The sequence below is a fragment of the Natrix helvetica genome (assembly GCF_964273705.1).
Source record: "Natrix helvetica genome assembly, chromosome: W".
In the NCBI taxonomy this organism is placed as follows: Eukaryota; Metazoa; Chordata; class Lepidosauria; order Squamata; family Natricidae; genus Natrix; species Natrix helvetica.
In genome coordinates this window covers 80,196,584-80,268,672 of record NC_138555.1, presented here as the reverse complement: position 1 = coordinate 80,268,672, position 72,089 = coordinate 80,196,584, and the positions used below count along the sequence as shown (strand labels likewise).

At 40.8% G+C, this 72,089-nt stretch overlaps 3 protein-coding genes across 3 annotated transcripts; all 3 read left to right on the top strand.

Annotated features, from left to right (window-relative positions):
• Positions 1-14,685: 14,685 nt before the first annotated feature.
• On the top strand, positions 14,686-15,582 carry LOC309400621 (vomeronasal type-2 receptor 26-like; the record flags this gene model as incomplete). The annotated part of the gene is made up of 1 exon (XM_081969181.1): positions 14,686-15,582. One exon carries the CDS (start codon positions 14,686-14,688, stop codon positions 15,580-15,582), a length of 897 nt encoding a protein of 298 aa, XP_081825307.1.
• Positions 15,583-18,019: 2,437 nt separating this feature from the next.
• On the top strand, positions 18,020-40,971 carry LOC309400620 (vomeronasal type-2 receptor 26-like; the record flags this gene model as incomplete). The annotated part of the gene is made up of 4 exons (XM_081969180.1): positions 18,020-18,120; positions 31,953-32,244; positions 32,636-33,260; positions 40,073-40,971. The coding sequence occupies 4 exons, from the start codon at positions 18,020-18,022 to the stop codon at positions 40,969-40,971; spliced, it is 1,917 nt and encodes a 638-aa protein (XP_081825306.1).
• Positions 40,972-55,144: 14,173 nt separating this feature from the next.
• On the top strand, positions 55,145-56,041 carry LOC309400619 (vomeronasal type-2 receptor 26-like; the record flags this gene model as incomplete). Its single annotated transcript, XM_081969179.1, has 1 exon — positions 55,145-56,041. One exon carries the CDS (start codon positions 55,145-55,147, stop codon positions 56,039-56,041), a length of 897 nt encoding a protein of 298 aa, XP_081825305.1.
• Positions 56,042-72,089: the final 16,048 nt, after the last annotated feature.

Here is a 72,089-nt window from a genome sequence, read left to right as displayed (position 1 = left end):
AAGTTCCAATTTAATCATACAGGCAAGTTAGCACGTCTATGGAATTCCAACTCTAATGTTCTTCCTGGAATTCCACCCAGTTGAAAGTTCATGATCTATTCCCACACCCCATGATCCATCACATGTTCCAATCATCATCTTCCACGCTGGCATCTACACCCTTCCACTTCTGGTCAGGTGTCGAGGTGCGGAGACAAAAGATGACCTTGAGCTTCTATAAAAGAATGACAACAAAACATTCCACAATCCTACTCCTTTCTATTCCCCCCTCCCAACTACTACACTAATGAAACACATAGGAAATTATAAGAAAGTGTGGCAGGCCAAAGATTCTAAAAAGAACATAACTACAGGCCTGACAGTTATATTCTTTTCAATTCTTGTTAATGCTCAGGCATTCCTCAAATTGACAATAGGATATTACAATGCAAAAGGCATGTTTGCATTTTTGGGATGGATTTGAAGCAGAAATCACGAGAATGGCCACTTTTCCATCAGATTGTCACTATGTGCGCCCCCTGCCCTTCAAACAGGACCTTTCCTATATCATTGCAATTTTCACATCTTTTTAAGTTGATGAAGTTGAAAAAGTCAATATCTTCTTGGGGAATATTTAAAAGAAAAACAATTACAAGCTGTTTTAAATATCTCCAATTCCGAAACCTTTCGCCAGGTTGTTCCATTTTCCCGATGCAACGACCCTTGTTTTCCTGGATCCTGGAAGAAAGGGATTGAGGGAAATCAGTTCTGCTGCTATGACTGTGTTCCATGCCCAGAAGGGAAGATTTCAGATCAAAAGGGTAGGGTAGGAGTTGTATCATTTTTCATTAGACTTTAATATACTAGTTTGGGATCAGTGGTGGGATTCAAAAACTTTACTACCAGTTCTGTGGGTGGGCCTTGGTGGGTGGGCCTTGGTGGTTGTGCCTTTGTGGACATGTCAGAGGAAAGATACTGTAAAATCTCCATTCCCTCCCCACTCCAGGGGAAGGATACTGCAAAATCTCCATTCTCTCCCCACTCCAGTGGAAAGATACTGTAAAATCTCCATTCCCACCCCACTCCAGGGGAAGGATACTGCAAAATCTCCATTCTCTCCCCACTCCAGTGGAAAGATACTGTAAAATCTCCATTCCCACCCCACTCCAGTGGAAAGATACTGTAAAATCTCCATTCCCACCCCACTCCAGGGGAAGGATACTGCAAAATCTCCATTCTCTCCCCACTCCAGTGGAAAGATACTGTAAAATCTCCATTCCCACCCCACTCCAGTGGAAAGATACTGTAAAATCTCCATTCCCACCCCACTCCAGGGGAAGGATACTGCAAAATCTCCATTCTCTCCCCACTCCAGTGGAAAGATACTGTAAAATCTCCATTCCCACCCCACTCCAGTGGAAAGATACTGTAAAATCTCCATTCCCACCCCACTCCAGGGGAAGGATACTGCAAAATCTCCATTCTCTCCCCACTCCAGTGGAAAGATACTGTAAAATCTCCATTCCCACCCCACTCCAGTGGAAAGATACTGTAAAATCTCCATTCCCACCCCACTCCAGGGGAAGGATACTGCAAAATCTCCATTCTCTCCCCACTCCAGGGGAAGGATACTGCAAAATCTCCATTCCCACCCCACTCCAGGGGAAGGATACTGCAAAATCTCCATTCCCACCCCACTCCAGGGGAAGGATACTGCAAAATCTCCATTCTCTCCCCACTCCAGTGGAAAGATACTGTAAAATCTCCATTCCCACCCCACTCCAGTGGAAAGATACTGTAAAATCTCCATTCCCACCCCACTCCAGTGGAAAGATACTGTAAAATCTCCATTCCCACCCCACTCCAGGGGAAGGATACTGTAAAATCTCCATTCCCACCCCACTCCAGGGGAAAGATACTGTAAAATCTCCATTCTCTCCCCACTCCAGTGGAAAGATACTGTAAAATCTCCATTCCCACCCCACTCCAGTGGAAAGATACTGTAAAATCTCCATTCCCACCCCACTCCAGTGGAAAGATACTGTAAAATCTCCATTCCCACCCCACTCCAGGGGAAAGATACTGTAAAATCTCCATTCTCTCCCCACTCCAGTGGAAAGATACTGTAAAATCTCCATTCCCACCCCACTCCAGGGGAAGGATACTGCAAAATCTCCATTCTCTCCCCACTCCAGTGGAAAGATACTGTAAAATCTCCATTCCCACCCCACTCCAGTGGAAAGATACTGTAAAATCTCCATTCCCACCCCACTCCAGGGGAAGGATACTGCAAAATCTCCATTCTCTCCCCACTCCAGTGGAAAGATACTGTAAAATCTCCATTCCCACCCCACTCCAGTGGAAAGATACTGTAAAATCTCCATTCCCACCCCACTCCAGGGGAAGGATACTGCAAAATCTCCATTCTCTCCCCACTCCAGTGGAAAGATACTGTAAAATCTCCATTCCCACCCCACTCCAGGGGAAGGATACTGCAAAATCTCCATTCTCTCCCCACTCCAGTGGAAAGATACTGTAAAATCTCCATTCCCACCCCACTCCAGGGGAAGGATACTGCAAAATCTCCATTCTCTCCCCACTCCAGGGGAAGGATACTGCAAAATCTCCATTCTCTCCCCACTCCAGTGGAAAGATACTGTAAAATCTCCATTCCCACCCCACTCCAGGGGAAGGATACTGCAAAATCTCCATTCTCTCCCCACTCCAGTGGAAAGATACTGTAAAATCTCCATTCCCACCCCACTCCAGGGGAAGGATACTGCAAAATCTCCATTCTCTCCCCACTCCAGTGGAAAGATACTGTAAAATCTCCATTCCCACCCCACTCCAGTGGAAAGATACTGCAAAATCTCCATTCTCTCCCCACTCCAGGGGAAGGATACTGCAAAATCCACATTTCCTCCCAATCAGCTGGGACTTGGGAGGCAGAGAATAGATGGGGGTATTTCTCCAAACTACTCAAAATTTCTGCTACTGGTTCTCCAGAAGTGGTCAGAACCTGCTGAATACCACCTCTTTTGGGATGCAGTAAATTAATAAAGTGATTTCTGATAATTTGGAATGCCCAGATGACAAATTCCTTGATTTTGCTTCCAGAAATGGATGACTGTTTTGAATGTCCAGAAGATCAATATCCAAATAAGGAAAAGAGAGGCTGTATCCTGAAACCAGTGGTTTTTCTAACCTTCGAGGAAACCTTAGGAATTGGTTTAGTTTCTACAGCTCTTTGTTTCTTCTCCCTAACATCTTGGATACTTGGAACTTTTATTAAGCACAGAGATACTCCCATTGTCAAAGCCAATAACAGGTCTCTCACCTATACCCTCCTTGTCTCTCTTCTGCTCTGTTTTCTCTCCTCTTTCTTCTTCCTCAACCAACCTGGGAAAGTGACCTGCCTTCTCCAGCAATCAATGTTTGGCATCACTTTTTCAGTGGCCATTTCTAGTGTACTGGCCAAAACCATCACTGTGGTTGTGGCTTTCATGGCCACTAAACCAGAATCTCAGATGAGGAGATGGGTGGGGAAAAGATTGGCTTTTTGTACTGTCCTTTTCTGCTCCTTATTACAAGCATGTATTTGTATCCTTTGGTTGTCAACATCTCCCCCATTCCCTGAGTTGGACATGCATTCAGAGCTCCAAGAAATGATTTTACGGTGCAATGAGGGGTCAGCTTTCTTCTTCTATTGTGTCTTGGGCTACATGGGTATCTTGGCCATTGCCAGCTTTATTGTGGCTTTCCTTGCCCGTAAATTACCCGACAGCTTTAACGAAGCCAAGTTCATCACCTTCAGCATGTTGGCCTTTTGCAGTGTGTGGATCTCCTTCTTTCCAGCCTACCTGAGCACAAAAGGAAAAGCCATGGTAGCTGTGGAGGTCTTCTCCATCTTGGCCTCCAGCGCTGCTTTACTGGGATGCATATTCCTGCCCAAATGCTACATCATTGTTTTGCGGCCTGAGCTAAACCACAGGGAGCAACTCATTAAGAGAAATTAGCACATGATTCAATCTTTCTTGCTTATAGAACTTCTTGAAAAAAAGGAATAGAAAGAATGCAGGCTGTGAGAAACATATATAAAGTTGTAGGAATTTTTTTTTTTTTTAATTTTTGTCAAAGAGGAATTTCTATTAAAAAAATTGCTGAAAGAAAGAATAGAAAAGAATAGACTGTGCCTTACGCACAGTCACCCATGCGCTGGTGATGTCTCGCCTAGACTACTGCAATGCTCTCTACATGGGGCTTCCCTTGAGATGCACTCGGAGACTACAGTTGATCCAGAATGCGGCCGCGCGGGCAGTGATGGGGAGTACGAGGTACTCCCATGTGACACCTCTCCTGCGCGAGCTGCACTGGCTTCCTGTGGTCTATCAGGTGCGTTTTAAGGTCTTGATTACGATCTTCAAAGCGCTCCATGGCACAGGACCTAGTTACCTGCGGGATCGCATCCTGCCCCATACATCCCTACGACCAATTCGCTCGCACAGAGAGGGACTTCTCTGGGTGCCGTCCACTAAACAGTGTCGGGGGGCGACACCCAGGAGTAGGGCCTTCTCTGTGATGGGCCCAGCCCTTTGGAATGACCTCCCCCTTGACATCAGGATTACTTCCGATCTCCGCTCCTTCCGTGTAAAGCTCAAGACCCACCTTTTTCAATTATCTGGCCTGGCTCAACCGTAGTTTCATCCTATTCCTCCTGACAGTCTTTTTAAAATTTGTAATTTTTAATTTGGGGTATTTTAACTGCTAATTTTATTCTATTATTGTATGTTTTAATGACTGTTACCTCCTCCGTGTGTGTGTATGCGTGTATGTGTATGTTTATATGTATATATGTATGTGCTCTTATTGTACGCCGCCCTGAGTCCCTTGTGGAGAGGGAGCGGCTAACAAATTAAATTAATTATTATTATTATTAAAAACTGTTTGCTGTCTCAGGAAGTATTTATGAAACCTATAGGAGCATAGATTTTTTTCTGTCAAGGAATGTAGGACAGTGGTGGGATTCAAAAAATTTTACTACCTGTTGTGTGGGCATTACTTGGTGGGCGTCGCTTGGTGGGTGTGGCAGGGGAAGGATACTGTAAAATCTCCATTCCCTCCCGACTCCAGGGGAAGAATACTGCCAAATCCCCATTCCTTCCCAATCGGCTGGGACTCGGGAGGCAGTGAAGAGGTGGGGCAGGGCCAGTCAGAGGTGGTATTTACCGGTTCTCCAAACTACTCAAAATTTCTGCTACCGTTTCTCCAGAACTGGCCAGAACCTGTTGAATACCACGTTTGATGTAGGATATTTGAGATTCATTCCTATTTAAGCTTATTCCAAAATAAGTGCTCATGTTGCTGCATTTCCAGCATTTTCCAACCCAAATTGTTTTGCGGCCTGACTTCAACCACAGGGAGCAACTCACAAAGAGAAATTAGTGCATTGTGTGAGATTTCTGGCTCAGAGAAGTTGCTGAAAAAGAAATAGAAAGAATGCTTTTCTATAGGAAACATACATGGTGTAAAACTATAGGAAAATAGAAATTTTTATTTACGTCAAAGAACAATATGTGTATGATACTTATCATTATTAAGATTTATTATGATTGCCCTTTCCAAATGAAGTGTCCATGTTCCTGTGTTATTATCCTTTTCCAAGACTCTTTAATCAAATCCTTTCTCCTTTTCAACACATCTATTGAAGTAGATTTTGGTCATCTACTTTTCATATCTCTTTCTGCAGACCATCCATTGAATAGATTCCTCTGTATAGACTTTAAGCAATAAATCAGGTTATTTGAACCTTCATGTGTGCACCTGTTGTTGTTGTTTTCTGCCTGACATTAATCTCCTCTCCCAAATTTATTTAATGGGCAGCAAAGTTAGAATTGAATGCTAGGCTCCTATGCTTCTTTTATCCTTTATCCACACCATCAACTAAATATCGGCAGGGAATACAGAAATCCTGCATGTTCATTTATGGGATTTTCACTGTTGTGCTTCATCAATGACGCTAACATGAAATTTGATACTGCAAGTGGGGAAGGGATGTGTGAGTGAGAGGGGGGGAGGTTAAGATATCAGAAAAACTTTTCTCTCTTTGGAAATTTTGAGGAGCAAATGACCACAAATTTTACGAAGGACTAAATATCTGTCACGAAACTGGTGCACAAAGAGTTTGAAACCCACAGGAAGATCTGTGATAGAAGATCTGTGATAGAAGAAAAATAGAAGAAAATAGAAGAAAAAAAATGTGTTTCCTGCTCATGGTTAACGCAATTAAAAATGTTGTCAGAGTTTGTGGCAGAAAAAGCAAATCCAGAAAGCACACACAGATAACTGATTCAGCTGGATTCATTGACTTCTTTATATACATAATAACAGATGAATAAATGTACCATACCAAGAGTAGATTCTTTCAACGTGGTAGTAGTTACACGCAAACACAGGCAGTTCAGAGTTCAGACAGAGCTCAGTCTTGTTTCTGTTTCAATTCTCACCACAGACTCCGATGTGTTTAAACCCCCATTTTCTGACTTAGTTACTATGCCTATTCATTGGTTGACTTTTTACCATGCCTCTCACATTCATGAATATTCTAACAAATATCACCCAAAACCCAACATTGTGGAAACAATAGAGGTATGCAGTCCCTTCTATAGGAATGTGGAAGGAAATCATACAAAACTTCTTAAAATGAGAGAATGCCAAAATATCTACGCATCTTAAAGTTATGCAAAGGAAGGTGAACTGTATGTATCATAAAAAACGACAACTTTGTTTAAAAAATCCAAGTGTATTTTGTATTGCAAATTCCCCTCTAAATATTTTATTTGCGATTGTGCATTTGAAAAAAAAAGAAGTAAACATCGGCCACTTACTCTCCCATCAAAAAATAATTATTTCCCAAAGGAATCACCATATTTTCTGAATTTGGGGGGAAAAAACCCAAGACTGTACAGAAGGTTATTTCAATTCAACAACAACCAACGTATGTTGAGCCCCAGGGAGATTGTCAGAAGGATAACAACAGCTGTGTGTCAGTGTCATTGCTACAGGTTTCCTCCCTCTCTTCTGCTCTGCCAGAGTATCTGTTCAAACCCCAATGATATTAAGAGACAAATCTGCAGTCTCGTGGATCTTCAAATAGACAATGGTGCATTTTCTGATTATGTGTATTCTCATATAGAAACCTTGAATTGATAGGATTAACTATTGGAATAATACAAAGTTCCCTCTGGGGTAGGATAGGAGAGGATGGAATAGAAGCATTTTCAAGAGCGGCTATGTTGTTTTTCCTGATGTTCCTGGTAAAGAAAGTAGTAACTCTGAGCAGCCCTGCAAGCAATGCTTTTCTTGTTCCACATCAGTGGTACCAACCTGGTGACCTTGTCTTTGGTGGGATGGCGTCCCACATAATTTACAACCTTTATGAAATAAATTTTAAGGAACCTCCTTGTATAACACCTGAAGACCTACCAAAGTAAGGATTTTTTCTCTCCTAATATTAATCAGTTTCCCCAAAATTGCTTATGAGAGTAAAAACGTTTTAAGTATAAATTTAAGCTTTATATCTAAAGTCTATCTTTCAAATGTTTTTAGTTACGGGAGATTAAAACTTTTTGTTCTTTACTTTATGGTAAAATATTTGTCATATAATGTACTTACCTTTGGTGCAAAACCTCTTTTGAAGAACATTTATATATCTGTACTATCAGTCATAACAAAACATACATAAAATAAATGACTGGATTAGTTCATATTCTATTTTGTGAAAAAAATGTTAGAAAATAAATTTGGTGTCATGAAAAAAGCACTATTTTTATTTGTGGAAGAAGATACTTGTTGCACATGATTCAAATATTGTAGAAAAAGAAAATTTGAATCAAATTATTCAGCATTTGAGAAAACCAATGAATTTCCGACTTTCATTAGAGAAAGAAATGTTTGATATTCATATAGAAATGATGCCCTATAATGAGAATGATCAACTTCCTTTTTCAACTGAAGTATTTAAATCATTTGCAGTATAATAATCAAATTCTACCAGCACATCCTCGCCTTGGCCTTTGCTGTGAAGGAGATCAATGAGGACCCCCAGATCTTACCCAATGTTACTCTTGGATTCCACATCTACGACAGTTACTACAATCCAAGGATGACCTATCGCACCACTCTGGACCTACTTTTTAAGAGTCAAGAATTTGTCCCTAACTACAAATGTGATAGCCAGAAGAATCTCATGGCTATCATTGGGGGATTGGATTTTGTCACATCATTTTATGTAGCTGAGATTATAGGATTCTTCAAGATTCCACAAGTAAGTACTGAACGGGTTGGGAAGAAAACATTTAAACTTATCGTTGTTATGGAATAATTAATGGGAAACAAATATTAGGGTTAGAGTTCTGCATGGCTCAAAGTCTTCTACTTTGCACTCTTTTGTGAAACTACAGTTATAGGAAGTGAATATCGGCAGTCATTCCATACTTAAGGGAACATTTAAACTGCTTCTATTAAAGCAATTGATCTGGTATATAGGTTTGAAATATTTCGAACAAATGTGTTTCTATATACTTTAACGAATGCTGGGGGGGGGGGAAATGTCTTTTGGATATATTTTGTATGAAAAGAAGATAGGAAAATAGTTAAGTCTGACCTAAGGACTGAACAGAATACTAGAAACATTTAATAAAAATTATTTTTTTAAAAATAAAATAAAATGTCAACAGAATCCTAATCCACTTTCTTTTAGCTGACATATGGCTCATTAGCCCAAGATGCCTTTCAGACCAATAAGCTCTCTTCACTTTATTTCATGGTCCCCAAAGAGGACCAGCAGTACATTGGGATTGTCCAACTGTTTCATCACTTCAGCTGGACGTGGATTGGGATATTTTCTGTTGATAATAACAACGGAGAAAATTTCTTACAGAAAATGCAGCCCTTGCTTGCAGAGAACGGGATCTGTTCATCGTTCATAGAAAGATTTGCACAGATAATCCACGTGGGAGACTTTCAAGATATAATTAATAGAATCTTAATTATTTTCATGAATTGGGTAAATAGCCGAGCCAATGCAATTCTTGTCTATGGAGAATCATTGACAATTATCTGGATAAGAATGGTCACATTTATGTTAGATCCTGAAAGCAAGGAAATTGCATTATTTAGAAGGGTGTGGATCATGACTGCCCAGATTGATTTCATATTATCAGGGTATCAAATCAGTTGGGATCTCCAGATGTTCCACGGGGCTATTTCCTTCACCGTTCATTCAACAGCAGTTGCAGGTTTCAAGGAATTTCTTCAGACCATCAATCCTCTTTCAGACTCCAGAGATGGGTTTCTACAGGATGTTTGGGAGCAAGCATTTGATTGTTCATTTCCAAAACCAGAATTACAAGAAATGCATGGTAGGAAATGCACTGGGGAGATGAAGCTGGAGGATCTTCCTGGGCCTGTCTTTGAAATGGAGATGACTGGCCAAAGCTACAGCGTCTACAATGCTGTTTATGCTGTGGCTCATGCTTTGCAAGCTCTGTACATGTTGGGATTCAATAGAAAAAAAACTGCAATTGGTAAAAAACCTGAGATTTCACAACTGAAGGCTTGGCAGGTAGTATCTCTTCATTGGACACTTCTTTTATTTGAATGAGCAGTTTGATGTACAATTATCTTTGAACTCATGGTTCTTAATATTTTCTGCGTATGGAAACAAGTATGAAAAACAAAGTAGAAATAAGGAAAAATTCTGGATGGTGAGAATATTTAATAATTAATTAATGAAAGAACTTCTCTTCAACTGTGGATTTTAATGAAGAGAAGGTGTTGATATTTGTCCAAAATGTCATAGGGTCTTCTCCTTGTATGGGATATTTGACTAGAAGATCTCAAAAGTCCGTTCAGACCTTGTTATACTGTTCTGCCTAAAATAGATGCAGAAAAAAAATGATTTCTGTTGTTATTCTGTTAATCAATGAGCTAATGCATAAATTATGGTTTATGTGTTGGCAGGAGTTTTTTAGGAAGTCATCCTAGCTTGCACAATAAGAATAGTTAAAATGATAATTTAGCTTACTTTTCATTGTCTCCTTTCAAAATAACCAATTCTCCAAGAACTTTCTCTGCGGCTCGTGGAATTTTCATGGGTGACGAGCAAAGCTTTCTGTCTCATTGAGAACTTTAGTGGAATAAAAGTAAAGTGGTCTTTTTTACACGTGGCATCCATAGTATGAAACAAATCCTTGTTTGTAATAATCTGACTGGAAAGACAACAACTGGCACTCAAAAAGTAGAGCAGGCAGATAGCAATGCATAAGGGCAAAGCACCGAGGCAGCAAAAGACCACTGGTGGGGAGGGGAAAGATAGAGCCCATCAACTCATTAACTGAGTGTGGCCAAAGGAACACCAAGACCTAGCCGAACCTTTCAGTGAGTAGGAATAAGATGTACTCCCTCCTCATTACTCCATTGACTGTGCCATTGAGATACTGCCAAGAGCAAAATTACCTAAGCCAAAGATGTACTCAGTAACTCCCAGAGAGATGGAGGAGCTCAGGAATTTCATGGATAAAAACCTAACTAGGGGTTTCATCTAAGTTGCAAAATCAAGGATGGTAGCCCTCGTGCTCTGAAAGAAAGAAAGAGAGAGAGAGAGAGAGAGAGAAAGAAAAAGAGAGAAAGAGATATAGAGAGAGAGAAAGAAAGAAAGAAAGAAAGAAAGAAAGAAAGAAAGAAAGAAAGAAAGATTTTTGAGATTATGCACAGATTTATGGGGGATCAATGGTGTGTGCGTGGAAAACACCTCCTCCCACTTATGAAGGAAATGCTGGGATACCTGGCCAAGGGGAAAGTACTCACAAAATTGGACTTGAGAGAAGTATATTACCAAGTGTAAGAATAAAAGACACTTTCAATTGTCCCTTAGGGTGCTTCCGAGTGATGCCTTTTGGTATTCATGCAGCTAATCAATGAAGTACTGCATCAACATCTGTATAAGGTAGTGTTGGTGTACCTAAACAATATCCTCTTTTATTCTGAGACATTGGAAGACCACATAAAATTAGCGCAGGAGACACTAAGAAAACTATTGAAAGCTAAGCTCTACAATAAATTATCCAAGTGTGACTTCCATTAAACCAGTCTGACAGATTAACAAAGTTGGAAGGGACCTTGTAGATGATCTAGTCCAACCCCCACCCATGCAAGAGACCCTACACCATTTCTGACAGATGGCAGTCCAGTCTCTTCTTAAAAGCCTCCAGTGATGAAACTACCACAACTTCCAAAGGAAACTTATGTCCATGGGTTGATTGTTCTCACTGTCATAAAATTTCTCGTTATTTCTAGGTTGAATCTCTCCTTGTTCAGTTTCCATCCATTATTCCTTGTCTGGCCTTCAGATGCTTTGGAAAATAGCTTGACCCCCCTCCTCTCTGTGGCAGCCCTTCAAATATTAGAAGACTGCTATCATGTCTCTCCTGGTCCTTCTCTTCACTAGACTAGCAATGCCCAGTTTCTGCAACCATTCATCATATGTTTTAGCCTCTAGTCCCCTCATCATCTTGGTTGCTCTTCCCTGCTCTCTTTCTAGAATCGCAACTGCTTTTTTATAGTTTGGTGACCAAAACTGGATACAGTATTCTAGGTGTGGTCTTACTAAGGCTTTATTGAGTGATATTGGTACCTCACTTGACCTTGATTGCATCTCTCTCAAGGTTAGACTACTTGCGGTATTGCATGTCCAGTGAAGGGTAGAGATGGATCCAGGAAAGGTGAAGGGCATTCACCAGAAAACAACTGCAGATCTTCCTGGGCTTTGCCAACTTCTATGGCCAATTCATCTTCCCATTCACACAAATAGCCCTGTCTATCACCAAACTATTAAAACAGGTGGTGTTTTAAGCTGCTGCTCCCTTGGACTTTGGAATACCAAGCAGATTTTCAACAATGTAAAATGTTTTTTGTGCAGAGCCAATCCTTAAGCACCTGAACCCGGAGAAGTCATTTCTTATGTAAGCCGATGCCACCAATATGGTGGGAAAGTCTTCTTGCTCCCAAAAAATGTGAAGGGGATGCTGCAATCTGGTGCCTACGCTTCCTGGAAGCTGACCAGTGCCGAAAGATATGGGGAGGTGTAGAGAAGGAAGTATATGCTTTTTTGATGGGTGCTGCTGACTTGGAGGTGATTCCTAGAAGGCAGTAAGAAGTGTGGACTGACAACAAGAACCTAGAAGCCTTAAGAACACCAAGGGAGCTGTCCCCTAAGCAAGAGAGATGGGTGCAGTACTTTAATCGGGTCAACTTCACCAATATTTTCAAGAGGGAAAGAATTCCCTTACTGATGTGCTCTTTCGAATGCCCCAATACAAAAGGACACAATAATTAACTCCATCATTCCCTCCAGGCAATTAGCAGTGCAGGTCTCAGCGAGGGGATGGCGGTTATCTACTCCTCAACTGGTCAATGGAATTGTCATCCAATAGTAAAGCCGATGTGACAATGAGGGAGGACCTGGTGTGGAAAGGAGACAAGCTGAATGTTCCATCCAACCAGAGGACCCGAATCCTACAAAGGACCCACAAAATTAGTCAGCTCAAACTTTAAAATAGCTTCGTACCAATGATGAAAGATTAGGGATGGTCTAGGTTGAATTAGTTGTTTAAGTAAGGAACCTAAATTGAAGAACATTAAAAAGGTAAAGGTTCCCCTCACACGTGTGCTAGTTGTTCTTGACTCTAGGGGGTGGTGCTCATCTCCGTTTCAAAGCCGAAAAGCTAGTGCATCTGAAGACATCTTCATGGTCATGTGGCCGGCATGACTAAATGCCGAAGGCACACAGAATGCTGTTACCTTCCCACCAAAGGTGGTTCCTATTTTCCTACTTGCTAGATTGGCAGAACCCTTTTCTTGCTGCATAAATTATCAAATTTCTAAGCCTACATATTTAATAATAGTTTTAGGAGATTCTCTACTCTCTTACGTGGTTTTCAACTCCATCTCTCTGTTATTCTCTTTCAAGTAGCTCCACTCATTTCTTCAAGGCATTGCTTTTAACAATTCAGCTGGGGAGAGAGTCTTCCTGAATGAGAAAGGGGAAGCAACAGGTGGATTCGACATTACCAACTTCATCACTTTTCCAAATAGATCTTTTCAGAGAGTCAGAGTTGGAAAGATGGATCCACAGGCTCGAAATGGGACAGAATTCTTCATTGATGAAGATGCGATTGTCTGGAGTCCAGTTTTTAACCAGGTATCAAATTAATCTATCCACCATGCCTTAGTCCATTATGATCCCATATTGAACATATTCTCTTTAGAAATCTGATTTCTGGATTTTTCAAGAAACATTGGCGAACTGTTTTCAAATGTTGATGATGATTAAAGTGACAATATGATATGACAATACAAAAGTCATGTTTACGTATTTCATTTGCATTTGCATTTTAAATCACAAGAGTGGCCATTTTTACATGATATTTTCACCATATGCCATTATTATTATTTTAAAAATATTTTTATTATACAGTTTTCTTCATTTTGCACCATAGTTTCAGCTTTGCAGCAGCAATATACTAGTTGTTTCCACAATTTTTTTTACAATATACTTATTATTATCCCATCTAGTTGCAATCATTTAGGTCTTGTTTATACAATACCATATTTGTACCTATTGTTTCCATATTTCAAAAATAAATCTCCATCTATTTATTGTTCTAAATATTTTGTTTTACATTTTTATACCATCTTACCATGACATTCTTTACTGTGAATATTGTATACAGTTAAAAAATGTCTATCATTATACTTATTTCTAATTTCTAGTTAGTTAATCGTCTTTCATCGTTAATTCTGTATTCTTTGCATCAGAATGTTGGAAATGCAAACAGACAAAGGGAACATACTACCATATATGGTGAACCTGTCCATCGGCAAAAAAAATATTGGACAAGGATAAAAAAAGTGGATAGAGAAAACAAATAAACTTAAAACCAGAGTTATTTCTGTTAGGCATGTTAACAGGGAAATATAATTTTAAAAAACCCAATATTTAACACTACGTGTAATAACAGTGGCTAAAATTGCTTAAAATTGGAAAAATTGAAATATATCCACAGAAGAAATGGTAAAAAAGAGAATATTAGATTGCGCTGAGATGGACTGGTTGACAATGGAAATTAAAGGCAAAGGGGAAACAAAATACTATTTAATTTGGGATATATGGTATATTTCGTTAGATAATAGATCCATGTGCAATTATTTTATCTGCCATTCAAACAGAACCTTTTGTACATCATTGTAATTTCTACATAGTTGGTGAACCTGATGGATTCAGTATCCTTTGGGAAGTCAAAAATAATTCCCCTCCATAAAGGAGAAAAAACCTCAAACTTTTCAATATTTCCAATTTGAAAACATTTTATACTTCTCACTAGGTCATCCCACTTTCTCGATGCAATGACCCCTGTTTCCATGGATATTGGAAGAAAGGGATTGAAGGAAATCAGTTCTGCTGCTATGACTGTGTTCCTTGCCCAGAAGGGAAGATTTCAAATCAAAATGGTAGGTTATGCATTCTACCCATTTTCATTAGACTTAAGCAAACTTCAATATATTACTTGGATGAATTAAATTAATAAGGTGATTTACAACAATATGGAATGCCTAGATGAAAAAATATTCTTGGTTTTCCTTCCAGATATGGATGACTGTTTTGAATGTTCAGAAGAACATTATCCAAATGAAGAAAATAATGAATGTATCCCAAAATTGCTGGTCTTTCTAACTTTTGAAGAAACTTTAGGAATTGGTTTATCCTCAGCAGCTCTTTGTTTCTTCTTCTTGACCTCTTGGGTACTTGGAACTTTTATTAAGCACCAGAATACTCCCATTGTCAAAGCCAACAACCGGTCCCTCACTTACACCCTGCTTGTCTCTCTTCTGCTCTGTTTTCTCTCCTCTTTGCTCTTTCTCAGTCAACCTGGGAAAGTGACCTGCCTTCTCCGACAATCAATGTTTGGCATCACCTTCTCAGTGTCCATTTCTAGTGTACTGGCCAAAACCATCACTGTAGTTGTGGCTTTCATGGCCACTAAACCAGGATCTCAGATGAGGAAATGGGTGGGGAAAAAATTGGCCTTTTCTATCGTCCTCTCATGCTTTCTCTTACAATTATGGATTTGTATCCTTTGGATGTTGACATCTCCCCCATTTCCTGAGTTGGACATGCATTCACAGCCCCAAGAAATGATTTTACAATGCAATGAGGGTTCAACATCCTTCTTCTACTGTGTCTTGGGCTACATGGGTGTCTTGGCCATTGCCAGCTTTATTGTGGCTTTCCTTGCCCGTAAATTACCCGACAGCTTTAACGAAGCCAAGTTCATCACCTTCAGCATGTTGGCCTTCTGCAGTGTGTGGATCTCCTTCTTTCCAGCCTATCTGAGCACAAAAGGAAAAGCCATGGTAGCTGTGGAGGTCTTCTCCATCTTGGCCTCCAGCGCTGCTTTACTGGGATGCATATTCCTGCCCAAATGCTACATCATTGTTTTGCGGCCTGACCTCAACCACAGGGAGCAACTCATAAAGAGAAATTAACACTTTGTGTACTATTTGTGGCTTTGAGAAATTGCTGAGAAAAAAAAGAGAAATATTGTTTGCTATCTATAGGAGACATACAGACGTCATTACTTTTGACAACAGAGGATTAATGGAGAAATTATCCTCATCACTAAGATTTATTATAGTTGCCAATTGGAAAAGAAATGCTCCTGCTGTGGCATTTATAATCATTCTCCAAGATTCTTTAATTAAACACCTTCCTTCTTTCAGCACCCCTTGTTGTCATGTTAGAAGATTGGAGATGCTGAATCAAACCATGTCCACTATTTGGAGTTTCCTTATTTATTTATGTAGAAAATGTATATACTGTAGCTGCCTACTTGCTCATAGCCTCACTCTAGGCACCTTGTCAGCAATAAAACACAATGTAGACAAAAATAAAAATAAAATATCCTATCCCCACCATCAGTGACCAAACACAGTCAAATAAGCCATTTGATGGGCTCCATCCCACTCTGCGTTCCCTAGGGCAATTGGCAAAACTAGGCCTTCAGAGTCTTACGTAAGAGTCTCAAAGTTGTGGACAGTCTAATTTCAGAAGGGATGATGTTCCAGAGGGTGGGAGCCACCATGGAGAAGGCCCTTCTTCTGGGTCCCACCAAATTTACCTCCTTAGGGGATGGATTTTTTTCATGTTTTTTATAGTTTCTATGTAAACTCATAAAGCATTTGCATGCCTTCCACGCATACCTTCGCCTAGAGTCGGATCTCACATTACTACAGCAGACCTGTGAGGCATGCACCTCGTTGGAGAATGTGATTTATGACACAGACTGCAGGGAGGGAAGAAACAGGGCAAAGGTCAGCCATAATTTAAATGAGGTCAGATCTGACTGCAATGAGGTATTACCAAATTGGTGTTCCTAATAAATGACTGGATTTCTTTTGAAACTTGGCTCGAGGCTCATGAATTAATTAGGGCATCTTTCAGAAACCTGACATTCTATTTACAAATGACTTTATACATGCAGTAAAAAGGGAATTAAATTTTATGAAGATGTATTTAACATGGTATCAGGGGAATATCCTTTTTGGATTGGTCTGGGTGTTTGAAATATGAATATTATAGAGTTTCATGTATGTATGTATGTATGTATGTATGTATGTATGTATGTACGTACGTATTTGTGTTACAACCCCTGGTATGCCCAAATATGGGAGGGAGCTCACTACTCCCCCTTTCTGTCATTCGGCTCATCACAGAGGACCATCCAGGCCAGAAAACCTTTTTTTTTAATGTTGCCTTTTTATATTTGGGTTGTGTTTGTGCTGATAAATAAATAAAGTACATATCTATTTCCCTGGCCTAGCTGATAAGGAAGAGAGCCTGTGGCTTAGTGACAATTACATCTGCCTAATATGCAATACAGCCCAAATATACATTCTCTTAGTTATTATTCATATACCCTGAGCTGTCCTGCAAGTGATGCTTTCCACATAAGTGGTACCAGCCTGGTGACCTTATCCTCAGTGGGATGGTGTCTCAATTTTCTACCATTTAAATAAAATTACATTTAAGGAACATTCGTCTTCAATACAGTATGATTTACCAATGTAAGATTCCCCCCCCCCCTTCCCGTGAATTTCACAATCTTAATGAACAGTCCCAAAAGATAGTTATAGGAAGGAAAGCATTTTGAGCATAAATGAAGGGTTTTGTATATAAATCTATGGCTTCTTTGTGTTTCAAATACATCTGGTTTCTGCCTTGTTTTGCATTTCAAATGTATCTTTTCTGCACTCTGGAAAGAGTGCAGAAAAGCAACAAAAAGAGCAACAAAGATTATTAAGTAATTAAGTTCCCCGTTAGAAGAGCAGGTGTGCAGAGAAGCATAATGAGAGTGGTATGGAAGAACACGCACAAACCAGCATACAGGGACATCAAATAGTATAAAATATAGTAGCTTACTATGTGGAAATATAGAGGTATTCAGAGTTCACTTTACAGTCCAAGTCATACACGGTTAAGTCAGTCAGTTATCAAATAGTCTCGGTTTAACACACAAAGTAGCTAACAGTAGCAAGATTCAGTAACTCACGAGCAGTATCAAACAGTATCCATCAGCATCTAACAAACAGAGAGCTAACAGTCATTCTGGCTCCCTCTTATGGCTGCTTGAGGTAACAGCAACCAATTACATCTCACTAGCATTTAAAATAACAGATACATTTGTTACACTCATGGCTTATATACATTCCCAAACCAAGACTAGGGTTACATCCCTAACAAAGATTATTAGGGAGCTGGAGATTAAAACATATGAAGAATGGTTGCAGGAACTGGGTATGTCTGGTCTAGTAAAAAGGAAGACTCAGGATGATGTCACGGGCAGGTTGGCAGGTGGGGTGGCCTGCTCGGTACACCACGTGGCCACTCCTCCACTCCTTCCTACTTTGCCTGCCCACAACCACGATGGGGCAGGTGGGTGTGCAGTGCGACCAGCAGGTCAGATCACATGCTTCCCCTCCATGCTTCTGCTTGCTGCCATGGCTGCTACAGCATGGCAAAGCAAGGTAGGTAGCGGAGTAGGGATGGCACCATCTCAATCATGAAAAATAGACTGTCTGATAGGTTCAGATACAGCATTTAAGTATAGTTTTTGGGGTACAGGTCATTTCCTTAAATGTCTACATAAAGGCATGTTACACAATATGTGTTATATAATGGCATTTGGCTACTATTCAACCAGTTTCCCCATAAACATTCCCTTGAATGGAAATTCCCCATTATTTCAATCCCCATTACATGGAGTTTATAGAATCGTATCAGAACTAATCAAGGAGAGAGGCAACTTAGAACTGAGGAGAAACTTCCTGACAGTTGGAACAATTAATCAGTGGAACAACTTGCCTCCAGAAGTTGTGAATGCCCCAACACTGGAAGTCTTTAAGAAGATGTTGGATGGCCATTTGTCTGAAATGGTTTATAGGGTTTCTTGCCTAGGCAGGGGGTTGGAATAGAAGGCCTCCAAGGTCCCTTCCAACTCTTGTATTGTATATATTGTATTGTATTGTATTGTATTGTATTGTATTGTATTGTATTGTATTGAATTGAATTGAATTGAATTCAATAATCAATCTACTTCAGCCTCTTGAGACTGACACCAGCACTTTCTCGGTTGACCCGCCCAATTTCTCCTCAGTTAACCTTCTCTTTTTGGAAATCCCCTAAAAATTTGTTCGATATATGGTATTAGGTGAATGTGTCACGGAAGTCATTATGAGACTGCTGTCTTTCACATTTTAGAGTGTAGACATAGCATGTAAAATGGAGTCTGTCTGGTTCTTGCTTTTTACACGAATAACCTTAATTCTTTCGAAGCCATTCTGATGCCCTCCAAGCAATTCGGTTTTCATGTCAGCAAATTCCACATAAAATTGAAATTATCTCAGCTGTAAAAGGAGCGGAGGTGATTTGTGAGAAACTCTCTTGGGGACTGCAACTCTCAAAGGCCTGGAAATGGCCTTCTTCTCAACACTGAACTGAGGTAACATCTAAAGCCAAATTGCAGAGTCATTATCCTGAAAAATAAACACTGGCATAATAAGATGTCTGCCAAATTAGGCATTGGTTATCCTACTGTGGCATGCTTATGGCCAGCAGATAGAAACGTTCATATTTTTAGTTTCCGATTCAACCCAAGAATTAACACAAGCCCTGGCAGGACTGGTGTCAATCATCCAGGCAGAGTATCTGTGTTGTAATTACACACCAGAAGATCACTTAACCATGTCTATGGAGATTCTCAGTCATTCAGGTCACGGTTGTCCCAAAAGTGCTTTTTTTTTCAAAAAGGCAACTGGATTTGCTTTTCCATGAGGAAAAATGTCTCCTTGAAAAAGCATCTTTAGACTGATTTAATGATAGAGTTATCAGCCTTTGCAGAAGAATGGCTGAGGAAGAAAAGCTGAACTATCCTCTTGGTAGTTTGTCTTAATCTCCCCCCTCTTCATCTATAACTTTTCTGATGAGGCAATTTTTCTGTTTCTTAAGAAAATATCCTCATTGTGATTATATTGCCAGAATTTAGGTCCTGTGGTGTGTTTTTTTTTAAAGTGTGTATTCCAGTATATAAAAAAATACATTTCAAAATGCAAATCATGGTCAAACCAATGCAAACAGGTTAGGTGAATCTACACTGGAACTATTTGGGATTTGATTCCTGGATTGTTAAATGATAGTATGTGAACTTTGACTGACAAATACAATAATACAATACAATACAATACAATACAATACAATACAATAGCAGAGTTGGAAGGGACCTTGGAGGTCTTCTAGTCCAACCCCTGCCTAGGCAGGAAACCCTATACCGTTTCAGACAAATGGCTATCCAATATCTTCTTAAAGACTTCCAGTGTTGGGGCATTCACAACTTCCGGAGGCAACTTCTGTTCCACTGATTAATTGTTCCAACTGTCAGGAAGTTTCTCCTCAGTTCTAAGTTGCCTCTCTCCTTGATTAGTTCTGATACGATTCTATAAACTCCATGTAATGGGGACTGAAATAATGGGGAATTTCCATTCAAGGGAATGTTTATGGGGAAACTGGTTGAATAGTAGCCAAATGCCATTATATAACACATATTGTGTAACATGCCTTTATGTAGACATTTAAGGAAATGACCTGTACCCCAAAAACTATACTTAAATGCTGTATCTGAACCTATCAGACAGTCTATTTTTCATGATTGAGATGGTGCCATCCCTACTCCGCTACCTACCAGAAAAGTCTCTGGAGCCTGGAGAGGGCGAAAAACAGGTCCAACGGGCAAACCAAAAATTTATTCCCGAACTTCCAGTTGGGCTGTTTTACCCTCTCTAGGCTCCGGAGGCTTTCCTAAGCTTTGGAAGGGCAACAATAGCCTCCCCTGGCCCTCTGGAAGGCCAAAATTCAGCTGGCCAGCATGCTCATGTGCACCGGATCTGAGGGCTGCCAAGGGCCATGGGGGCAAATATGGCTCTGCATGTCATGTGCGGCACATCACGGGTGTATAGTATAGTATAATATAGTATAGTGTTCTGACCCCCCTCTCTACGCCTGTGAATAAACCAGAACACAGGCTTGGTTGTTTGCCACTGTTTAATTACTGAGATAACGAATCCTTTGGCTGAGGGCCCAGACAACTCACGTTCAATAGAGCAACCCAGATAATTCAAATGTAGCCACACAGATAGTCCAAACGAGCAGACACGGCTAGAATACATAGATTTTCTTAACTACTAATTCGAACGGTTGTTTCCTGCAAATGTCCCCTCCCAACGCCTCACCTATAATCTCTCTTGGGAGGGGCCAATCCACAACCACCTGTGCTTAATCATCTTCTGTGAGTCTGCCTACGGAGTTGCTGCTCCCGTTTCACAGCCCTTCTCAATCTAGCATCAGGGACAAACTGCCTTTGATCCTCCCCACTGCTCCATGCCTCAGGCGCCTCCTGGTGGCCAACCAGCCTCTCGGGTCCCTGCTCTGAGTCTGAACCCTGCACAGGGTCCTCCACATCGTCCAGGGCAGACTCATATGGTTCCTCGCTATCTGAGTCCATCAGCAGCTCAACCGGATCCTGCTGGGCCACAACAGTATAGCATAGTATAATATAGTAGTATAAAGTCCTCGACGTTCGACTGGTTCAAAGTCCTCAACTCACGACCAGCCGCAAGTCCTCAACTTACAACTGACAGCCCCACAACGAAAGGTCCGCGACTATTGATTAAGATGTGCCTGAATGGAAGCAGGCTTTTTACTCTGTTGCCATTGGCCACTATGCTTGACAGCTTCAGCGGGGTGCTGAAGTTGTTACCTTGCTGTTGCTTGCTGTTCTGTTCTAATAAAGTTGTTAAAGTTACCTCAACGAGTCCGACGCCTCTCTTTTGGTCCAGTTTTCAATAAGTATAGTATAGTATAGTATAGTATAGTATAGTATAGTATAGTATAGTATAGTATAGTATAGTATAGCATAGCATAGCATAGCATAGCATAGCATAGTATAGTATAACCTTTATTGTCAGTGTACATCATGTATACAACAAAATTGGTTACTTTATCTTTATTTTAGTATAGCATAGGATAGCATAGCATAGCATAGCATAGTATAGTATAACCTTTATTGTCAGTGTACATCATGTATACAACAAAATTGGTTACTTTATCTTTATTTTTAAGAATATTATGTGGGTCCTCTATGACCTCTCATTCCAATGTGTGATAAACCTGTTAATAAATAAAAAAACCTTGTCCAGGCATTTTCTATGAGTTAATACCACTTTGAATGTATAAACGATTCTGATTTTAAAGATCAGAAATTGGATTGCAATGGATAGAAAGCCAAAGTTAGTTTCATGCCTAGGATGAAATCATAAGATACATACAAAAAAACATTGTTGGAAGTTGGAAGGGACCTCGGAGCTCTTCTAGTCCAACCCCCCCCCCCTTCTCAAGCAGGAAACCCTATATCATTTCAGACAAATGGTTTTCTGTCATTTGATGTCAAAAGATGTAAGCACCCCTGTTCAGATGGCTCTTTAAATCAAAAGAAAGGAAGGGAGTAATAACTTGTACTTGAGATGCAGTTAAGGATTATATCTTTCATCCTATGTAACTTTTTATTAGGCATGAATGGACTTTTGCATATAAATGGAACTAATTCAAGTTTGAATTCTGCTCGTAACCAAAGATCAGGGATTGATCCAAAATAAGTGTTCATGGAATGAAGTCAAATTTCCTTTCCCTTCTGCCACATATTAATTTGGTAGCATATCATCTAAAACTAAGTATAGCTCCACTCCCCAAAACACTGCACAAGGAACTGAAGTCTTGATTCTTCCTAGGGCTGTGATGGCGAACCTATGGCACATGTGCCAAAGGTGGCACACAGAGCCATATATGTTGGCATGTGAGCTGTCAGCTCCAGCATGAATGCACGTGCTGGCCAGCTGATTTTTGGGCCTTCCAGAGGGCCAAGGGAGGTCGTTTCTGCACTCCCCAGGCTTCAGGAAAGCATCGGAAGCCTGGGAAAGCTCCCCGTTGGGAGAGCAAGTGCGTTCAGAGAAGCGTTGTGCGAGTTGTGTTGGAGAACACACAAACCAGCATACTGAGACACTGCAGTTTAAATAGGTTTTTACTTTCGTGGAAATCAAGCGGTCCATCAAACAGTCCAAGTCATACAGGGATAAGACAGTCAGTCATCAACGTCTTTCAGTTAAGGGATACTGCAAATAACACAGTCCATAATCATCCAAACAGTCCGGTACACAAAGTTTGCTAGAAGTTGCAAAACTTATAAAACTCACGCTAGGCACTTCTAACAGCCAGCTTCCAAAAACCCTCAGAGCAGATCAGAATCTAACAGTGATTCTGGCTCCATCTTATGGCCGATGGAGGAAACAGCAGCCAATCACATTTACGGCATGATTTAAAGAAACGGGTACAGCATGGTTATATGATGTATATATTGCCAACCCAACCGTTACATTATATTCCTAACAGGGAGGGTGAAAAACGGGCCCAACGGGCTTACCGGAAGTTTGGAAATGATCTGTTTCTGACTTCCGGAGGGCCTCCAGGAGGCTGAGGGAGGCTGTTTTCGCCTGGGGAGGGTGAAAAACAGGCCCAATGGACCTAGTTCATTTCTGAACATCCGGTAGGCCCCTTGGGCCCATTTTTTGCCCTCCCCAGGCTCTGGAGGCTTTCCTGGAGCCTGGGGAGGGCAAAAACAACCTCCCTCCCAGAGGAAATACTAAGTTCAACTTGGAGGCGAGCAGTGCGGTGCCCTTGGGGGGAAGCATTGGAGGTGGCTGTGCATGCATGCACATGTGGGGGCATGCTTTTCATTATGAGTGCCTGCACATGCGTGGGCTATCGCATGCTCGCACATGCATTTTTGGCACCCAACAACAAAAAGCCACCCCTGTCCTAAGGGCTTTGAACTTTTGTGCAAGTGCGTTCTGAATCAGAAACTGTAGCTATAGCACTTAGACTTATATACCACTTTACAGTGTTTTACAGCCCTCTCTAAGTGGTTTACAGAGTCAGCATATTTCCCCCCACACAATCTGGGTTCTCATTTTACCGACATCAGAAGGATGAAATGCTGAGTCAACTTGAGCCTGGTGAGATTCGAACTGCGAAACTTCAGGCAGACGGAAGCAAGCAGTGGTGGGATTCAAATAATTTAACTCCTGATTCACTGCCCTAATGATTTTTTCTAATAACCAGTTTGCCAAACTACTCAGAAAGTATAGATCTTGGAACAGAACAACTATGAGTTCCCTCTCTCTCTCCCCCTCTCCCTCCCTCCCTCCCTCTCTCTCTCTCTCTCTCTCTCTGTGAATTCCCCAATATTAAAAGCACATATGAGATAAATTCAAAACAATACAATACAATAGTAGAGTTGGAAGGGACCTTGGAGGTCTTCTAGTCCAGCCCCCTGCCTAGGCAGGAAACCCTATACCGTTTCAGACAAATAGCTATCCAACATCTTCTTAAAGACTTCCAGTGTTGGGGCATTCACAACTTCTGTAGGGCACTGTTCCACTGATTAATTGTTCTAACTGTCAGGAAATTTCTCCTCAGTTCTAAGTTGCTTCTCTCCTTGATTAGTTTCCACCCATTGCTTCTTGTTCTACCCTCAGGTGCTTTGGAGAATAGTTTGACTCCCTCTTCTTTGTGGCAGCCCCTGAGATATTGGAACAATGCTATCATTTCAACCCTGGTCCTATTTTCTCTTAAGCTAAACATACCCAGTTCCTGCAACCGTTCTTCCTATGTTTTAGTCTCCAGTCCCCTAATCATCTTTGTTGCTCTTCTCTGCACTCTTTCTAGAGTCTCCACATCTTTTTTACATCATGGCGACCAGAACTGAATGCAGTATTCCAAGTGTGGCCTTACCAAGGCATTATAAAGTGGTATTAACACTTCACGTGATCTTGATTCTATCCCTCTGTTGATGCAGCCTAGGACTGTGTTGGCTTTTTTGGCAGCTGCTGCACACTGCTGGCTCATATTTAAATGGTTGTCCACTAGGACTCCAAGATCCCTTTCACAGTTACTACTACTTATTATTTATTTATTTATTTATTTATTGGACTTCTAGACCGCCCCCTCTCCCCGAAGGGACTCGGGGCGGTGTACAGGTACAAATTAAAGTCATACAGTCAAAATACATATAACTAAAATCAAATTAAATACACCCTTGTACAAATTTATAAAAATTAAAACTTAACCTTAAAACCAAATCACAAAATTTAAAAATACAAACTGAGGTGGGAAAGCTGGAATTAGGCCAGGCCGGCTAGATGAAACAAGTGGGTTTTGAGTTTCTGGCGGAAGGACCGGAGGTCCATAGTTGTTCTAATGTCAGGGGGAAGGTCATTCCAGAGGCTCAGGCCTGCCACAGAGAAGGCCCTTCCCCTGGGCGCCACCCGCTGGCACTGTCTAGTGGATGGCACCCAGAGAAGTCCCTCTCTGTGTGAGCAAATCAGCCGAAGGGATGTGAGGGGCAGGATACGATCCAGCAAATAACTAGGTCCTGTTCCATGGAGCACTTTGAAGATGATAATCAACACCTTGAAACGCACCCGAAAAGCCACAGGCAGCCAGTGCAGCCCGCGCAGGAGAGGTGTTACGTGGGAGTATCTAGGGACTCCCAGAACTGCCTGCGCGGCCGCATTCTGAACCAACTGCAGCCTTCGGGCACATCTCAAGGGGAGCCCCATGTAGAGAGCGTTGCAGTAGTCTAGCCGGGACATCACGAGCGCATGAGTGACTGTGCGAAGGGCGTCCCGGTCCAATAGGGGACGCAACTGGCGCACCAGGCGAACCTGGTGAAACGCCCCCCTTGCCACGGCTGTCACATGGTCGTCCATTGACAGCCGGGCATCTAGAAGGACGCCCAAACTGCGTACCCGATCCACGGGGGCCAGATGTTTGCCCCCAATGGCCAGTGATGGAATCAGCTGGTTGAACCGGGGCTCCGGTAGCCACAGCCACTCAGTCTTGGACGGGTTGAGCTTGAGTCTGTTATTTCCCATCCAGATCTGTACGGCTTCCAGACACCGGGACATCACTTCGACGGCATCGTTGGGGTGGTTTGGGGTAGAGATGTACAACTGGGTGTCATCCGCGTACAGATGGTAATCTACCCCATACCCACATATGATCTCGCCCAGCGGCTTCATATATGCATTGAACAGGAGAGGCGAGAGGACCGACCCTTGTGGCACCCCACAAGTGAGCGGCCTCAAGGTCGACCTCTGCCCCCCTGCCAATACAAATTGCGCTCGACCAGCGAGGTAGGAGGAGAACCATGGCAAAATGGTGCCCCTCACCCCCAACCCCTCCAGTCGACGCAATAGGATACCATGGTCGATGGTATCAAAAGCCGCCGAGAGGTCTAATAGGACCATGATGGAGGAACAACCCCCATCTCTGGCCCTCCAGAGATCATCCACCAACGCGACCAATGCTGTCTCCATGCTGTGGCCGGGCCGGAAACCGGACTGGCGCGGGTCCAGATAATCAGTTTCCTCCAAGTGGCGTGGAAACTGTTGTGCCACCACACTCTCTACAACCACCACACTCTCTACAACCTTCGCCAGAAAGCAAAGGTTGGAGACGGGATGGTAGTTGACTAACAGAGCTGGGTCCAGGGAAGGTTTCTTGAGGAGGGGCCTCACCACCACGTCTTTGAAGGCGGCCGGCAGGAACCCCTCACTCAAAGAAGCGTTGACTAACTCCTGGAGCCAGCCTCGTGTGACCTCCCAGGATGCCAGTACAAGCCAGGAGGGACACGGGTCCAGTAAACATGTGGTAGCACGGAGTCGCCTACGCAACCTGTCCATATCGTCGGAAGTAACAGAGTCAAACTCCTCCCAGAATGGAACCTCAAGACCCGCCTCTAACGTCCCCCCAGACCACTAGTGGGGACCAACTCGCTTCGAATCTGAGCGATTTTGTCCTGCAGATAGTCCCCAAATTCCTCTGCTCTACCCTGCAGGGGGGCTTCCCGCGGCCTCTGTTGAAGGAGGGAACAGGTTACCCCAAACAGGGCAGCAGGGCGGTTATCTGCGGACGCAATAAGAGTGGCACAATACTGACGCTTGGCCACTCTTAATGCCACAAGGTAAGTCCGTAAATGGGCTTTCACCTGTGTTCGGTCAGATTCAGAGCGAGACAATCTCCACCTGCTCTCTAGGCGTCTCTTGTGGCGCTTCATCACCCTCAGCTCCTCGGTAAACCAAGGAGCCTGGGTGGTTCGCTGCCGCGAGAGAGGCCGCAAAGGCGTAACCCGGTCCAAGGCCCCAGCGGCCGCACTATTCCATGCAGCCACAAGGTCCTCCATCCGGGTGCGGGTCAGGGCTACAGGAAATGGCCCAAGCTCCGTCTGGAACCTATCAGGTTCCATCAGGCGCTTGGGGTGGAACCAAGCGCCTGATGGAACTCCCCTACCGATGGCAAGTTGAAATCCCCCATGACCAGCAGTCTGGGGGTCTCAACTGCCATCTCGGCGATCACCTCGAGGAGCTCGGGCAGGGCTGCTGATACATAGCGAGGAGCCAGGTATATAATCAGTAAGCCCAACTGCCTCCCTGGGCCCCACTTCACGCACATGGACTCATAACCGGTTATCTGTGGCACAGTGGTCTCTCTCGGCTCAAGACCTTCCCTCACAATGACCGCTACCCCACCACCCCTGCCTAGGTATCTGAGCAAGGTATCACCTATACTGTACTCGTGCATTCCATTTTTGTTGCCTAAATGTAGAACCTTACTCTTTTCACCATTGAATTTCATTTTATTAGATAGTGCCCAATGTTCAAGTTTGTCAAGATCCTTCTGTATCTTAAGCCTATCTTCTGGAGTGTTGGCTATTCCTGCCAGCTTGGTGTCATCTGCAAATTTGATGAGTTCCCCATTTATTCCCTCATCCAAATCATTGATGAAGATGTTGAAGAGTACTGGGCCTAAAACAGAGCCTTGGGTACTCCACTGCCAGGGACGTGCAGTCAGGGGAGGCAGGGGAGGCAGAGCCTCACCTCTCATCATGAAATAATAATATATAATAATAATATATATTTCCTCCCATCCCTTTTACACGGCTCCCGCTAAGCTCCGGTAAGGAGAAGAGCCTTTGGGGAGTGAAGAGGAAGAGGAGGGAGGAGGAGGAGGAGGTACGCACGAGGGGCGGTGCCAGCTGGGCAACCGGCGGAGGCAGGAGGGTTCTTGGAAGCGCCAATAACCTTCCTGCCTCCGCTGTACTTTGTGCACTCCTCGCGACTGCAATAGACATCCAGAAGTGGCAGGGGCTGTTGGGCTGGAAGCCCAAACCCCATTAGCCACAAAAGCCGCTTCTGGACGTATATTGCAGTCGCAAGGAGAGTGCGAAGTCCAGCAGAGGCAGGAAGGTTCTCGTCGTTCCCCAATCGCTTTCGTGGCTTTGTCATCAAGACGAAGTCCAGGAGCACCGACAACATTTCTGCCTCCTCTGGACTTCGTCCTGATGATGTCGTCGCAGCTGCTGGGCACGGACAGATGGAGGTAGCCAGAGTGGCGCCGAGGCAGTCCGGCGGACGAGCGACCGAGGATCAGGCTGCCTGATCCTCCATCGCTCGCTTGCTCTTTCGTCCGCCCGGACCACTCGGCGCCACTCTGGCTACCTCCGTCCGGCCACGCCCAGCAGCTGCGGCGACATCATCAAGTTGATGACCATGTGGCAGCCGTGGCAAGGGGGGCGTTCCACCAGGTTTGCCTGGTGCGCCAATTGCGCCCCTTACTGGACCGGGATGCCCTACGCACGGTCACTCATGCGCTGGTGATGTCTCGTCTGGACTACTGCAATGCCCTCTACATGGGGCTTCCCTTGGGACGTGCCCGAAGACTACAGCTAGTCCAGAATGCAGCCGCGCGGGCCATCACGGGGAGCACTAGGTACTCCCACATAACACCTCTCCTGCGCGAGCTGCACTGGCTGCCTGTGGTTTTTCGGGTGCGTTTCAAGGTGTTGATTACCATCTTTAAAGCGCTCCATGGCACAGGACCTAGCTACTTGCGGGATCGCATCCTACCGCACACATCCCTGCGACCAATTCGCTCTCACAGGGAGGGACTCCTCCTGGTGCCGTCCACCAAGCAATGCCAACGGGCGGCGCCTAGGAGTAGAGCCTTCTCTGTGATGGGCCCAACCCTCTGGAATGACCTCCCCCCTGACATTAGAACCACCACCGACTTCCGCTCCTTCCGTCAAAAACTAAAGACTCACCTGTTTCGACTAGCCGGCTTGGCCCATTCATAGTTTTATCTCACCTCCTGGCAGATATTTTTTAATTGGGAAGTTCTAGGTTATTATTTTAACTTTAACTTTTTTGGGGTATTTTTAGGGGTTATTTTTAATACTGTTTTAATTGCTTTACTTTAAGATACAGTTTTTATAGCCTCCTCATCTAAGTATTTAAGGATCTGTGTATTTATATATTTATCCCTATGTATTCCTTGTGTTTTAATTTGACGAGTCCCTTTCGGGAGAGGGGGCGGTCTAGAAATCTAAATAAAAGTAAAGTTAAGTAAAGTAAGTGGCTTGGAGGCGAAGTGCTTTTCAGTGCTTTTCTGTGCGTCTGGCATTTAGGTAGATAGCCGGATGTCCTAAACGCCAGACGCACAGAAAAGCACTGAAAAGCAGCTGCTGTTGGGGACTGCGGAGCGCGAGCCGGCAGAGCGCGCTCAGGAAGGCGGGAATGGGATCACATGTGCTGGAGGCTGAGGCAGCCTCAGCCTCTAGCACACGTGGTCCCATTCCCCGCCTTCCTGATGACGTCACCAGCCTCACCAGCCATAAACCTCACCGCACGTCACTGTCCACTGCATACTTCCCTCCATGTAGATGCAGTTCCATTGAGAACTACACGTTGAACGTAAAACATGTTTTAGTTTTACATTTTTGAAGTATTAGTTTTATATTTTTCAAATATCCTTGTCCACTCTTATTTCTTCTTCTCCCCCCCCCTTTTTTTTGGGGGGGGGGGGAAAGGAAAGTGTGAATGATTGTCTATTTCACTTTCATGTGTTTCTACTTTCCAAAGGATTTTCAAATCAAGACCAGTTAATCTGTACCAGACAGTTGATGTTTGACAATTTCATCCAACATTTTGCAAGGAAATGGATTCCTGACCTATTCATTAAAATTAAATCTTTGTCCTCATTTCTAGAATGAGAGCAATGTTGTAGCTTCCAACTTCCCAATTCCATTTCTCCACTATTTTCCAAACAGGTTAAGCATCAGTCACTTATCATGTCACTCCAGAGAAGGAAAGCTGTTGATCAGACACATAAGGGGGGGGGGGGGAATGCCAGGTTCCATGGCAATTATGTCCCCTATGAATGACTGCAATCATTCCATTATTCTAGAAGGCCACGATATTGAAAATTCTGCACAGAAGGGAATAGAAATTCAAAAAGGATCTATATAAATATTTCAAGAGCCACATGGAGGAAGGAAAGAAGGAAGTGGTAATGCTGACTCTGTGCGATTCATTTCCACAAAGTTCTCTTCTTTTTTATCTGCCAGAAGTTCTCCTTGAAGATAGTCTCAGACATTTTCTCCATACAGAGAGGATCATAAAATCAATCCTCCTGGTGTCCAGATGCACAAATCAGTTACTCTGAGCTGCCCTGCAAGTGATGCTTTCCCTGTTCCACATGAGTGGTATCAACCTGGAGACCTCATCATAGGTGGGATGGTGTCCCACTTGATTTACCATTTCTATCAAACTCTATTCAAACAGCATCCTTTTGTCAACCTTTATGATTCACCAATGTAAATATTTCCCTTTCAATCACCTAACCTATGCCCACAATAGCAAAGAATCATTGATAGGACTGTTTGTGTAGAGTTTTTCATGTAGATGTAAGAATGCTTTTGTGTTTTGAAAGTGGTGACAGAAGAGGGAACTCTCTTTGTGTTTGTTTCATTAACAACATCCTCTTGTCAAGCGTGTTTGATTGCATGGGAATGATCAAGAATAAGAAGGCTAAAAAGAAACATTCAGCTCTGCCACATTTCACATGACAAAAATAAAGGTCCCTTTCCAAAAGGCAACTGGATATTCTTGGTTTTTGCTTTGAAAAGCTTTCGCTTCTCTTCCAAGAAGCTTCTTGTTCTGGTTCAGTTTTGGTTTCGTTCGGGAAGCTTCTTGGATGAGAACTGAAATCTTTTCAAAGGAAAAAAAAACCCAATAAAGTCCAGTTGTCTTTTGAAAATGCACTTTTGGGACATCCATGACCTGGATGACTGAGAATCTCCATAGACATAAATATGGGAACTTAATTAAATCTATTGGCATTCTATTTTACTGAACAGGTAAGGAATGGTAGGATAGAGTAAAGATGTTTCAGTATCTCTACCTGATGCAGTCTATAGTGGACACACACCTTAGATAATGATTCTGGGGGAGCTAAGAATTATGACATTCCTTCCGAACTGGAAAGATTCAGGTGAGCAAGATGTATGAGTTTAGAGAGAATTTCACCCTTAATCAATCATTCATTCTAATTCTAGTTCCTGGAAAACTGAGAGAAATTGGATTATTCTTATAAAATAAAGGAACCTGAGTGATTCCACATTTACACTTTTTATAACCCTAGCAGCACATCTGTCATACATTAAGATAAGAGATTATGTAAAGGGTTCATTCTTTTGGAAAAAAAAACAAGGCTATAAAGTTGATTGGGACATACAATGCCAGGTCAGCCTGATATTACTGGAAACTGCCATGACAATGTCAGGAAGCTGCCATGATGAGATTGGTTGTCTTGTTATGGGGAAAATGATGGGATTTCTGGTCCGAGTAGCCAGAAAGTTTAGATAACACAGTTATGTAAGGGGAGCGAACTGTTACTCCAAATGTATTTAAGCCATGTATTCGGACCTATCCGACTTTCTCTTTCTGTCTTTCATGATTGAGAATCCTTTTGCAAAAGACTATATACAAATACATTTTAAATAAATATGCTTTTTATTGTTCATGGTCTCCTTGTGCTTGAATGAGAGGTTATTTTTCTCACGAAAACTAAATCAACGGAGAAAATAAAACAAGCCATGGCATTCTAGTTTAAACTGAACACTGCAGTTACAATTTCAGAAATTAATGTAGTATGTCTTATGCTGATTAATTTTCTGGAAAAAATATTAAAGGAAATAAATTGTGTGCAAAGTATATTTGGATTGATTAGAAAATTAATTAACACTTCACTCAGAAACAGGTTTTGCAGTAGTCAGATATGCAATGACCATCCTAATATAATTTGCAAAATTATGAACTATTATTATTTTGAAAAGATGTGCTCAATCTATTTTCAGTGTAACAACCAAATTCTACCAACACGTCCTTGCCTTGGCCTTTGCTGTGAAGGAGATCAATGAGGAACCCCAGATCTTACCCAACATCACTCTTGGGTTCCACATCTATGACAGTTACCTCAATGCAAGGATGACCTATCGTAGCACTCTGGAACTTCTTTTCAAATCCCAGGAATTTGTCCCTAATTACAAATGTGATCACCAGAAAAATCTCATGGCCATCATTGGAGGGTTAGGTTCTGATACATCATCTAATATAGCTGAAGTTGTAAGTTTCTTCAAGATTCCACAGGTAAGTATGGAGGAGATGAGCAGAAAAATTCTGTACTTTGTTGTTATGGCATACTTACTGAGAATCAGATATTAGATTTGTAGTAAGACATTCTGCAGATCTTAAGGTATAATACGTAGGACTCTTTTGTGAAGCTACAATGCCAATCATAGAAGTGAGTATCTAGAGTCACTCCATACACAGAGAGTAGATGTGAATGTAGCACACCCTGGCCCTGTTCAAACAAATGAACTATTGTAATGTGCTTGAAATAATTCATAGAAATTCCATTCAATTCCTAAAGAAATATATGAAAAATTCATTCTTTAGGTATTTTTTACAAGAAAACTAGATCCAGAAAGATTGGATTTGAGCTAACAACTCAACAGAATGTTACTCTGCTTTCTTTCAGCTGACATACGGCTCATTAGCCCAAGAGGAGTTTCAGACAACCAAGCGATCTTCACTTTATTTCATGGTCCCCAAAGAGGACCATCAATATGTTGGGATTATCCAACTGCTTCATCATTTCAGGTGGACGTGGATTGGGATTTTTACTATGGATAACAATAATGGAGAACGTTTCCTACAGAAAATGCAGCCCTTACTTTCACAGAACGGTATCTGCTCATCGTTCATAGAAAGGCTTTCAGAACTAATCCACATAGAACACTATGGAGAACTTTATCATGTAATCGGAAGTGTTTTCATTAATTTGAGGAATAGTGACAGCACCGCATTTCTCGTCTATGGAGAATCAGGGACAATTATGTGGCTGAGAGCTATCATGTTTATCGCAGATCCCGAAAGCAAGCAAATGGCATTATTTAGAAAGGTGTGGATCATGACTGCCCAGATTGATTTTGTGGTCTCTGGCTTTCAAATCGGTTGGGATCTCCAGATGTTCCACGGGGCTATTTCCTTCACCATTCATTCAAGAGCAGTTGCAGGTTTCAAAGAGTTTCTTCAGACCATCAAACCTCATTCAGGCTGCAGAGATGGGTTTCTGCAGGATGTTTGGGAACAATCCTTCGATTGTTCATTCTCAAAATCAGAATTACCAGACACACACAATAGACAGTGCACTGGGGAGATGAAGCTCGAGAATCTTCCTGGGCCTGTCTTTGAAATGGAAATGACTGGCCAAAGCTACAGCATCTACAATGCTGTTTATGCTGTGTCTCATGCTTTGCAGGCTCTGCACATGTTGAGGTTCAATAAGAAAAAAACAATATTGGTTGAAAAAAACGACCTTCCACATCTGCAGCCTTGGCAGGTATTCTTTCTGCACTGGACACTTCTTTTATCTCAATGAGAATTGAGATTCGTGCTTTTTAAGGAAGCCTGGGTCAGAACAGTTTCAATTCTCAGTGTGGTCATGGGGACAGAATGATGGGGAGGGAGTGCGTTCCATGCATATTGTCAGCTGGAGTCAGATCTTACTGCAAGAGGTTTGGGAGGGGTGCAACTTATAGGGTACTGTGATTTATGACACAGACTGAGGGGAGGGAAGGAACAGGGGTAAAATTCAGAAATAAATCAAACCAAGCACAGGCTTGACTGCGAGCAGATCTTACCTAATGGAGCTCCTAGTAAATGACTGGTTTTGCACTGAAAAATTGGACTCGATATTTATGAATCAATTAGGGCATTTTTAGGAAATCTGACAGTTTGTAAGAAAAAAAATGGAATACAATGAACAAATATGGCCCACGATCAAGCATTAATCAAGTTCACAAAATGATCTTACAATGTAAAAGTCAGGTTTTCTTTTAACTCAATAAAGCAATTTGATCTCGAATTATCTTTTGAACCCATGGCAGAAAGTCTTAATATTTTCTGCTTATAAAATCCAGTTAGTTATGAACATCAAGAAACTATTGTTAAGTAACACAGTTAAGGTACCCTGACTTCCTTATTGACTTTGCAAAGATCATAAACGTGAAAACATGTCATAATGTGAAAAATGGTTGTAAAATCACTTTCTTCAGTGCCATCGTAGCTTCAAACAGTCACTAAACAAGCTGTTGTAAATAGAGGACTACCTGTATTATTCTTCCTATCCCCCCCTTTTTTTTTCATTCTCTTTCACATAGCTCCATCCATTTCTACATGGCATTTCTTTTAACAATTCGGCTGGAGAGAAAGTTTCCCTAAATGAAAATGGGGACGTAATGGGTGGATTTGATATCATCAACCTCATCACATTTCCCAATCGGTCTTTTCAAAGAGTGAGAGTCGGAGTAATAGATCCCAGCTCTCCAACAGGCAAAGAATTATTCATTGATGAAGATCTGATTGTCTGGCACCCAGCTTTTAATCAGGTATGGACTCATTTGATGGACTATAACTTGACATATTGTGATCCCAAAATAGAGGTCTTGGTCTCTGACACCATACTTAGACTCTTTAGAAATCTAATTTCAATGTTTGTGTTGTGGCAGCAGAGTCAAAAAGTGAGGTGGTTGGGGAGGAACATGGGCCAGTCCTGAGGAAAGACGAGGGCTCTGTGTTGGAGGCAGAGAGGGAACTAGACAGCAGTGAGGCAGAAGAACAGCTGGAGCCTGTTCCCAATGTGTGCATGCGCAGACCTGCCAGAAGACAAGAACAACTAAGCAATCAGAGTCGACTTGGGAGTAAAGCCATACCTTGGAGGTGATTGGTCCCTCCCATAGGAAACAAAAGAGGAGTGAACAGGGAGGAGGCTTTTGCAGGAAACAATTCGTTCCTTCGGTCATTTGAAGAGTGGAAAGTTCTGTTTGTGACTGGAGGAGACTCTGTGCCAAGTTTTGCCTTGCCCTGCATTTGTAAACTAGTTATCTGGCAGCTCTCCAAGCGAGATAAGGTTCGTGTTGATAAATATTCCTCTGAAATTCCTCTGTTTGCCAAGCCTTGCTGACTGTGAATGAAAGGAATTCACAGTCGTGTAAATAAAAATAAAATTTGTTGGGACCAAGACTTTGCTTCATGATTTTTAAGGAAGCCTGGGTCAGAACAGTTTGCAAGAAGAAAATGGAATACAATGACCCATAATCAAGCATGAATCAAATATACCCAAATGTTCAACCAAAATGTTGGAGATGCGGGTGCCTAGATGCTACCTTCTTTCATGTATGGTGGACTTGCAATAAGGTTAAAGCTTTTTGGATAAAAATATGGTGGGTTATGCAAAATGTATTTAAGAAAAGAATACAATTTATTCTGCAAACGTTCTTACTGGGTATAACTAAGGACTTTACTAAAGGGGAAACAAAATTGGTTTTGTATATGGTTACAGCAGTTAGGTTGTTGATTGCGCAACATTGGAAAAAAGATTTTTTACTGACAATTGATCAATGGATTCAGAAAGTGGCGGGGTTCGCCGAAATGGCAAAAATTTCAGCCTTCTTAAAAGGTCAGAAGCAGGAGAATTTCACACAGGAATGGGTAAAATGGATTGATTACATACAGAATAAATATCAGACTAGGAAGTACTATGTAGCCTTTAGTTAAGAATGTTTAGACTGATAGATGATCAGAGTAAATAATACATGGGATGCTTGGAATTGTTAGAGTGGTGTATAGCGGAAGTCAGGGGGGTGGGTTTGATTGGGAGGTGGGGGAGGGTTAGGGTGGAGGGTTGGGAAATATATATGCATAAGTAATCTAGAAGATGGGATAAATGAAATATTACTACTTTAAGAGAAACCTATATTAGGATTTATATATGTTTAGGTACAATATTTGAATGAGAAATCTATTTTAAGATGGGGGAGGGGGGGTACAGTATGTGGTACAATATTTGAATGAGAAATTTTTTTAAGATGGGGGAGGGGAGGGGGTACAGTATTTGTATGTGATTTACATTATATGGTGGGGGGGCAAAAAATGGGGGAAAATTTGTTTGTGTAAAACTTTTTTAATAAAAAAAAGCATGAATCAAATAGACAAAATGATCTTATAATGTAAAAGTCAGGTTTTGTTTTTAGTGGCAATTATCTTTCAAATTATGGGCATTGCCTTATTTCTATAGCATTGTCCTCTCGCATATTAATCCACTCACCTTGCCTTTTTCAAACAGGCCCTTTAGCTCATCATTGTAATTTCAACAACTTTTAATGTATAATATAAATCCAGCTAGATAATATTCAGTAGCCCTCTGGGAAGTAAAGAATTAAAGAGATTAAAGAGATTGATTAATAACTCATGAATAAAAGTGTCCCAGGATAATGTTGAAGAATCTACTCTGAGTTGGTCACGGATCAATCTTTGGTCCCGGTTACTGAATCAGCTTGCATCCTGCAAGATTAATATTTTTTTAAAAAATCCTTTGCAAAAGACCTTTTATGTTTATCACCAGGTTCTTCCTATTTCTCTGTGCAATGACCATTGCTCCCCTGGATACTGGAAGAAGGAAATTGAAGGAAAACAATTCTGTTGCTACGACTGTGTCCCATGTCCAGAAGGGAAGATTTCAAATCAAAAGGGTAGGTTAGACATTCCAGCAAGTTTTCATAGGTTGTTTTAAGCAAACGAAGAGGAGCGGTGGTACAATGGTTAATGACGCTGGAGAAGGTCATTAAGCTCCAATGGTTTGACTTCTAGTACTAAGTGGTGTGGTGAGCGCCCGTCACTCGACTCAGCTTTTGCCGATCTAGCATTTCAAAAGTATGTTATGTGCGAGTAGATAAATAGGTACCACTTTGGTGGGAAAATGAGCTGGCATTTCATGTGGACGGTTAGAATCCTGCTGGCACGGCACTTCCCGTTTGCGACGCTCATTTGTGGAGGCAGCAGGAAAGGCACTCGACTTTCTTTCTGGTGCAGAGCTAGCTTGCCCCCTTTGAAGACATTTTGCTTCTCATCCAAGAAGCTTCTTCAACTCTGACTGGATGGTGGGGAATGGAAGGATTTATATTTCTTGCAGACAGCTGATCATTCGCATTATTTCTGAGAGTTGTTGTGGCCACTTGGAAATTTGTCTGTGTCCTCAGGGTCACCTGAGTAATAGAAATGGTATGGAACCATCTTGGAGCTGCTGAAAGGACTGTGTTGTGGAGCTATGCTTTCTGCCCTGTGTCCCATCCCTGTTGAAGACAGGTACAGGCTGTTGGGGATGAGTCTGTGTTGCCTGCTTTTCAAACTGAAGGTCCCTGTCGTCTGCAACATTTTGCTGGAAATACGTTCATATTCCCACACCATTTCAAGGGTGCTCATCCCAAACTGCATAGCTAAATGTTCTAACCCCCCTCTCCATGCCTGTGAATAAATCAGAACACAGGCTTGGCTGTTTGCCATTGTTTAATTACTGAGGTAACAAATCCTTTGGCCGAGGGCCCAGACAACTCACGTTCAATAGACCAACCCAGATAATTCAAATGAAGCAACACAGATAGTCCAAATGAGCAGACACGGCTAGAATACACAGATAGATTTTCTTAACTACTAATTTGAACGGTTGTTTCCTGCAAATGTCCCCTCCCAACACCTCACCTATAATCTCTCTTGGGAGGGGCCAATCCACAACCACCTGTGCATAATCATCTTCTGTGAGTCTGCCTACGGAGTTGCTGCTTCCGTTTTTCAGCCCTTCTTAATCTAGCATCAGGGACAAACTGCCTTTGATCCTCCCCACTGCTCCTTGCCTCAGGCGCCTCCTGGTGGCCAACCAGCCTGATCTCTGCTCTGAGTCTGAACCCTGCACAGGGTCCTCCACATCATCCAGGGCAGACTCATATGGTTTCTCGCTACCCAAGTCCATCAGCAGCTCAACCAGATCATGCTGGGCCACAACAAGTAAATGTCAGTGGATGTTCTCATTCATCCAGATCATGGTTGTCCCAAAACTGCTTTTTAATGACCAGCTGTCTCCAAAGAATATAACTCCTTCCATTCCCCACTATCCAGTCAGAGCTGGGCAACTGAGAATCTTCATAGACAAACAGAGCTAGAAGTCTCAGGCAGCCAAAGTACTAGTCTGTATTAACATTATAGTCTCCTGGCTAATGTAACATTACCATATACCCTGTTTACCCAAAAATAAGACCTCCCCGGATAATAAGCCCAATCGGGCTTTTGAGTGCATGCGCTAAAATAAGCTGTCCCTCAAAAATAAGCCCTCCCCGAAAATATTGCAACACAGCAGCAGCCACGAGGTGACCACACTCACTGCCTCTTAAACCTCAAAAATAATAAGACCTCCCTGAAATAAGGCCAAGCGCTTATTTCGGGGGTCAAAAGAAAATAAGTCCTTGTCTTATTTTGGGGAAAAACATGGTGCTAAATAAATAAGTAAATTTAAGCAAACTGTAATACCCTATCTTAGTGTGAAAATAAATAATACTTTTAGTTATTAGTGAATATACATTTTTATAGCTGTGACTTACAATCTGTTGTTCGGGTCAATACACTCTGTTACTAGAGACGTACATACATCCTCACGGTTTTAATAATAATAATAATAATAATAATAATAATAATAATAATAATAATAATAATAATAATAATAATAATAATAATAATAATCACATACTCAGCTGCTGTAAAAAAATCGTGCAGACTGATTATAAATTGCGGCACAATTCAGTAGCACAAATGATCCATTGGAATTTGTGCAAAAATTATAATATTAAAACAACAACAAACTGGTGGGAACATAAGCCTGAAAAAGTCACCGAAAATCAGATGGTCAAGATCCTGTGGGATTTTCGTATACAAACAGACAAAGTACTAGCGCATAACACACCAGACATCACACTGGTTGAGAAAAAGAAGGTTACAATCATAGACATCACAATACCAGGTGATAGCAGAGTTGAGGAGAAGGAACATGAAAAAGTCGCGAAATACCAGGACTTAAAAATTGAAATCCAACGATTATGGCACAAACCAGCAGTGGTCATTCCAGTGGTAATCGGCACACTGGGTGCTATTCCAAAAGCACTGGAATTACATTTAAAACAGTTAAAACTTGACAAAATCACCATCAGTCAAATGCAAAAAGCTGCACTGCTTGGATCTGCACGTATATTACGAAAATACGTTACGACGTCCTAGGCCCCTGGTGGGGCCCGACTAGTAATCAATGCCAAATCCAGCGAATCAACTGGCCGCTGTGATACAATCTAATAATAATAATAATAATAATAATAATAATAATAATAATAATAATAATAATAATAATAATAATAATAATAATAATAATAATACTTTAATTTATAGACCGCACCCTTTCCTAAACAGGACTCGGGGCGGTGTACAGTCATATTAAAAACAATGTGATTTTCCATGTTTTGGAAAAAAAATGGGGAAAGTCCAAATGGCCACCACTGCAATAAAATTTAAAATTTAAAATTTGTCTGAAACGGTATAGGGTTTCCTGCCTAGGCAGGGGGTTGGACTAGAAGACCTCCAAGGTCCCTTCCAACTCTACTATTGTATTATTGTAATCCGTGGAACAGAAGTTGCCTCCAGAAGTTGAATGCCCCAACCCTGGAAGTCTTTAAGAAGATGTTGGATAGCCATTTGTCTGAAGTGTGGTAGGGTTTCCTGCCTAGGCAGGAGGTTGGACTAGAAGACCTCCAAGGTCCCTTCCAACTCTACTATTGTATTGTACTGTATTGTATTGTATTGTATTGTAAAATAATACAAAGGGTTGCATTTCAAAGAATAATAGTCCTTCCATTTCTGTTTGTTTTCTGCCAATCCTAAATTTTTCATTTGGGGAAAAACTGAATTTTCATAGAAACATGATCCATTTGGAAGCCAGTGGAAAGAACTCAAAGGAATAACAACTGGCACCCATTCAGAAAGTAATATGAATACTATGGAATGTGTAGATTAAAAATATATCCTTGATATTTCCTTCCAGATATGGAAGATTGCTTTGCATGTTCAGAAGATCATTATCCAAATGAAGAAAATAATGAATGTATCCCAAAATTGCTGGTCTTTCTAACTTTTGAAGAACCTTTAGGAATTGGTTTATCCTCAGCAGCTCTTGGTTTCTTCTTCTTGACCTCTTGGGTACTTGGAACTTTTATTAAGCACCAGGATACTCCCATTGTGAAAGCAAACAACCGGTCCCTCACCTACACCCTCCTTGTCTCTCTTCTGCTCTGTTTTCTCTCCTCTTTGCTCTTCCTCAGCCAACCTGGCAAAGTGACCTGCCTTCTCCGACAATCAATGTTCGGCATCACTTTCTCAGTGGCCATTTCTAGTGTCCTGGGCAAAACCATCACTGTGGTTGTTGCTTTCATGGCCACTAAACCAGGTTCTCAGATGAGGAGATGGGTGGGGAAAAGATTGGCCTTTTCTATTGTCCTCTCATGCTCTCTCTTACAAGTATGTATTTGTATTGTTTGGTTGTCGACATCTCCCCCATTCCCTGAGTTGGACATGCACTCAGAGCTCCAAGAAATGATTTTACAATGCAATGAGGGGTCAGCTTTCTTCTTCTACTGTGTCTTGGGCTACATGGGTATCTTGGCCATTGCCAGCTTTATCGTGGCTTTCCTTGCCCGTAAATTACCCGACAGCTTTAACGAAGCCAAGTTCATCACCTTCAGCATGTTGGCCTTCTGCAGTGTGTGGATCTCCTTCTTTCCAGCCTACCTGAGCACAAAAGGAAAAGCCATGGTAGCTGTGGAGATCTTCTCCATCTTGGCCTCCAGCACTGCTTTACTGGGATGCATATTCCTGCCCAAATGCTACATCATTGTTTTGCGGCCTGAGCTAAATCACAGAGAGCAACTCACAAAAAGAAATTAGTATATCATGTGTTCTTTCTGGCTCCCTTAATTAAAAGATCAAAAGTGATTTGTATGCAATTTCAGGGAAAGAACCTTATATTTGGTGCCTTTGTAATTGTCAAGCCAGCCTCCCTCAGCAACCAAGAAAGAAACCATCTAACTCCATTTTGCAGAATTAAGAGTACTTTTAATGGTTATGAAAAGATAGCAGCTAAGCAAAGCAAGATCTGAGGGAAAAGCGCGCGAAATCATATATATCAATATGTGACCAAACCCCCTCCCCCTGGTAACCCTCATCCCAGTGTCCAATATGCAAATCTCTTAGGTATCATGTGAGTTCCATCTTCAAGGAGCATCATCAGGTTGGTATGCAGGACGGTTGGCCTTGACCAACACCAAGCGCTAATCTCCAGCATGCACAGTAGACGGTGAGACCAAAACTCCCTTTTTATAATCTCTCCTGTACTTAAACTTCCAAATACCAGGCCCCCCTCCCCGTTTCAATGGCAGCCAAAATCAAATAGTGAAACAGTGGCTGACATCCGGCCCTCCTTCAGGAAAAGAAGTCATCCCTGCAAGAAAATAAAACAATAGAAATAAGACATGTATGACTCAAATATGATCAAGGCTTATCAGGGTACTTAGCATAGAACATAGAACTTAGCATAGAACTTCTGTAAGAGTCTAGGAGCTCTAACGTGAGATTTATCAACCCACTCAGCCTGGGAGGGGGGGGGGAATGCTTCCAGGATTGAATTCGATTCCTATGTTTCTTGGAGTCCAAGATTTTCTTAACCTCAAAGTGTTGCTCTCCCTCAATAAGAAGAGGGGCAGGGGGTGCAGGTAGGGGTGCACAAAAAGAAGAAGTATGCTCTGGTGTCAACAGATTTACATAAAGCAAAGGATAAATCCACTTAAGATGCTTTGGTAACTCCAATCGTACAGAAACAGGATTAATGATTTTCACAATAGGGGAAGGGCCGACATACTTCGGCCCCAGTTTCTTTTATTTCTGGGTGGTTTGTAGAAACTTGGTGGACAAAAACACTCGATCTCCTCCTTTGTACTCCCTTTGCTTCACCCTTTTTTGTCAGCCTGTTTCTTATGCGCCCGGTGAGCAGCCTCCAACACCTTGCAGGTCATGGGCCAAACTTGGCGAAGCTGGTCACTCCACTCGGAGAGGGACAAAATGTGTGGTTTTCCTCGAGGCAACTCAGGAATTGGTACAAAGTCCTGTCCAAACACAACTCTAAAAGGGGCTCAGCAAAATTTTCAATTTTTTGTCAATAAACTTCCGTAATTCCTCCATTTCATGTGTTATTGAGTAAATCTGGGGTTTTGAAAGTTTTACTCCTGGGAGGATCTCAATGCTGCACTCAGTCGCATGGTGAGAGAGTAATTTATCAGAGGATTTTTCACTGAAAACGTCCTTTAGGTCCCAATATTCCTTTGGGATTTTCTCCTCCCCCTCAATTTTTTCCTGCACCGCGGCTGCTAGGTTAGGTTCAGCATTGGTAATATTGGAAACACTCCCATCTCCCTCAAGGGGTTTAGTGGATCGGATGCGCAAACACCCTTTCTTCCAGTTGATGTGTGGGTTCCATTTACGCCAGCAGGGTAAGCCCAGTATGAGAGGTCGGTCCATCCCCAGGGCCACAATGAAACTTAATGTCTCCTGGTGATCTCCCATCCACATGTCTATAGGTTCAGTCACAAAATGGGCAGCCCCCCTCCCACTAAAGATCCATCTAGTTGGCAAAAAGCAATGGGGACTATCAAAGTTCTCAGTTTCAAACCCATTTTTTCCACCACTTCCAGGCTAACAATGCAATGTGTGCATCCCGAGTCTAAAAGGGCCAGCATTTTTAGAGGGCACTTTAAGTTCTACTGGGATGGTCATGGGGCCCAATCAGGAACTTATCAGACAGTTGTCTTTACTTTACTTTACTTTTATTTAGATTTTTATACCGCCCCCTCTCCCCAAAGGGACTCGGGGCAGTGTACAGTCAAATAAAAACACATCAATAAATAGAAAATACAAACACAAAGAGGAGGCAATAAGAAACTGTACATATCTGAAGTAAAGTAGTTAAAAGCAATATTTAAATACCCTAAAAATACCCAATTAAAATATCTGCCAGGAGGTAGAATAAAACTATAAATGGGCCAGGCCGGCTAAACGGAACAGGTGAGTCTTCAGTTTTTGTCGAAAGGAGCGGAAGTCGGTGGTGGTTCTGATATCGGGGGGGAGGTCATTCCAGAGGGTTGGGCCCATCACAGAGAAGGCTCTACTCCTAGGCGCCGCCCGTTGGCATTGCTTAGTGGACGGCACCCGGAGGAGTCCTTCCCTGTGAGAGCGAATCGGTCGCAGGGAAGTGTGTGGTAGGATGCGATCCCGCAAGTACCTAGGTCCTGAGCCATGGAGCGCTTTAAAGATAGTAATTAACACCTTGAAACGCACTCGAAAGACCACAGGCAGCCAGTGCAGCTCGCGCAGGAGCGGTGTTACGTGGGAGTACCTAGTACTCCCCATAATAACCCGCGCGGCTGCGTTCTGGACTAGCTGCAGTCTTCGAGCGCGTCCCAAGGGAAGCCCCATGTAGAGGGCATTGCAGTAGTCCAGCTGAGACGTCACCAGTGCATGAGTGACCGTGTGTAGGGCATCCCGGTCCAGTAGGGGGCGCAATTGGCGCACCAGGCGAACCTGGTGGAACGCCCCCCTTGCCACGGCTGCCACATGGTCATCCATTGACAGCCAGGCATCTAGGAGGACGCCCAAATTGTGTGCCCGTTCCACAGGGGGCAATTGCTCGCCCCCTATGGTCAGTGATGGAATCAACTGACTGAACCGGGGTGCCGGTAGCCACAGCCACTCAGTCTTGGAGGGGTTGAGCTTGAGTCTGTTGTCCCCCATCCAGACCCCGATGGCTTCCAAGCACCGGGTCATCACCTCGACAGCCTCGTTGGGGTGGTCTGGGGTGGAAATGTACAGCTGCGTATCATCAGCGTACAGATGATACTCCACCCCAAAACCACGGATGATCTCCCCCAGCGGCTTCACATATGCATTGAACAGAAGGGGCGAGAGGACCGACCCCTGAGGCACCCCACAAGTGAGTGACCTCAGGGTCGACCTCTGCCCCCCTGCCAACACACATAGATACAAAATCCCAAAGAAGGAGTATGTAAAGCAGGCTGAAAAATCAATAAGGATTGAAGTACTAAAACGAGCAAGAGATGATGGATAGAAATGGAATACTTCCTAATATAACATTTGTGCTAGTAATTTTTAGAGTAGAGGTAGAAATTAGAAAGAAGGAAAATATTGTTCCCTATATTCTTATATAATATTTTAAAATCAATATGTAGATGAACAGATCAGAAGTTGAAAGATGATAGTGTTATGTACATCTAAATAATATTATTATGGTTACTAGTAATGTGTATTAAAATATTGAATAATTAAGTATTGAAGGGTTATATACATGCTAGAGCAAATTCTACAATGTTAAACACTTCAATTGTAACATTTATAATGTTACTATAATGTTGTAAGTATAACTAATGTAAATAATACAAAATCCCAAGGGAGGAGTATGGAAAACTATCTAAAAATCAACAAGAATTGATATACTAAAACGGGCAAGAGATGATGGATAGAAATAGAATACCTATTAATATAGGATTTGTGTTATTAAGATGCAGAATAGTGGTACAAACTAGAAAGGAAGGAAATATTATTATGCATATTTCTGTATATTATTTTTAAATCAGTATGTAGATGGAAGAATTAGAATTTGAATGCTGAGGGTATTATGTACAATGCTATTTTAATGATCTCAGTATGATTAATATAATTAAGATTACTAAAATTATCAATATTATTATCCTTATTTGGTATTAAAACTAACAATACCCAGATACCAAACTTTTTGTACATCATTCTAATTTGCTGATGAACTTGATAACTTCAGTATTCTTTCGGGAAGTCAAAAATAATTTCCCTGCATAAAAAACAAAATATTGCAAATTATTTTAAATATCACACTTTTCAAAACCTTTTATGGTTATCACCAGGTTCTACCAGGTTCTCGATGCAATGACCCTTGTTTCCCTGGTTATTGGAAGAAAGGGATTGAGGGAAAACAGTTCTGCTGCTATGATTGTGTTCCATGCCCAGAAGGGAAGATTTCAAATCAAAATGGTAGGGTAGGAATTCTACCATTTTATATTAGATTTAAGCAAACTTTAATAAACTACTTGGATGCATAAAATTAATCAAGCAATTTTCAATATTATGGAATGCGTAGATGAAAAAACTCCTTGATTTTCCTTCCAGATATGGAAGATTGCTTTGAATGTTCAGAAGATCATTATACAAATAAAGAAAAAAGAAATAATGTATCCTGAAACTGCTGTTCTTTCTAACTTTTGAAGAATCCTTAGGAATTGTTTTAGCCTCAACAGCTCTTGGTTTCTTCTTCTTGACCTCTTAGGTACTTGCAACTTTTATAAAGTATAGAGATACTCCCATTGTCAAAGCCAACAACCGGTCCCTCACCTACACCCTCCTTGTCTTTCTTCTGCTCTGTTTTCTCTCCTCTTTGTGTCTTGGGCTACATGGGTATTTTGGCCATTGCCAGCTTTATTATGGCTTTCCTTGACCATAAATTACCCAACAGCTTTAACAAAGCCAAGTTCATCACCTTCAGCATGTTGGCCTTCTGCAGTGTGTGGATCTCCTTCTTTCCAGCCTATTTGAGCACAAAAGGAAAATTCATGGTAGCTGTGGAGGTCTTCTCCATCTTGGCCTCCAGCACTGCTTTACTGGGATGTATATTCCTCCCAAAATGCTACATCATTGTTTTGCGGCCTGACCTCAACCACAGGGAGCAACTCACAAAGAGAAAGTAGTTTATCATGTCATCTTACTGGCTCAGAAAAATTGCTTAAAAAGAAATAAAAAGAATGCCATCTATACGAAAAATATTGTATATAAAGTTATAAGAACAGTTATTTTTTATTTTTGTCCAAGAAGTAGTTGTGTATGATATTTATGATTATTAAGATTTATAACAATTGTTGGTTCCAAAAAAAAGTGCTCATGTTATTGTGTTATCACCATTTTCTAAGATTCCTTAACCAAATCCTTCTTTTCAACACATCCATTGAATTTGGTTTTGGTGATCTAGCTGTCTTGTTCCCTGTTAGGATCTTTTGGATATTGGCTCAAATGATGCCCAGTGTTTGCTGAGACATGTTCATCATTTCGATACTATCCATTCCTAAAGTGTTACATAAAGACAGGAAAAAGCTGATTACCATTTTCTGAAAATGCAGTTAACACAGTATCATAGGATATCAGTTTTTGATTTGTAAGTGTTCTTTCAAGCATAAAATGTATTGAGTTTTTGAATCTTGTACATTTATCTCTATCTTTAAAAAGGCAATAAATCAGATTAGTTGAACTTGATTATGTGTGGATCTGTTTTCTGCCAGATGTTTATTTCCAGTCCAATTTTTTTCCCCAGGGAGCAATGGAAACAACTAGCATCACATCTAACCTACAAGCAGAAGCAGTGTCTGACCACACAGCAGTTTGACACTCTCCTCCACTGGCTGTGCAATTTGTGCAACTTTGCAGCATTCCAACTATGCAACTAATGGTCCAGATCTTCATAAAGTAATAACAGGCTGCAGCTAAAGAGCCCCTCTCCTAGTTTAATAAATATTAAAAGTCCTTAAAGATGATGAAGAAAGGGAAGGAACTCCTTTTTATTTTTTCAAAGTTTTTGTTTTTTATTACAAATTTTTGCATATTTTATGAACAAAGTGTTGTCCAGATCTTTTCTTTTACATCCTCTCATAGGCATAATCCATTTTACACCGTATCTCTGTTTCCAATTTCAGCCATATTATTCTCTTTCCATATTTTTAATCTTAAATTTATTTTCTTCTTAGCACATAAACAATGTCACTAATCGCCCTTAATTTCTAATCTCTTACAATACCATCAACTCCATTGCTAAATATGTTTCTCAAATTCTGCATCCCACTCATTAATATTTCATCTTCATCTCTTCACTTTAAATTATCTTCAAAGTTAAACGAAATTATCATTTCGCATTTCAGCTGTTGGCCTGTTTTGCTGTAAGCAACATACATCATCAAACTCAATTTTTACCTAAAGAACGTTTAACTTAATTAATTATCCACATTTCATAAGGTTCATATAATTCACTTACATCTTAATTAACTACCCACCATTAATAATATTATTACAATTCCCTTTAATCGACTAACATGTTCCTTATTTCCCTTCTTCCCTCTTTCTGCCACCTTGGAAGGATGGAAGGCTGAGTCACCAGTCAACCTGGTGAGATTTGACATGCAAAATCACAGTCATTTGACAGTCAGCAGAAGTAGCCTGCAGTACTTCACTCTAACCACAGTGTCACTGCAGCTCCTCAAGTGGCCATCTTCACCGGAAGTCATCATTTCTATTACTTTCATTGGCAATTGCTCATTTTAAAAAAAAGATGAACCATGAGCTACTTATTATCTCATCAAAACAAAATAATTATCTCCTAGGCGCCCAGGAATAGGGCCTTCTCTGTGATGGGCCCAGCCCTCTGGAATGACCTCCCCCCAGATATCAGGACAACGACCGATCTCCGCTTCTTCCGCATGAAACTCAAGACCCAGCTGTTCCAACTAGCCGGCCTGGCTTAACTAGAACTTTCTAACCTCCCTGGCAATTTTAATATTTTAATATTTTATATGTAAATTTTTGGGGGTTTTAACTGTTTTAATTGTTTTAATTTATTGTTATTTATTTTAACTTGACTGTTAAATATTGGTGTTACCTCCTCCATGCCACACTTGTATTTTGATTTAATTGTACGTCGCCCCGAGTCCCTTTGCGGAGAGGGGGCGACTGATAAATCGAAATAAATATAAATATAGTGGAAACACCATATTTTCTTAGCTAGGCCAAAAATGCTACATGGAGGGGCATTTCAATTCAACAACAAACTAGGCATCTGTTTGGCTGTGAAGTAAATCTTCAACCACAGGGTGTTTAGTACAAGGGGTAATAATGTCTCTGGCAGATTAATTGCTTCAAGTTTCTACCCTCTGTTCTTTTCTGGTAGAGTATCTGTTCAAATTCTTGTGATAGTCAAGATGCAAGTTTGCACTCTTGTGAATCTTCAAATGGAAAATTTTACATTTCCTCATCAGGCGTTTTCTCAGATATAAACCTTGCATTAAACCTTAGCGGAACTATTGGTTCATATGTACTTTCCAGTGGGCAGGATGAAAGACAAAACATTTTCACAATTACAAGAATATCAATATGCTTTTTCTGGTGTTTTTGGTGCACAAAGTAGTTACTCTGAGCTGCCCTGCCAGTGATGCTTTCCTTGTTCCACATGAGTGGTACCAGCCTGGAGACCTCATCATTGGTGGGATGGTGTCTCATCTCTTTTACCAATTTTCTGAAATGAAATTCAATGAACATCCTGCCAAAACTCCTTATGGTACCCCAATGTAAGGATTTTTCTTTGTTATCTAATCTTACCCAGATGTCCAAAAATCCCTTATATGAATAAAAGTTGTTTGTGCAAAAATGCAGGATTCTTTTATGCAATCTATTTTTTGTGTCTTTCAATTGCATCTGGTTCTGGCAGAAGAAACAATCTTATGTACATTTTTTTAAAAGATCTCCACACATCTTATTGAACAGATACTGAGATTAAGGTAATTTTAAAAAAGGTTTGACATGATCTCTCCTCACAAAAGGTCTATACAGTAAATGAGTGATGCCTGTGGAATCTGTTCATATATCATTTTCTGAAAATCTTTTAGATGAATCAAAGCTGTATGGGCATAAAGGTAGCATTTTTAATGTAATCTGTGCCTTGTTTTTCTTTCAACTCTATCTGGTTATGAGAGAAGAAATAATCTTCTTATATTGTTTTTAAAAGTTTCACATGAAATGTACAAAATTTCAGATCAAGAAGTCTCTATTTAAACATTGCCTGAGGTAATTTTTAAAAACGTTTGGCATTCTCTCGCCTCACAAAATGCACATACAGTAAATGAATGATACCTGAGAAATCTGTTCCTATGCCATTTTCTTAAAATCTCATAGAAAATAAATATAGGACTTTGAAAAAAAGTCACGGCTTGCATTTGATGCAGTATACATTTCTCGAAATACTGTATAAAAAGAAAACTGGAACTCTGTGGAAATTATTAATAAAGGAGAATATTTTAGCTCAGGGTTGAAATGGAGGCTCCTTGATGTTCTCTATGTTTGGTTGTTTTCTTATAGTCATTTCATTAAACAAATTAGATGATATCATCAGGGATTGTTATTAAGAATTTTAGAAAGGATATTATGTTTTTATTTCTATCAAAGAAAGAAATGGCTATTACTCTTAAGAAATGATGCAACCTTATGAGAATTGTCAGGAAAGCTTTTCAACTGGGGTATTTAAATTATTTGCAGCATAATCACCAAATTCTACCAGCATGTCCTCTCCTTGGCCTTTGCTGTAAAGGAGATCAATGAGGACTCCCAGATCTTACCTAATATCACTCTTGGGTTCCACATCTATGATAGTTACCTGAATGAGAAGATGACCTATCGTACCATTCTGGACCTGCTTTTCAAATCCCAGAAATTTGTCCCTAACTACAAATGTGAAAGCCAGAAGACTCTCATGGCTATCATTGGAGGACTCGATTTTGATACATCATTTTATATAAGTGAACTTATGGGTTTTTTCAAGATTCCACAAGTAAGCTGTGATCGGGTTGAGGAGGAAATATCTATCTATCTATCTATCTATCATCTATCTATCTATCTATCTATCTATCTATCTATCTATCTATCTATCTATCTATCTATCATCTATATCTATCTATCTATCTATCTATCTATCTATCTATCTATCTATCTATCTATCTATCTATAATCTCTCTCTCTCTCTCTCTCTCTCTCTCTCTCTCTCTCCCTCCCTCCCTCCCTCCCAACCTACCTACCTACCTACCTACCTACCTACCTACCTATATCTATATCTATATCTATATCTATATCTATATCTATATCTATATCTATATCTATATCTATATCTATATCTATATCTATATCTATATCTATATCTATATCTATATCTATATCTATATCTATATCATCTATATCTATATCTATATCTATATCTAATCTATATCTATATCTATATCTATATCTATATCTATATCTATATCTATATCTATATCTATATCTATATCTATATCTATATCTATATCTATCTATATCTATATCTATATCTATATCTATATCTATATCTATATCTATATCTATCTATCTATCATCTATCTATCTATCATCTATCTATCTATCTATCTATCTATCTATCTATCATCTATATAGTTGTGGAACAATTAATGAACATCAAAGATTTGTCTTAGGTTTGTGTTAAGATGTTTTGCATGTCTCCAGAGATATTTCATACCTAAAGGAAGATTTGAATGTAGTACTCTTTGCCCCTATTAAAACAATTGATGTCTTATATGTGTTTGAAGTAATTCCAAGACATTTCTTTCCATATTAATATTTAGCAGAATTCAAAAAATATATTCCTGCTTGGATATATTTTATAAAAAAAAACTAGAATAGAAAAGTTAGCTTCATTTTAATAATTGGATAATTTTATTCCGTTTTGTTTAAGCTGACCTACGGCTCATTAGCCAAAGAGAAATTTCAGACCAGTAGACTCTCTTCACTTTATTTCATGGTCCCAAAAGAAGACCATCAGTACCCTGGGATTATCCAACTGCTTCACTATTTTGGTTGGACCTTGATCGGGGTTTTTGCTGTTGATAACAACAATGGAGAAAATTTCTTACAGGAAATGCAGCCCTTGCTTGTGGAGAATGGAATCTGCTTGTCGTTCATAGAAAGACTTCCTCAACAAGTCGACTTGGAAAACTATACAGAACTTTATGAAATATTCGCAATGATTTCCATTAATTTGATGAATAGCAAAGCCAATGCATTTCTTGTCTATGGAGAATCCAGGGCAATTATGTGGCTAAGAATTATCACATTTCTGTTAGATCCTGAAAGCAAAAAAACTGCATTATTTAGAAATGTGTGGATCATGACTGCACAGATTGATATTGTATTATCAGGCATTCAAGTCACATGGGATATCCAGATGTTCCATGGGGCTCTTTCCTTCACTGTTCATTCAACAGCCATTGCAGGTTTCAAGGAATTTCTTCAGACCATCAATCCTCTTTCAGACAACAGAGATGGGTATCTGCAGGAAATTTGGGAACAAGCATTTGATTGTTCACTTCCTAAACCAGAGTTACCAGACACACACAACAGACAGTGCACTGGGGAGATGAAGCTCGAGAATCTTCCTGGGCCTGTCTTTGAAATGGAAATGACTGGCCAAAGCTACAGCATCTACAATGCTGTTTACACAGTGGCTCATGCTTTGCAGGCTCTAGGCATTTTAGGGTTCAATAGGAAGACACCTGGGATGCGTAAAAAACCTGATTTTTTAAATCTGCAGGCTTGGCAGGTATTCTCTCTTCATTGGACACTTCTTCTTCCTCTTCTTCTCCCTCTCCTTCTCTTTCTCCTCCTTCTTTTAAATGGGCACTTTGATGTACAATGTCATGTAGAATATCTTAATGTTTTTTTTTAATGTGGAAACAATTACAATAAAGAAAGTAGAAATGAGGAAACATTTTCTGATGGTGAGAATAATTAACATTTAACTAGTGGAACAACTTGTCTTCAGCAATGTCGATACTCCAACACTGTAGATTTTAAGGAAGAGGAGGGTAGTGATTTGTCTGAAATGGCCTAGGATCTTCTCCTTGCATAAGGTGTTTGACTAAAAGACCTCCAAAGTCCCTACCAACCCTAAATGAAAATCAAGTAAAATAAAATAAAGTAAAATAAAATAAATACGATGTGGCAAGTGAGAAGGATTATAGGATAAAACATATGCAATGACATTGTGATATAAATTTATAACTGCATAGTGAGCTACGGAAAAGGATGACATTTCCTTGCCATCAAGGGTAGATTTACTGTTATGCTTTATTAAAATTCCCCAAAATAATCAGCCTAAATTGCATAGGGCATAGGGTCAGAATTAACAGCCGCCTTAAGTTCCAGAATATATTTGTTGTGTTCACGCAGCAACTTTTGCAGTTGGCTAACCAGTTCTGGATTAACGCCCGTGTAGATTCTCCACCAGATGTCCCTCTCATTGTCATCATCACCAAAAAATTATATCTGGAAAAATAAAGGCTGCTGCTGAGGCTCAGCTATGATACTCCCTATCCTGTGGTAGACCTGCCCCTGCACTTTGAATGTTGACATAAAATTTCCCTCCTTCACCTCTCTGGCTCCAAAATATGTCACTTTGAAGCATCCATTGTACTTCCGGTCACCTGAAAGTCTTCCTTTAACTTGTGTTACAGTAGAAAGAACAGATTCGTCTGAACTGAGGAGGTCAGTGTAAGAAGTGAGTTAAGGCTGGGACACTATGCAGGAGAAATTTGGCTCAGCAGTGGTTGTTGATTGAAACTCATAAGGGAACGTCTCTCCCACCACTTTGAGTTCGGAAGCAGTTTCACAGGTGGATGGAATAGACATTTTGGTGAGGTACCGATGTTTAATACTGTAAGGCACCCCAGACCGCTCCTGAGTGAAGGAGTGGAACATCTGCCAGTTTGAACTGAGGTAACGGAATGTGAGGCAACTGGCAGTTTGAACAGAGTTATTTTCAGGTGGGGAGGGGGAGTAGAATGTCTAACTCCTTAGCATCAGAGTGTGTTAATTATTGTATAAGAATTGCTAATAATCTGATGGTCATTTGGAAAAATCCTTTCTTAGCAAGCACCTAGAAGCCTAGAGGAACATACATGCCAAATTTCAAGTTTGTAGGCTTTACAGTTCTGGAGATTTTGTATGAGTGAGTGGTATTTGGCTTACATATAGATAGATTCTATTAATCAAGAAACTACTCAATAACTTATCATGTTGGCAGGAGTTATTTAATAAATCACCTCAGCTTACAGAGTAAGAAATAGTTAAAATGATAAAAAATGATAAAATTTAGATTATTTTTCATCATCTCCTCCAACAATTATCAACTCTTCAAGACCTTTCTGCGCCTCTCTTGAAATATTCCTCTCTAACAAACTGAACTTTCTGTCTTTGTAAGACTTTTAGGGGAATAAAATAAAAGTGATCCTTTTTACATGTGGCATCCATAGTATGAAACAAATGTACATTTACCATAATCTCCAAAACTAATCTATCTATCAAAGAATATTGAGTCTTAGTTTCTAAAATTTTGCTAAGGGAAATTAGTCAGATCTCAAATTATTGAATAGCTTTGTGTTGTGGCCCAGCAGGAGCCGTTGGATCTGCCACCAGACTCCGACAGTAAGGGTCCCTATGAGTCGGCTCTGGAGGATGTGGAGGACCCTGGGCAGGGTTCTGACTCTGAGCAGGGATCAGAGAGGCTGGTCGGCCACCAGGAAGCACCTGAGGCATGGAGCAGTGGTGAAAGCCAAAGGAAGGGGGCTCCTGATGTCATGCCTTGGAGCAGTGGGGAGGAGTCATGGGACAGTGAGTCAGACATCTGCAGTGAGTTGTTAGATGCTCATTACCGGCGCGCTAACAGGTGTAAGGAGCAATTGCGCAGTTACAGGAGGTAATTGCTCTCAGCTGCTGATAATTAGACTCCTCTCCAGACTATAAAAGGACTGCTTGTGCACATGCCCTTTGCAGAAGTCAACGCAGGAACTATTGTGGGAATACAGTCTTGTGAGCGTGGCAGGCTGGATAGCTGCTATTGCGTGTCAGTGCCGGAGGGTTCTGAAGGTCGAGTTGTGTTGGATTGCTGCCAAGGATCTGCCTGTCTGTGCAATAAACCTCGTGAAGTATCTTTGGCTCGGAGTGTGTCTGTGATTGTGGGGGAAGAGGGGGCTCAGAACAGCTTTGTATCAAAGAGGACACATTAGATATGATATATCTAGAATTAGTTGTTTAAATAGGGAACCTGATCATAATTGAAGGAAGTTACATATAGCCTAAAGCCTATTTTTATTGACCTTCAATGCATTCTTACCTTTCTTTAAATTAAGATACAATTAATCAAATAGTGGACTTGTATGTTTCCATAAAATATCATTATAATTTTTTACATACATAATTATTGTTATTGGCATGCAAAGAATGATGAAAACATTGAATATAATGTTATCTTCTACGTTATTACATTTTCAATACCCTTTCTCTTTTATTCCCTTCCAAGTAGCTCCTTTCATTTCTTCCAGGCGTTTCTTTTAACAATTCAGCCGGGGAGAGAGTGTTCCTGAATGAGAAAGGGGAAGCAACAGGGGGATTCGACATCACCAACTTGATCACTTTTCCAAATAGATCATTTCAGAGAGTTAGAGTTGGAAAGCTGGATCTAAAGGGTTCAAAAGGGAAGGACTTATGGATTGATGAAGATGCGATTGTCTAGAACCCAGCTTTTAATGATTGAATCAGCCACACCTTAATCCATGATGATTCCATTTGGAGCCTAATCTCTTTCAAAATCTGATTTCTCATTTTTAAAAGAAATGAAAAGATAGTCTTTTCAAATGCTGTTGATGATCAAGCATTCATTGAATTGAAAAAAAAATGATTTATTACAGTGTAAAAGTATTGTTTGCATATTTGGTTTGCATTTACAAAAGATTGTCAACATGTGCTGATTTTATTTACTGATAAAATCAGACCCCTTTGGGAGGTCAAAAGTAATTCTCCTCCATAAAGGAGATACAAACTGTTTTAAGTATCTCCAATTTCAAAATATTTTATCTTTATCATCAGGTTCTTCCACTTTCTCGATGCAATGACCCTTGTTTCCCTGGATCCTGGAAGAAAGGGATTGAGGGAAAACAGTTCTGCTGCTATGATTGTGTTCCATGCCCAGAAGGGAAGATTTCAAATCAAAATGGTAGGGTAGGAATTCTACCAATTTTTATGAGACTTAAGCAAACATTAATAAACTACTTGGATGAATAAAATTAATAAGGTGATTTTCAATAATATGGAATGGCTAGATGAAAAAATATCCTTGGTATTCCTTCCAGATATGGATGACTGTTTTGAATGTTCACCAGATCACTATCCAAATAAAGGAAAGAATGGATGTATACTGAAACTGCTGGTCTTTCTAACTTTTGAAGAAACCTTAGGAATTGGTTTAGCCTCAGCAGCTCTTGGTTTCTTCTTCTTGACCTCTTGGGTACTAGGAACCTTTATTAAGCACCGGGATACTCCCATTGCCAAAGCCAACAACCGGTCCCTCACCTACACCCTCCTTGTCTCTCTTCTGCTCTGTTTTCTCTCCGCTTTGTTCTTCCTCAGCCAGCCTGGCAAAGTGACCTGCCTTTTCCGACAACCAACTTTTGGCATCACCTTTTCAGTGGCCATTTCTAGTGTACTGGCCAAAACCATCACTGTGGTTGTGGCTTTCATGGCCACTAAACCGGGATCTCAGATGTGGAGATGGGTGGGGAAAAGATTGCCTTTTTCTATTGTCCTTTCCTGTTCCTTATTACAAGTATGTATTTGTATTCTTTGGTTGTCAACATCTCCCCCATTCCCTGAGTTGGACATGAAATCAGAGCTCAAACAAATGATTTTACAATGCAATGAGGGATCAGCTTCCTTCTTCTACTGTGTCTTGGGCTACATGGGTATCTTGGCCATTGCGAGCTTCATTGTGGCTTTCCTTGCCCGTAAATTACCCGACAGCTTTAACGAAGCCAAGTTCATCACCTTCAGCATGTTGGCCTTCTGCAGTGTGTGGATCTCCTTCTTTCCAGCCTATCTGAGCACAAAAGGCAAAGCCATGGTAGCTGTGGAGGTCTTCTCCATCTTGGCCTCCAGCGCTGCATTACTGGGATGCATATTCCTCCCAAAATGCTACATCATTGTTTTGCGGCCTGACCTCAACCAGAGGGAGCAACTCACAAAGAGAAATTAGCACATCCTGGGATTTTTCTGGCTCAGAGGAATTATTGAAAAAATTACTAGAATGACTGTTGTCTATATGAAAAGTATTCGTGATTGGGACATAGACGTTTTTATTTCTGTCAAAGAAAGATTTGTGTAGGATGTTTATGATTATTTAGATTTATTATGATTGCTCATTTCAAAAAGCTTAACTACATTTTAGAAAAGCATGAGGATTATTTAAGTATATTCCTCTGCATAGACTTTAAGTAATAAATTATATTATTTGAACCTTGATGTTTCGAGCTGTTTATTTCTGTCTGATATTAATCTCTCCTCCTACAATTTTTTTACTGGGGAACACTGGGGAACACCAAAATGACATCTGAAATTGACACAGAAGCAGCAGCTGACCAATGCAACAGTGGATGTTATACTACACAATATATGCAGTAGACGACATAGACATTTTTATTTTTGTCAAAGAAAGATTTATGTAGGATGTTTATGATTATTTAGACTTATTATTATTGCCCATTTCAAAATCTGTGCTCATGCTTCTTCATTTTCCCCATTTTCCAAGATTCTTTAACCTAATGCTTTCTCATTTTCAACATGTACATTGAACTTGATTTTGGTCTTCTAACTTTCTTATTCCCTGTTAGGATATTTCAGATATTGATGAATATACAATACAATAATACAATACAATAGTAGAGTTGGAAGGGACCTTGGAGGTCTTCTAGTCCAACCCCCTGCCTAGGCAGGAAACCCTATACCAATTCAGACAAATAGCTATCCAACATCTTCTTAAAGACTTCCAGTGTTGGGGCATTCACAACTTCTGGAGGCAAGCTGTTCCACTGATTAATTGTTCTCACTGTCAGGAAATTTCTCCTCAGTTCTAAGTTGCTTCTCTCCTTGATTAGTTTCCACCCATTGCTTCTTGTTCTACCCTCAGGTGCTTTGGAGAATAGTTTGACTCCCTCTTCTTTGTGGCAACCTCTGAGATATTGGAACAATGCTATCATGTCTCCCCTAGTCCTTCTTTCTCTTAAGCTAAACATACCCAGTTCCTGCAACCGTTCTTCATATGTTTTAGTCTCCAGTCCCCTAATCATCTTTGTTGCTCTTCTCTGCACTCTTTCTAGAGTCTCCACATCTTTTTTACATCATGTATATCTTGATTCTATCCCTCTGTTGATGCAGCCTAGAACTGTGTTGGCTTTTTTGGCAGCTGCTGCACACTGCTGGCTCATATTTAAATGGTTGTCCACTAGGACTCCAAGATCCCTTTCACAGTTACTACTACTGAGCAAGGTATCACCTATACTGTACCTGTGCATTCCATTCAAATATCAAATGATGTCCAATATTTGCAGAAACATTTCATGGTTTTTATACTTTGAATTCCTAAAGCATTACATAAATACAATCAGAAATTGATTTCCATTTTAAAAACATACATTTAACACAGTATCATAGTATATTAACTTTGGATTTGTTGGTGTTCTTTCAAATGTAACATTTATTGAGTTTGTGATTCTTGTAAGCTTAACAGCATTTTAGAAATGGATGACCATTATTTGAGTATATTCCTCTGCATAGACTTTAAGCAATAAATTAAATAATTTGAAACTTGATGCGTCAAGCTTTTTTTTTTCTGTCTGATATGAATCTCCCTTCCTACAATTGTTTACTTTAGGAGCAATGGGAAACATCAGAATGCCATCTGATCTAGAAGCAGAAGCAGCAGCTGACTATGCAACAGTGGATGTTATGCTGCACAATTTATGAAAGATCTGCCCTGTCAGTAAATATGTTTACGTACTATCAAGAGACATGAGTAACTTTATAGAGCAAATGGAGATTTTGCCCTGATCTTAACAATTCCCGGCCTTGATGAAACAAGGTGTACATCAGAAAGGGACCATAAAGTCTCTTAAATAAAATAAAACTTAGAATTTACATACATCAGGAAAAAAAATCATATTGTTGCTTTCCCTAAAATTATGCACAGTATATAATTTCCTGCAGTTTGATATGTTCTATACTAAAGCTGTGTGCTGCTCTGAACTGAAACTGAAACTGTTCTCTCCTCTGCCTTTGTTTTGTTTGCATTTACTACCACATTGGAAAACCTGCCTTTGGTATTGTACATTTACTTTATGTGTTATGTTACATATAAATAGAAGTTAATGAATCCTGCTGAATCAGTTACCTGTGTGTGCTTTCTGGATGAGATTGCTGCAGCAAACTTTGAAACTATCTTATCCAATCTCCGAGGTTGCCATGGAATTCTGATAATATACCATAATGGAGTCATTAGCTAAGTGATCTAAGTGCCCAATTGAGGGTTTTAATAGATTAAGAATAAAGGAGATTCATGACTGGTCGATTGGGAATCCCACTGCTCAGGTTCCCACAAAAACTCTCCTTGTGCTTTGAAGGTTCTTGTCCATTCTGATTCTTCTCTGAATCTTTCTAGTAAGCTTCCATGACTCCTTTGCAACACAGATTGTAGTCACTGCTGCTGGTGTCAGAGGAAGAAGGGGTAACAGTTACACCAAATATACACTTGTTATGTTCTTAGAGTGCTGTCAAATTTCACAAGTTGCACACACAGTGTAGGACAGTGTCCACTGTTGTGTAGTAAGCCACTGCTTCTGCTTGTAGGTCAGATGCGATACTGGTGCTTACCGTTGGTCCCCACTGAAAATTCTTCTGAGTAGAAATTAATCATGCAGAAAACAGCAGATGCACACACGAAGGTTTAAGTAATGTGATTTATTGCTTAAAGTTTATGCACAGGAAACTGAACAAATAAAGGTCAGTCTTTTTTTTTTAAATGGAATTAAAAACACATGATTCACAAGCTCAACAAATTTTACCTTTGAAAGAACCCTAACAAATGCAAAACTGATATCCTACAATACGGTGTCAACTATAGGTTCATAAGATGATGATCAGCTTTTACCGTATTTATGCAACATTGTAGGAATGTATAGTATAAAAATGATGAATATGTTTCTGCAAACATTAGACATCATTTGAGTTTAACATTAGACATCATTTGAGCCTTCGGAGCGCTCAAAACGACTCTCTGTGCAAACCGGAAGCCACTTCTGGTTTGCTCGGAGGGTCATTTTAAGTGTTCCAAAGGCTTCAGGGAAGCCTCCAGACAGTCCCTGAAGCCTCCGGAGGGCCTCTGGGGGGGGAGGCTCTTTTCGCCCTCCCCAGGCTCCTATAAAGCCTCTGGAGCCTGTGGAGGGTGAAAAATGGCTTTAAAAAAAGGGTGAACTCAGCTGGCCAGCACGCGCATGCGCGCTGGCCAGCTGACAGGGCAGCGCCTTGCGTGCTCTGACAAATGGCTCCGCGTGCCACCTGTGACACGCGTGCCATAGGTTTGCCATCACTGGTCTAGATTCTCCTCCCCAGTACACTTTTTAACATCCATTGTTGGTGTTTCTGAATTAGATAAGGGACAGTCAAATGCTTGCTCCCAAAACCCTTTTAGAAATCCATCTCTTTGTCTCCAAAAAGGTTTTATAGACTTCAGAAATTCTTTGAATGCTGGAACTTCACCTGAATGTATCTGAAAAGAAATGACTCCATCAAAGAATTGGAGATTCCAAGTTTTTAGATTTCCTGTTAGTATGAAGTCAACTTGACTTGTGGTCAAGACTCTAGAATGTGTAGACTCTAGAATGTGTAGACTCTAGAAAGAGTGCAGAGAAGAGCAACAAAGATGATTAGGGGACTGGAGACTAAAACATATGAACTGTTGCAGGAACTGGGTATGTCTAGCTTAAGAGAAAGAAGGACTAGGGGAGACATGATAGCATTGTTCCAATATCTCAGAGGTTGCCACAAAGAAGAGGGAGTCAAACTATTCTCCAAAGCACCTGAGGGTAGAACAAGAAGCAATGGGTGGAAACTAATCAAGGAGAGAAGCAACTTAGAACTGAGGAGAAATTTCCTGACAGTGAGAACAATTAATCAGTGGAACAGCTTGCCTCCAGAAGTTGTGAATGCCCCAACACTGGAAGTCTTTAAGAAGATGTTGGATAGCTATTTGTCTGAATTGGTATAGGGTTTCCTGCCTAGGCAGGGGGTTGGACTAGAAGACCTCCAAGGTCCCTTCCAACTCTACTATTGTATTGTATTGTATTGTATTGTATTGTATTGTATTGTATTGTGCATGTAAAAGATGCATTTAATTTATCTTCAAGATCGCTTAGGAATATGGGAGATAGGAGCCAGAGAAGTGTATAAGCCTCTCCATAGAGAATATATATGTTTGCTTTAATGTCTGTGAAATGTATGTAAAAACTTTGAATTACATCACTGAATGTATGGAGGTCATTCCATGGAAGCAGAAGAGGGATTCTTTGTAAGAAGGGTGGACAGATTCCATGCTGGGAAATGATCCTCTGTAGCTTCTTCAAAAAGTGTTCTCCGCTCTCATTTTAACAGCAAAAAGTCCAACCCATTTCCATCCAAAACATTGAAGCAATTGGATAATCCCAATGTACACAAGACCTTCATTTGGTGCCATAAAATAAAAATATTTTGGGGGGAAGGAGCCAAATGGGAGCTAAAAGAAAACAAAACAATATTCAACAGAGGATTTAGACAGTCTGTTCCTCTTCACGAATTATTTTAAAACCTGGTCAAATGAATGGATTTAATTTATATTTCATTTTTGTAGACTCCTCATATGGTTGAATATATGAGAATGCAGTAAAATGTCAAGGTCTGTCATTATTTTTCTAATTGGAACATGATAAAATACCAGTAAGTTGAAATCTACCTTTACCAGTTCAAGCTAATTTTTAATTTTCAATCGGTTGGAATGAGATTTCCTTACAAATATGTTTTTGTGGATACAAACACATGACAATAAATACTGTGTTTTTGGAGTATAAGACTCCCCCCCTAAAAGTGGGTGAAAATTTAGGTGCATATTATAGACCGAGTATGGGCTTTTTTTAGCATCATGATCCTTCTGTGTGCCATATCTTCATCCTCCCAGGCCCCCAAAGGAACTCTGCAGTGCTCTGCATGGCCCATTTTTGGGGATCCCAAGCCCTCCATGCATCAAATTTTTGCCCCCCCCCCCCCGGAAGCACTCTGCAGGCCAAAAATTGGCACATTTTTGGCAAAAATGGGCCACGTGGAGCACTGCAGAATGCTTCTGGGAACTGGGGAGGGCGAAAACGTGACATACGGAGGCCAAAACCTAATTTTTTCTTGTTTTCCTTCTGTAAATGTAGGTGAGTCTTATAGTCTGGTGTGTCTTATAGTCCAAAAAATACAGTAGTTAAGAAGGCTCTTAATTAAGAACAAGATACATTTCCTCATCCCTGGACCTACCTGAGGAATTTTGTAGAACTGTACAATTTCTGCCACATGGGATGAAGTATCTGATCCAAGTCCTCCAATGATGGCCATGAGATTTTTCTGAAGGTTGCATCTGTAGTTGGGCAGAAATCTATCTGATTTGAAAAGTAAATCCAGGGTGGTCCGATAGGTCAGCCTTGCATCAAAGTAGCTGTCATAGATATGGAACCCAAGACTAACGTTGGGCAGGATTTCTGGATTCTCATTGATTTCCTTGACAGCAAAGACCAAAAAGCAGACATGCTGCTAGAATTTTGTAATCAGACTGTAAGTAAAGAATGTTTTTTTTTAGAAAACAATTCTGCAGTGAATGCACGAGTTGATCATCAAGAACAGTCATTTGACCTGTGATGAGAATTCAAAATATTAAATTATTTTTATACTCCTTCAAGGTTTAGGATTTTGTTGTGCATTACACTGTATCATGGATGTTGTTCATTAAAAAAACGGTAATTTATATTTTTAGATTTTCTATTAATTGCCATTGAGAATACTTGTGTGTTCTTTTTCATATAAAGGTAAAGGTTCCCCTCACACATACAGTATGTGCTAGTCATTCCTGACTCTAGGGGGCAGTGCTCATCTCCGTTTCAAAGCCAAAGAGCCAGAGCTATCTGAAGATGTCTCTGGGGTCAAGTGGCCGGCATGACTAAACACCAAAGTTACACGGAATGCTGTTACCTTCCCACCAAAAGTGGTCCCTATTTTTCTACTTGCATTTTTATGTGCTTTCAAACTGCTAGGTTGACAGAAGCTGGAACAAGTAATGGGAGCTCATTCCATTATGCGGTGCTAGGGATTCGAACTGCCAACCTTTCTGATTGACAAGCTCAGTGTCTTAGCCACTGAGCCGCCGCATCCCTCACCTGTTTCATGTAGAGGAAATTAAACTTATTCCAGTTCTTTATTTTACTCTTCTTCTAAACATTTTTGTTCTTCCACTTCCTCCTTTTTTCTGAGAAAATATGTTAATTGTGAAGAACATTTCCCCATTGCTTTTATGGGGATGAGTGATCATTTCTACATGTTTACTTCTTACGTTATGAATTCCTACTGATATGCATTTATATTTCAGGTATTATGAAGTGTGTGTTGCTTTCTGAGCTTGGTTGTTCTCTTTCAAATATTTTTTTCCTCCCAAGTCGGTAACGTTTACAATGTTCTTCAGAACCCTAAAGACATTACCTAATTTTATAACAAAATATCTGCAAAAAATAACCAAGCTTAGACAGCACCAAAGATTGTACAGTTTATACATGAGCTATATATGTTCTCTCTCGTTAGTAATGTAGGTATTTGTTAGACATTCAAATTCTAGAATAGAATAGAATAGAATAGAATAGAATAGAATAGAATAGAATAGAATAGAATAACAGAGTTGGAAGATACCTTGAAGGTCTTCTAGTCTAACCCCCTGCTCAGGGAGGAAACCCTACACCATTTCAGACAAATGGATACCCGACCTCTTCTTAAAAACTCCCAGTGTTGGAGCATTCACAACTTCTGGAGACAAGTTGTTCCATTGATTAATTGTTCTTACTGTCAATATATTTCTCCTTAGTTCTAAGTTGATTCTCTCCTAGATTAGTTTCCACCTATTGCTTCTTGTTCTACCTTAAGGTTCTTTGAAGAATAGTTTGATTCCCACTTCTTAGTGGCAACTCCTGAGATACTGGGACACTGTCACCCCCTAGTCTTTCTTTTCATTAAACTAGACATACCCAGTTCCTGCAACCATTCTTCATATGTTTTAGCCTCCAGTCCCCTAATCATCTTTGTTGCTCTTCTCTGCACTCTTTCTAGAGTCTCAACATCTTTTCTACATAGCGGCAGCCAAAACTGAATGTAGTATTCCAAGTGTGGCCTTACCAAGGCATTATAAAATGGTATTAACATGTCATACGATCTTTATTCTATCCCTCTGTTTATGCAGCCTAGAACTGTGTTGGTTTTTTGGCAGTTGCTGCACATTGGCTCATATTTAAATGGTTGCCGACTAGGACTCCAAGATCCCTCTCACAGTTACTACTATTGAGCATGGTACCACCTATACTGTACCTGTGCATTTGGGTTTTTTGCCTAAATGGAGAACCTTACTTTTTTCACCATTGAATTTCATTTTGTTGAGGTTGGTGAAGATCCTTCTGTATCTTAAGCCTATCTTCTGGAATGCTGGCTATTCCTGGTAGCTTGGTGTCAATTTGTAATCACTTTTTTTTTTCAAAATAGTATAAATATTCTCTCATTTCAATAGAGAGATAAGTTCTGAAATCTCAGGAAAAAAATCAAGAAATGCTTTGACTGACTTATGACTTCATCTGCCATCTTTGAGACCATTGTGAATCAAAGGAACTGAGGTGGAAATCTAAAAAAAGTTTTTAAAAAACAAGTGATCATTAGATAAAGAAAGGTATGGGATCTGCTTACCCTGAAAGTCCATATAGCTCCTGAAATGGGTGTTCATAAAATGAATGCTCTCTGAAGGCATAGAGATTCTGTGAAGCCATCCCTGCAATGAGGAGATCTCCTGGTTGGTACCATTCATGTGGAACTGGGAAAGGATCAACCTCTGGACACTTGAGTGCATTCACTTTGATCACGGGCAACATCAGAAAGAATAATACATCAACAGCCAAGGTTTTTTCTAAAAGAGGTCTCAAACTTATCAACCCACACCAATGGATTTGACTTAGCATCCTGGATCTTCCCAGCATGCCTCCTAAGAGAAAAATATCAATCTAAGTCTTTAACTTCAATGGAAATAAATAATGACTGAGATTCCTACAACCCAAATTTAAAATTGGTCTGATCAAAGAAAGAACAGATGTTGGAGGAAATGAAACCAATAGGACTGTTTGACTCTTCCCACCACCTCAAGCTCTTCATGGAACCAGAGTTCATTTACAATCTCTTTCAGCCATGTTTTCTAGCTCTCACTGCTTTCCTGAAAATCTCTAGAGTTTTAAACTCATTATAATAATTACAGCATTATGGTACTATACCAATACAGTAATTTTGAAAATACGGGGTATGTGAGCTTCCAAGAAAATATGTAGAATTGTTTGCCTGAATCTATTACTAAGATTGTAGAACATGATGTTCATCAAAGCTTCAAAACTATACCACCATTGCTTTGGAAAACCCCATAAGCTTTAGATTGCATTCGAATATACTATATTTTAACATTTATTGTTACCCTATCAAGTGATAGTCTACAGAATATTTCTTGAGTGCTGATTCCTTTATTGGTCACAGTTGATGTTAAGAGAAAAAAAAATCTATCCACCACTTCATTATTTTGTTTATCTTATTAAAGCTGCCACAAAGAAAAGGGGAGTCAAGTTATTTTCCAAAGAATGAGAAAGTATGGCAAGAAATGTTAATTGACTGGAAATGGGGGATCACTTACTTATTCAATCTTTTATCACTTCCTCATCACAGCAAGTTCGTTCAGTCCTTAGAAACTTTTGTGATTCTTCTTCTGAAGAGCAATAAACAGAACACTATATCTTGATATATCCACAATTTATTTTTCTGCAATTCCATGGAAAGGTTACAGAGGAACAATGTATGCCAAAGCAAATTAAATTTTATAATACATATACATATGGAAAGTATATGTGTCAAATAAAGGACGAGAAAGAAAAAATACATTTCACATCACTTCATTCCACTACATTTCCAATATTTTTAAAATGAAGTAATAGATCACAATGGAAATAGAATGATAACTGCTTATGACCTCCAAATTCAATTAAATGTACAGGACTCAGAAACTTTTGAAATTTAACATTTCAAAGAACCCTAAACAATCGAAAACTGATATTCCGTGATGCTGTCCTAAATCCATGTTCATAAAATATTAATCAGCTTTTTGCTATATTTATACAGTGGTTTATGAGTAGAAAGTATAAAAACCACAAACAATTTGCAAATGTTAGATATCCTTTGAGTCAATATCTGATATTTCCTAACAGTATTCAAGAAATTTAGATTTGCAAAATCTACTTCAGGTGAGGTGTTCAACGGGTGAGAGGCTTTAGGTTAAACAATCTTCAAAAATGTTTGAAAATGTAGCAGCATGAACACTTCTTTTTGAATGGGCGGCCTTAATAAATCACAATAATCATAATAAACTTCCAAAAATCCTTCTTTCAAAGAAATAATGTATATGTTTCATATACACAGCAAATAGGCTTTTTATTCTTCTTTGTCAGTATAGCAAGGAAAAATAACTGATGTACTAAGTCCTCTTTGTGAGTTGCCCCCTGTGGTTGAGGTCAGGCCGCAAAACAATGATGTAGCATTTGGGCAGGAATATGCATCCCAGTAAAGCGGCGCTGGAGGCCAAGATGGAGAAGACCTCCACAGCTACCATGGCTTTTCCTTTTGTGCTCAGATAGGCTGGAAAGAAGGAGATCCACACACTGCAGAAGGCCAACATGCTGAAGGTGATGAACTTGGCTTCGTTAAAGCTGTCGGGTAATCTACGGGCAAGGAAAGCCACAATAAAGCTGGCAATGGCCAGGATACCCATGTAGCCCAAGACACAGTAGAAGAAGAAAGCTGACCCCTCATTGCACTGCAAAATCATTTCTTGAGATTGTGAGTGCATGTCCAATTCAGGGAATGGAGGAGATGTTGACAACCAAAGAAAACAAATGCATACTTGGAAGAAGGAGCAGGAAAGGACAATAGAAAAAGCCAATCTTTTCCCCACCCATCTCCTCATCTGAGATCCCGGTTTGGTGGCCATAAAAGCAATAACCACAGTAATAGTTTTGCCCAGGACACTAGAAATGGCCACTGAGAAGGTGATGCCAAAAGCTGATTGTCGGAGAAGGCAAATTACTTTGCCAGGTCGGCTAAGGAAGAACAAAGAGGAGAGGAAACAGAGCAGAAGAGAAACAAGCAGGGTGTAGGTGAGGGATCTGTTGTTGGCTTTGACAATGGGGGTATCCCTCTGTTTAATGAACGTCCCAAGTACCCACATTGTGAGGAAGAAAAAAGAAAAAACAGTTGAGGTGAAACCAGTTCCTAGGTTTTCTTCAATATTTAGAAACACCACTGCTTTCACAATGCATTCTATCTTTTCCTCATTTGGATAGTGGTCTTCTGAACATTCAAAACAGTCATCCGTATCTGGGGGAAAAAGTCAAAGAATTTGTCATCTATACAAGATTGTTTTAATCACAAAAGCAGATGGAGAACTTCTTAGATTCATTCCAATAGCTTTTGTCCTTCCTAAAGAGTGAGTAAACTAGGAAACATCAGTAAAAAACATAAGCCAACAACCCCCATTAATTTTCTTTTTTTCTTTTTTTAGTATCTTTATTAAAGTTTTTTTTAAAAAAATTCCTTCTGTATATTTCCATCCCAGTATACCTCCATTGTAAATGTAATTCTATTTCCCCCCCCCAAAAAAAATAATTTTTTTTAAAAGAAACAATACATTTAAAATAAGTTAAAATTAAAATTAACATTAACAGGCCAGGCCGGCTTGCTGGAAAAGCCAACTTTTTAGGGCGCATCGGAAGGACCGGAGGTCAGGGATTATGCGGAGCTCCCGTGGCAGCTCATTCCAGAGGGAAGGCGCTCCCACAGAGAAGGCTCTCCCCCTGGGGGTCACCAGCCGACACTGCTTGGCCGACGGCACCCTGAGGAGGCCAATTCTGTGGGATCATACTGGACGGTGGGAGGCTACTAGTGGCAGTAGGTGGTCTTGCAGGTACCCTGCGCCTAAGCCATGGAGTGCTTTAAAGGTCATAATTAATACCTTGAATCGCACCTGGAAAACAACCGGCAACCAGTGCAGGCCACCTAAATGGGGTGTGACATGGGAGCACCTAGGTACCCCCATGACAACCTGCATGGCCGCATTCTGGACCAGCTGAAGCCTCCGGGTGCTCTTCAAGGGCAGCCCCATGTAGAGAGCGTTGCAGTAGTCCAGGCGAGAAAGGATGAGGGCATGAGTGAGTGTGCACAGAGCATCCCGATCCAGGAAGGGGTGCAACTGGCGTACCAGGCGACCCTGGTAAAAGGCCCCCCTGGTCACGGCCGTCAGGCGTTCTTCTAAACTAAGCCACGTATCCAGGAGGACTCCCAGATTGCGAGCCTTCTCTGAGGGGGCTAAAATTTCTCCCCCTATCGTCAGAGATGGAACAAGATGTACAAATCGGGATGACGGAAACCACAGCCACTCAGTCTTGGAGGGATTGAGCCTGAGCCTGTTCCTCCCCATCCAGATCCGCACAGCCTCCAGGCATCGGGACATCACGTCGAGGGCATCGTTTGGGTGGTTTGGGGTAGAGATGAAAAGTTGGGTATCATCAGCATATTGATGATACCGTACCCCAAACCTCCTCCCTGCGGCGAGGGGTAGCAGTATGGAAGTCAAGCCTGATGAGGAAATGATCACACCATGACAAGGGTTGAATAGAAATATCCCCTAAATCTAGATCATTCATCCACTGCCCAGAAACAAAAATCAGGTCGAGCGTGTGTCCCCCATTCTGGGTGGGGTCTTGAATTAACTGAGTTAGGTCCATAGCTGTCATGGAAGCCATGAACTCCTGAGCTGACTCGGATGTCTCGCCAATGGAAGGCAGATTGAAATCCCCCAGGACCATGAGCCTGGGGAAATCAACTGCCAATCCAGCTAATATATCCAGCAGCTCCGGCAGGGCCGATGAAACATAGCAGGGAGACAGGTATGTAACAAAAAGGCCCACCTGAACTCCAAGGCCCCACTTCACAAAGAAGGACTCACACCCGCCTATCTGAGGCACAGTGACCTCATGAGGTCTGAGACTTTCCCTAATAACCACCGCTACCCCCCCCCGCCCCTGCCCTGGGCTCTCGGCTGGTGAAACGCCCGGAAGCCTGGTGGGCATAGTTCACTAAGGGGCACACACCCCTCATGACCCAACCTGGTCTCCGTAATGCACGCCAGGTCCGCTCTACCCTCCTGTATGAGGTCGTAAGAGTGAGCTCCCTCCCATATTTGGGCATACCAGGGGTTGTAACACAAATACATACCTATTTCCCTGGCTTAGCTGATAAGGGAGGAGAGCCTGTGGTGTAGTGGCTAACAAATCTGCCTAATATGTAACACATCCCAGGTTCAAATCCCAGTAAGGGTATGGCTAGCTGATGAGAGCTAAATAGCTTGAAATGGATCCATACTAGTCTCCCTTTATTTATTTATCAGCACAAATAGAACACAAATATATATATAAGGGGCACACACCCCTCATGACCCAACCTGGTCTCCGTAATGTATATATATATATATATATATATATATATTGTAAGATTGAGATTGTAATATATATATATATATATATATATATATATATATATATATATATATATATATATATATATATATATATATATATATATATATATATATATATATATTGTAAGATTGAGATTGTCTTTGCAACGTTTCGGCAAGATCTCACCTGCCATCTTCGGGCTTGGGCTTAAAATGGGAACCGAGCTGCCGTCTTTCTGTAAATCTTGGTGGGAGGGGATGGGGTGCTGGCTTTGTTTCAGTAAGTGGAATGATTGGTTGTGTGGTTGTATCATGACTGGTAGATTGGTGCTGATTGGTGCTGGCTGTGTGTGCATATAAAGATAAAATCAGCAAAATTCTCCACAAGCACAATATCAGGATAGCCTTCACCACTGACCAAAAAATAGCCAACATCTTAAGAAACCCCAAAGACAAAATCCAGCTAGAAAACCAAGGAGTCTACGAAATACCATGCAAAATCTGCCCGGCAATATATATAGGACAAACAAACAGGAGGATAAATGCATGCATCGCAGAACACAAGAACGCAGTAAGAAAAAAAGAAAAAACTTCCTCCCTTTTCCAGCACCTTAAAGCTACAGGACATGAAATCAACTTTGAAGGAGCCAGGTTAATCTCCAAAACAGAAAACCTCAACAAGAGAATAATTATGGAAGCCAGCTTCCTCTCTTCATTCCCTTTCTTTTGATTTGATGGACCTTTCAGCAACTTAAAAAGTTAAACTCTCGGATTTTTTGGGAGGTGCGGCTGGAGGGAGGGGGATTTCCCCCCCCCCTTGGACAAGCGGCTTGAGAAAATTCTGCTTTCGCCCCCAGGGGAAGGAGGAGGGGGGAGAGCCAACCAATGATGCCTCACCCCTATAAAAGTGATTTTCACTGGATTTAGCTCCAGAATTTATTGATGACCTGAGAACTTTGTGAACTTTTAAAACTTTACTATGCCTCTGAGCCCAAAGCTGGCAGGGCAAGATGGCATACTTCCGTTGTCTTCATGAATTGTGAAACCTGACTCCACCTTTAAAATTCAGGCTTCCGGTCTTTGTCTCCGTGTCACCCAGAAGAATCTCTTGTGGATTGTTATTTTTTTGAACTCTCTGGGGGGAAAATTCCTCTCTATTGCCAGACTGACTAAAGAAACTCCCATCTGCTTGGATCTTCTGCCTCCTGGACTCATCTGTCTGCTCTACTTCTCCAGCTGTCCATTCTCTATACTGACTGATTTCTCTACTCTATAAACTATGTCTCCAAAAAGACCACCCCCTGGAAAACCTGGCTTTGCTACTTCTGCACCGACATCTGCAACATCCAGCCCTGCCACACAGTCAAAGATTACAGAACTGATGCAACCTAAGAGTACAGAGATGGATTTGCAACAAATGCTTCAGCAACTTATACAGGGCCAGGAAGAAATTAAGAAACAATTAAAGGAAATGAAGGAAGAAATTAAAGAGAATCAAGTCCAAATCTATAAGAACTCACAGAGACTGGACCTTGTGGAGGGTGGGGTGGCGGAGGTGAGGGGGGGGGGGTAGAAGCAGTGCAGAAGGGAAACAAAGAACTTGATATCCAACAAATGAAAACAGAGTTTGAGAGAATGTCCTTTTATCTTAGATTTCAAAATGTTATAGAAGCAGATGGGGAAAATATAAGGGACATTATGACTAATATTCTAGCTGAATATATACATAAAGAAAAACAACAGATGGAATGGGAGATAGATCTGGTCTATAGAGTGAATTCAGCTTATGCCAGAACACACAATGTACCCAGGGAGGTCCATATTAAATTCCTTAGAAAAAGCACAAGAGACGAAATTCTGGGTGTACAAAGGGGGCAAGCATTGATATACCATGACAGGGAAATAACCATTCTGAAGCAGATCCCCCAAAAAATTAGGGAAAAAAGGAAAAATTATTCGCAATTGGCGAATAAATTATACCAGAAGGGGGTGTGGTTTAGATGGTTGATGCCTGAAGGTATGCTGATATTCTGGGAGGAGACAAGAATTAGAATTAATACACCCATAGAGGCACAGGCCTTTATGGAAAAAAACAAAGCAAACCTGGAAAAAACAGAAGACTCTACAACGGTTATGCAGGACACGGGAGGGGCCGGAGCTCTGCCAGCAGGGGGAGAAGGGGCAATACCAAGAAAGCTCAGATCACAAAAATGAATAAGAAAACCACATTGTTATAAACAGACCGAAAGTAGTAATGAAATTATATGTAGAATATATATTACAATATATAAACTGATGGAAAATATATTTTTAGAATTAATATGCTGATTTTATATGATTATGTACTAATGTTTCATATTCAGATGTATTTTATGAGTTTGGAGAGAGGGGGCGCCTGCCACATTTGCAACTGCCAAAATTTGTACACCCTTCCATTTACCCCTTTCCCTATAAATGTTTAAAAAACCAATAAAAATTTTTGAAAAAAAAAAGAGAATAATTATGGAAGCCATCGAAATAGAGAAACACCCCCACAACATGAATAAACGTGATGATACCTCCTGCCTACCAAACATCTGGAAACCAGCCCTAGCCAAAAAACGAACACCACCTACCACCCAAGCCGTTACAATACAAAACAACAATGTACACAGAGCCAGCACCAACCAGCACCAATCTACCAGTCATGATACAACCATACAACCAATCATTCTACTTACTGAAACAAAGCCAGACCCCATCCCCTCCCACCAAGATTTACAGGAAGACGGCAGCTCCATTCCCATTTTAAACCCAAGCCCCAAGATGGCAGGTGAGATCTTGCCGAAACGTTGCAAAGACAATCTCAATCTTACATGTGAAAAGACCCGAATACAACAAAGTGTGTGTGTGTGTGTGTGTGTGTGTGTGTGTGTGTGTGTTGTATTTGTGCTGATAAATAAATAAAGGGAGACTAGTATAGATCTATTTCAAGCTGTGTGTGTGTGTGTGTGTGTGTGTGTGTGTGTGTGTGTTATAACCCCTGGTATGCCCAAATATGGGAGGGAGCTCACTACTCCCCCTTTCTGTCCTTCAGCTCATCACAGAAGACCATGCAGGCAGTAAACCATATTTTTATTTTTAATGTTGCCTTTGCTATGTTTGTATTGTATTTGTGCTGATAAATAAATAAAGGGAGACTAGTATAGATCCATTTCAAGCTATTTAGCTCTCATCAGCTAGCCATACCCTTACTGGGATTTGAACCTGGGCTGTATTACATATTAGGCAGATGTATGAGCCATTCAGCCACAGGCTCTCCTCCTTATCAGCTGAGCCAGGGAAATAGGTATGTATTGAATAGTGAGCTCCCTCCCATATTTGGGCATACCAGGGGTTGTAACACAAATGTATGTAT